Source organism: Ictalurus punctatus, chromosome 1 (genome assembly GCF_001660625.3).
Source record: "Ictalurus punctatus breed USDA103 chromosome 1, Coco_2.0, whole genome shotgun sequence".
In the NCBI taxonomy this organism is placed as follows: domain Eukaryota; kingdom Metazoa; phylum Chordata; class Actinopteri; order Siluriformes; family Ictaluridae; genus Ictalurus; species Ictalurus punctatus.
The window spans coordinates 26312079-26384167 of NC_030416.2; the positions used below are offsets into that span (position 1 = coordinate 26312079).

At 36.7% G+C, this 72089-nt stretch overlaps 2 protein-coding genes and 1 long non-coding RNA gene across 5 annotated transcripts in view; 1 reads left to right on the top strand and 2 right to left on the bottom strand.

Moving 5' to 3' along the window:
• Positions 1-7071: 7071 nt before the first annotated feature.
• On the bottom strand, positions 7072-14675 carry LOC108272542 (uncharacterized). The gene is made up of 5 exons (XR_001814077.3): positions 14546-14675; positions 12940-13029; positions 12714-12835; positions 10749-10852; positions 7072-9168 (listed from the first exon to the last, which is right to left on the bottom strand). It is a non-coding gene; the product is annotated as an uncharacterized LOC108272542 (long non-coding RNA).
• A 10402-nt stretch (positions 14676-25077) lies between these two features.
• plekho1b (pleckstrin homology domain containing, family O member 1b) lies at positions 25078-47463 on the bottom strand. Of its 3 annotated transcripts, none has more exons than XM_017478312.3 (7): positions 47105-47463; positions 46387-46533; positions 35224-35364; positions 33362-33466; positions 30677-30757; positions 30081-30182; positions 25078-29914 (listed from the first exon to the last, which is right to left on the bottom strand). In XM_017478312.3, the coding sequence occupies exons 1-7, from the start codon at positions 47129-47131 to the stop codon at positions 29294-29296; spliced, it is 1224 nt and encodes a 407-aa protein (XP_017333801.1). In that variant the 5' UTR covers positions 47132-47463; the 3' UTR covers positions 25078-29293. The 3 variants fall into 3 exon arrangements, with proteins under 3 accessions (XP_017333801.1, XP_017333810.1, XP_017333818.1); XM_017478321.3 differs by having other exon boundaries at positions 46716-47463; XM_017478329.3 differs by lacking the exon at positions 30677-30757 and having other exon boundaries at positions 47105-47462.
• A 20336-nt stretch (positions 47464-67799) lies between these two features.
• LOC108263188 (polyadenylate-binding protein 1) overlaps positions 67800-72089 on the top strand; it is a 7426-nt gene continuing 3136 nt past the window's right edge. Inside the window, exons 1-9 of the mRNA XM_017463747.3 lie at positions 67800-67915; positions 68347-68528; positions 69273-69466; positions 69575-69690; positions 70133-70220; positions 70313-70408; positions 70537-70791; positions 70971-71061; positions 71563-71885. Of these exons, the coding sequence (XP_017319236.1) occupies positions 67824-67915; positions 68347-68528; positions 69273-69466; positions 69575-69690; positions 70133-70220; positions 70313-70408; positions 70537-70791; positions 70971-71061; positions 71563-71885 (1437 nt within the window). The 5' untranslated portion in view covers positions 67800-67823. The remainder of the gene's footprint in view (positions 67916-68346; positions 68529-69272; positions 69467-69574; positions 69691-70132; positions 70221-70312; positions 70409-70536; positions 70792-70970; positions 71062-71562; positions 71886-72089) is intronic.

Sequence of the window (72089 nt, forward strand, 5' to 3'; positions counted from 1 at the left end):
TTTAAAAGTCACTGTTCTCTACTGCCAGAATATAACCTGCTCCAGAGTAGGATAGATATGGTGCGTAACTTACCATGGAGATGAAACCCATTAAAAACCAATCCACTGTGTTGAGACTGAAAATCCAGGGTTTGCTCAAACTAAACTCAAACTTACCTTGGCTGCCACCGAAACTGGCTTTGTGAAACATGCCTATGGTTTTCCAAGGTTAATGTGGAAGAACCTGAGTGGTCTGCACAGAGCCCTCAACCCAATGCGAAATTGAATGTTCAGCAAGGCTAATATGAATGTGATGGTCGGGTATCTACATAAATTTGTCCATATAGTCAGTCCGTACAGGATTTCGCAGAGTTTTTTTGTGATTGTTGTGACCAAAAAAAAATGCTAGCTTTTGTCACGGCTTTTTCACAAAATTTGCAATGCAAATTATTATTGCACAAAATTGTTTCGCACAGTCTTTTGCAGTGATGTTTGTTGGTAAATGAAACCTTTTCTGTAGCTGTAGTCATGTTCAATGCACGTGACTCGAATTGGGATTTTGCTGATTGTGCATTGTGATGACGTCACATGACACATCTTGGCCTAAATCTGCAGAAAATCTGCAGTAATTTAGAAAAATTGCAAGCTCCTTCGAATATTGCAGAGTTTGCCTGATTTTGCACTAATATCTACAATTGAAAAATCGCAAAATCCTGGAGGGATACTGTATAGCTTGTATATTGTGAAAGATTCAGTCAGAATGTTTGTGAATAGTAAATATGGACAGGCTACTTTTTTGCTACTCAAAATGAAAATTTTCTGAAAGTATGAAACATAAAAGTGAGTTAGCTTATAGTATGGGACTGACTTTGTAGCTTCCATGATATTTCATTTGTGTGATGGAAGGGTGGTTGTAAAAAGCCTTAGAAGTTCATTAAATTATACCATAGCACTGTTGAATTCTGGAATCTAACAGGTCAGAAGGTGTTGATTTTTTATTTTTTTTAATAATAGCAGCTCTGACAGGCTCGTTTTAAAATCGTACGTTTATATTAAAGCACAAACTCTAATGCAGGGTGGCTGTGGCTCAGGTGGTAGAGTGGGTTGTCCACTAACCGTAGGGTTGGCGGTTCGATTCCTGGCCCATGTGACTCCACATGCCGAAGTGTTCTTGAGCAAGACACTGAACCCCAAGTTGCTCCCGATGGCAAGTTAGCGCTTTGCATGGTGGCTCTGCTACCATTGGTGTGTGTTTGTGAATGAGACACAGTGTTGGATACAAAGTGCTATATAAGTGCAGACCATTTACCATTTAATACATTGTTTCTATCAACTTACACAGGGACTTGTATGCTGGATGCTCCACCCAGTCTAATTCTAATTATAAATGAATTTTAAAAAGTGTTATTTCACAAAGAAAAACATTGAAGTGTTCTGTATGAACACGTTTATTTAACATTTATGGAAGGAGTCTCCAGTGTCAGTGCTTTGTAACAGTCAGTAAGTTTTCCTGCACAGAAGCGTCTTCATGATTTCTGATATCTGTTTTCTGCTTTCTTTGTAACATGATGAAAATTATATTTTTTGTTTGTTTGTTAGGTTTTTGTCTTATGAACTTCAACAGACAGAAAAAAGAGACTAGTGAGGTAACAACTGTGTATACCTTCTCCACTTCGTGTCAGGATTTACCAGACCACCTCAGCACTGATTATCTTCCTATAACAGCACACCTCTGTGTTTTAATCCTTTATTTGCCACATTACTTTTAGATTATATGAACTAGAAACGTGACTGTTTAATAAATCATCATGTTTCATTGTAGCTGACAGAATACAACCAGGTCATTCTGTGCCAGTTATAAAATTCACAAAAAATATCATCAGACATCAAATCACACAGCTATGAAAGGTCTATTACTCCTTTTGAAATTTTGCATTTTAACTAATCCCCTGACTATTAGAAACTATAGAGCAAATAAGAAGACAATCCAGTTATTCCACTGATGTCCATTCCTTTTGTGAATAGGAATAAATAATAAATGATAAATGCAACCTTGTCCTGTTCATAGTTAGGCGGTGCACCTGCCACCCTTAGTGTGCTATCATCCCAATCTTCCTCCTCACCTACTGCTGGAAAAGACTAATCAGAGTCATTGTTCTAAAGCTTGCTTTGTGACAGTATCCTAATAGTGACATGTGAAATAGCCTTGTGACTCATTCAGATCTGTATTCATTAATAAAGTCTCACAGCAGGCTAAACAGATCACCCTAATTGGGAATTCGCAACACAGATCAGCAAACTGATTTATTAAGCCAGAAGGAACAATGAACAAAAGCTGCCAAGTTGAATATTCAGCAGATCCCTTGAGTCTTATTGTGCAAGAAAGATCACAGAAACTAGAATTTAGATGCAAATATATAGCCCACCAGTAACAGCAATGTGAATTTCAATGAAAGAGGTTTTACCCCCTTTTCTCTCCAAGATTAAATTAGCCAATTCCAACTGACCCCTTCATACAACAGCTACCAGCCAGAGAGGGTGAAGGCTATTTGGGCTTCCTCCAATACACGTGAAACCTGACAACTGTATCTGTTCGAACTGCTACTCTTGCAGCATCATGAGGAAGTGTAACACACTCAGACAGAAGTTCTATGCCTTCTTCATGCATAAACTCATGGATGCCAACATGTGTGTCAAGTACTAATGCTGTGATTGACAAGGAAAAGAAATTGTGCCACCCCTCCCACAGATGGTTGTGGTATTGTCAGGACTTGAACTCCAGAAGATAGGGCGAACTCATTACTGTTGTGGGGCCCCAATGAAAGAGTTATTTTGATTTATTTGTGAACATGCACACTTCTGGGTAGCTTCTTGTAATCTGGACTCCAGAAAGCTGTTCCTGGTATGATTTCATAGATCTCCGGTTACTCAGGAGTGTTTTTGAGGAGGTGGCAACAGGAAGTTTAATGGAATTGGTGGTAATTTAAGCACTGGCCTTATATAAATTCACTTGTAAAAATGAGAACGCAAAAAATGGATTTATTTTGTGCATCTTTTGGATCATTGTGTTCAACTTCAGATAGCCAAACTACATATTTGTAAAATTTGAATAGAGCATTGTTTAATTAAGAAATACTCATGTTGTTTTGAAAAGAATTTTATAAAGTAGTTAATTTGGTCCTGAATAACAAGTAGGTCAACCTTTTTTTCCCCCAATGTAGGTAAAGATTTGGATAGGAATAATAAGGCTTCAACAGGGTAGATGTAAACAAACAGACAATTGATATTTTGTTATGTTATATAATAAATAGTATTTTATATCTTCTTAAAAAAAATGCTTTTACTCATGCAGAAAAAAAAAACATTAGGTATGTTTCTGGGCATACAGTAATTGATACTGTAAAAGTTTGCCCTTTCAAATATAACCTTGTCCCTTATGCTTAAAATACACCAAATGTATGCTTGTTTAATGTATAAAGATGTACTGTGATCAGCGTTTTAATGTTAATCATTAGCTTCTAAATATCTAGTGTATTAAAACTGACCCCACCAAAATGAAATATTCTATTTAATAGTGACAGCATGCAAAAAGAACACTGCATTGAATTTGATTCAATAATTCTGGTATCTGTGGTTATGTTTATGAGGCTAACCACTCATATTTGCCAGCTTTGTTGCCGAGTTGACAAGCAGGTAATACTATACATAATGTTATTGGTGAAATTACAGTTCATTTTAGCAATGACAATTTCTGCTGTTGACACTGAACACTTTCTTGTAAACTGATGTTAGAAAGATCATTCATGTCAGATGGCACCCAGGCAATAAATAAACCATTTCTTTTCCATTCTGCTGCATTCATTAAGATTAGCTAGATAGCTAGTATTTTTTGAATAAGCTTGTCTGTTAAATGACAATGAATTGTTCTTTTGTTCTTTCATTAGAAGGTTCATTGAAAACAAATTGAAGATGTACATATTACTAGTATACCAACAGTGCCCCCAAAGAGAAGATCCTGACAGTGAAGTATGTGAATGTTGCAAATGAGGGATTGATTGTAAAGTGTGTTTTCCTAACTGCCCCAATCACCATTTTCTGTCACTGAAGTCCCATACTTTAAGAAAATACATAAAACGACTGAGCCCAAATATATATATATATATATATATATATATATATATATATATATATATATATATATATATATATATATATATATATATAAACAAATAATAATGCTATTAATTATGTAGCACAACAGACTTTTGTCAAAAAATACACATTTACCTGAATTCTACCTATCACTGGATACATCAAGACTCTTTACAGAGGCGTTCTGCTGTGTTGGTTAGCAGACATGTGATTCTCACACAAATTTGATGTCTTTGCCACAACAGAGAAGATTAAAAGTATCACATCAGGGAGAAGATTAGCAGGGGATAGAGACAGTGGCTCTTTTTTTTTATCTGACAAGTGTGTGGTAAATGGAGAAAAATATTGTTGATAGCCAGGAAGACAGAGACTCTGTCCTTTAGGTGACTTAGAGGCGAGATATCATTGTCTATGTTTCATGACAGCACTAGCTGTCGTCACACATCTAAATGCAATTTACTCAAATTTACTGTCAGTGGTACAGATGATGACAGCAAAACACATACAAGGTTGTCTCTATGCAAAATGCAGTGCACTGTGAAATAGAAACAGTAGCTCAGTAATTAATGTAAATTGCAGCTCACTTCGACCAAATCAGAGCTGTTGGAACTTGCTGTTTTTTTAATGTAGAAAGGCTGCTGTGTATCCACAAGCAATTCATACTGTACCATATGCAGAGGAGTAAACAAAGAGTTGTAATGCTGCAAGGTTTGGATGATTTATTAAAGCATGTTAAAATCTTTAGATTTTCATCCATTTGTTTTATGATTGTGTAATAATTGTAACTTATATTCAAAGCAATAGCCTATTACCCAATATAAATAAATTATTATTTTTTATATTTTTACAAGTTGAATCTAGCTGAAAGTGGATTTTTGATTTATTTATTTTTTAATTACACTCCTGTAATTGCACCCTTTCTTCCTTTAAAAAAAAAAAAAAAAAAAAGAACCTTTATTAGTTTTGTATTTTATATTGTTTTGGACTGTTTTGTTTCTTTGTAAACTTGATTTACCTATATGAATCACCTGATTCTATCCTCACTGGGGAAGCCTTTTCTCTCATCGATTACTCTCATTGAATTGAAATACTTGCTATGTCCTTAATGAGGTTCTTCAATTAATTTCCAGGTCACAGGCTTAAGGAACAAAATGTCAAGGAATGATCAATTAGTGTATAGCGAAGTTCTGTATTTGATTCTTTGGGGTTTTAACACAGAACAATCACTGGAGTTTACACAAAATGCTGCAAAAAACATCCAGTTTTGAGTGTCAGTTCAGTTCAAATCGCCACTCTTTACAACTATGGTGAGCAAAAAAGCATCTTGGAATGCATAAGCTGAACCTTGAGGTGGATGGACTACAACAGCAGAAGACCAGAAGAACAGGAATCTGAAGCAATAGTGAGCACAACCTGGACAATTGAAATTTGAAGTTGAAGATTCAAATTGATGCCGCCTAAATTTCATTTTTCATGACCTAGAAATTGATCCAGCATGATCCAAAAGTCCAGCATTATAAATGTAAGATATATCAGTTCGTTTTATGTGTGTGTTTAGAGCAGTCAAGGAAAGATGGGTATAACTTAACAAAGGTTAAGGTTAGGGATGGGGAAGGTTATCATTCCTACCATATAGAGCCACACCCTTCTGTCCCATTCACATTACTTTACATTACATTTATTTATTTAGCAGACGCTTTTATCCAAAGCGACTTACAAATGAGGAAACACAAGCAAAGCGATATATCAAGCAGAGAACAATACAAGTAGTGCTACCATATAAGACCCATTAATTGAGGTATTTGTTTGGTTGGTTGGTTTTTTACGGGTTGGTTAGGTGTTCACGGAAGAGGTGGGTCTTTAGCTGTTTTTTGAAGATGGTGAGAGATTCTGCGGTCCGGATTGAGGTTGGAAGTTCATTCCACCACTGAGGAACAGTTAGTTTGAAGGTTCTTGAAAGGGACCTTAAGCCACACTGAGTAGGAACTGCTAAGCATCGGTCGCTAATCGAGCACTAAGTTTGTTATATGTATTTTTCTTTGTCTTTGCTTTCCAATTTTTTTCCTAAATTCCTAAGATAAGCAGAGGGATGAGCTAATACATGAGGAAGAAAAGTGAGGAAAGGAAGAAGGAGCATTACTTAATGTAGAAAGGTTGCTACATATCCACAAGCAATTCATAAAGTACACAGAGCATTAAAATAAAGTTGTATCTCTGCTGGATTTGTGTGATTTGCACGTTTTACAGCTCAGTAAACACAGCCTACATCCCAACCCATGAAATTTTCTGTCACAGTGATTGTTTTCCATATTAATCCCTGTGTTCATCTCTTTTGTCTAGGCTAATGGTATGCCCTGCCATATAGCGTGATTACATCAAACATCACATAGAGACCAACTTGGATGTAAAATAAATGACCATCTCCAACAGCAAATATTTTGATGAAGGTAATTTCTTTGCATCTCACAAGCTGGAGAGCTGGATGGTTATTTAACATGTCCATGTAACGGAGATAGGAACATGTTGTTTTCCTTTACACAATTCAACATAATGATAATTAAAGCAAACATATAAGTTCTAGTATCTGCAATCTGTGACAGTATTGATGCGTCCTTCACGAACAAGACAACTCTATTAAGGTTTGTTTTTTTTTCATAGATATAAGCAATGATCTTACTCTTGTACACTTGCTGTTACTCTGTAGAGTAATTTAATCAATAAGCTTCCATGGAAACCACTTTTCATCATCTGAGCTGTTCGTTAGCACGGATGATGAGATGAGTCTTTGACTCTTAGCTGTGTGTATGAAGCAGCATGACGGAGGATCCACCTGCTGCTTGTTGAAGATGTACTGCATATATTAGGAGATGCGATCAGCAATAAGGATAAATGAAAATTCATCTCCTTAATGAAACACAGACACATTAGGCACAATGCCAATGCAGTGAAAGCCAGTATTTTTTAATGCACATTTGTAGCACCTGATTCAAAATTCTATGCAAAACAATGTTATTTCTTCCATTAGAAGGTAAAACAAGATTCCATGCAACAAAGAAATAACAATCACTGTCATGATATCACAACATTTATTAAGTTTAAACTAAAAAATGGCACTGAGCTATTTGGGAGTCATCTATTACCAGTGAGCTTAGTTAAATGATCTGATTCACTGAAAGAAGAAAAAAAACAGAATACCCTTCACAATGTGGCAGAGATTTAGTCATGCTGAACTTTTTTTATTATCTTCTGTAATTCATGTTAGTATAATAATATATACTAACTAATCTCTTATTTATACTGAATGGCTACTGAAAATCTACTCATTTTATATTGTTATGTCCCAAGGCATAATTCCTTTATTTGTTTATTACATGTCTGCAGTAAGGGACTTTAATAATGATTGTATGTGGTGGGTATTGTAGCAGTGCTGTGGTGGTGTTCTCTCTCTCTCTCTCTCTCTCTCTCTCTCTGTCTCTCTCTCTGTCTCTCTTCCAAATGCAATGTGAAGGTTATTGGACACCAGCTGACTCTAGTTACCATCAACTAGTTACCATAGTTACTCCTAAATTAGGGATTTAAGATATAATTGTTTTTTGCAAGCAGTAGGGATTATTTGAGGAAAGCTTTCAGCAACGTTACCCACATCTGAAATTTAGATATAAAATCCTAAAATGATACATATCAAAGGCTTGCAAGAGTCAGACAAAAACAAGTCTTTCAGCTTAAAATGTGCTTCTGTTCATGTGACAGATTGGACAAAAATACAGGGGTTGTTTTTAAACATTTGTCTAAAATTTCACATAGAATCAGAGAGAACGAAAGCTGTGCTTTGCTTTCATTCTTGTCAACAAGTCAAAACAAGATCAAACCTGACTATAAAATAGCATAAGCCTGCAGAGCCTTTTCTGATAATCGCTTCAGGTGAATTAATAAAAAATTACCAATGTGCCAAGGCAAGAGTGGTAAATCTGTCTTGGGGGGGGGGGGGGGGGGGGGGGGTGAAATATTTGCAATCAAAGGAAATTATTTTTGGTTTTCTTTTTACCACAACTGTGATTTAATGTTCATTGTGGGGTTCTTTTTTGTCACTCTAAGGGAATTCTTAAAATTTCTTTATAGAACCCTACAACAGAGTTTTCTTCATAGACAGGGTTTCAAGTAAAGCTCTTTAGGGAGTGAAGGACCTTTTTGTGAGAGTGTAAGCAAACTGATCCCTTAAGGAACCGTTTTTTGTAAGAGTATAAGCAAATTGTGTGTTTTTTATGCCAAAGAGATTGCCAAACAGCTTAAAAATGAGTGTTCTACACTCATGCGGTAATATTGGATATTGTTTGTTTGTTTTCTGTAACATCACGGTAATAATTGTTTTCTCCCTAACATCATTATAACAATTAATATAAAAAATCATTCTGCTTTATTTCTATCTCTCCATCAATCTCTCTATATCCAACTCTGTTTGATTTACAAAGTCTGAATGAGAGGTTGGTGCTTCCAAAATGAAATGTTTGATGCTTTAAAGTTGTGTAAAAACATTTGTTTGCATACAATTACATGATTGATTGTTCTTTTTAAAAAAAATGGAGGTGGAATTCTGCCCAATTTGTTAATAAAAATATATTCATATTTGCTATTAATATTCAACCCTATAATTTACTATGTATGCTGCCAGCAACTTTACATTAAGTTCTGTACCTGATATCTGTTTTGTATTTGTTTTGGGGTTTTTTTCAATAAAAAAAGGCTCACGATCCATTGTGACGCCTATGTGGCTAGCTTACAATGTAAGTGAATTAGGCATGGGTAATAGTAAGTGTATCTTTCTAGGGCTTTTTGATGAACCAATGTATAAGTCACTATTGCTTGGCCAAATTCTACAGTGTACACTTTATATTTAATGAAGGTTTTACAAAACTCAGAATAAATGCTTAAAAGAACAGTTAAAAAGAACCCACAGTGCACCCTCTGAAGAAAAGGTCAAGCTGCTTGGGCATCTGAAATGGCATCCTGCAGTGCCCGAAAATCCAAATTCTTTCAGCCCTACAAAGAATTAAGGGGGAAAAAAAGTTTTCACACTGTAGCCATATTCCAATATATTCTGTCTTTTTCTGTGTTTCTCTTTCATACAGTGCCCTCCATTAATATTGGCACCCTTGGTAAATATGAGCAAAGAAAGCTGTGAAAAATTGTCTTTGTTTAACCTTGTTCTTTTGTTTAAAAATTCACACAGGTTTATCCAAAACAAAATATCTTTGTTAAATATATGTGTGCCACAATTATTGGCAACACTATGAATTCATATTATAAAAATATATTTGAATTATATTCTCATTGATATTTTACATTTTTTTAGTACACCTGGTTGACTAGGAACAGGAAATTGTTCAATCATGACTTCCTGTTTGACAGGGGTATAATATGAGTTAACACCTTCCCTTAGTCATTCATAACAATTAGTAAGACCAAGGAATATACCTGCAATGTGTAGCAAAAGGTTGTTGAGCATCACAAAATGGGAAGTGGCTATAAGAAAATAGCACAAGCATTGAAAATGCCCATTTTTCACCATCAGGGCAATAATAAAGAATTTCCAGTCAACTGGAAATGTTATGAATCAATCTGGAATTGGACATGTGTATATATTGTCTCAACGCACTGTGAAGAGGATGGTTTGAGTGGCCAAAAAAAGCTCCAAAAATCACAACTGGAGAATTGCAGAAGTTAGTTGTGCCTTGGGGTAAGAAAGACTCCAAAACTACAATCCGAAGTCACCTACATCACCACAAGTTGTTTGGAAGGGTTTCAAGAAAAAAGCTTCTACTCTCATCCAGAAACAAACTCAAGCGTCTTCAGTTTACCAGACACTACTGGAACTTCAAATGTGATTGGGTTCTATGGTCAGATTAAACCAAAATAGAACTTTTTGGCAATAAACACCAGAGTTTAGGTGCACACAGAGAGGTAGCCATATGGAAAAGTACCTCATGCCCATGGTTAAATATGGTGGTGGCTCTTTAATGTTTTGGGGCTGTTTTTCTGCAAGAGGACCTGGACATTTTGTTAGGATACAGATATTAAATGAAAACATGCGTCAAAATCAACACAAAAATGGTTTGCTGACCACAAAATCAAGGTCCTGCCATGGCCATCCCAGGCCCCTTACTTAAAACCCATAGAAAACATGTGGGGTGAACTGAAGAGGAGAGTCCACCAGCATGAATCTCGAAATTTGAAGGATCTGGAGGGATTCTGTATGTAGGAATGGTCTCAGATCCCTTGCCATGTGTTCTTCAACTTCATCAGGCATTATAGGAGAAGACTCAGAGCTGTTATCTTCGCAAAAGGGATGTATTGTCTGAAAGTATGCCAATACCTGTGGCACACATATATATTTGAGATTTTTTTTTTCATAAACCTGTGTTTTGTTTGCAATTGTGAATTTTTGTGTATTTTTAGAGAATTAAAAAAAAAAAAAAAAACCAATTTAACAAAAGATCAAACAGTTAAACAATAAAGACACTTTTTCATGGCCTTCTTTGCTCATATTTACCAAGGGTGCCAATATTACTGGAGGGCAAATCTGCAAATCTAGCATTATGGAGTTTTATTGCCTAACCCACCTTTGTTCAGGCTGTGTGTGTAAAAATCCCAGTCATGTTTATTGGCAGAACCGTTGCACTATAAGTCCCAGTCCTACAGCACAGTATCTACACACTGTTGAGGCCTGATGGTCAAGAAAAGCGTGTTAATTCTGGAAACATCCAACAGTACTGAGCATTAACATTGTAAAATTTTAACTTGCCAGCTAAAATTTATATATCCTTTAATATACAAAACCAATTTGGACAAATATGTTTATACGGTGGTTTGCATTAGTATTAACCCCCTTGAACTTTTCCACATTTTGTAGTGTTACAACTTGGAAATGAAATGGAGATAATTGGGATTATACTATGTCATAGATCGACAAAAAATAGCCCATAATATTGAAGTAGGAAAATAAATTACAAAAGTAGTTAGCAAAATGAATTACAAATGTAAAATGAAAAAAAATTATATTTGTGACTGTGTAAGGATTTAGCCCTGTGACTGTTAAACCCCTAAATTAATTCTGGTTCAACCAGGTGCCACCAGAAGTCATCCAAGTGGTTGATTGCTCCTGTGTGCAATTAAGAGTGTAACCTCAATATAAATACATCTGTTCCTGGAAGGCCTCAGAGAGAACATGCCCAAACATATATCGTCATGAAGACAAATGAGCTTTCAAAAAGACTCAGACAGGGTTTGTTTACAATACAAAATGTGAAAAAATTCAAAGAGGGGTGATTACATGCATCATGTGAAAAAATAAGCATGCCCCATGGAAATTGTTGGCTTTTTTGACATATTTGAACAAGCAAACATTTGATCCTCTTTGAAACAGTGTCTATTAATAAGGTTGATACACTCTATCAAATGACATATAAAATGAACATTTTGTAGTAATTTTCATGATTTCAATGAACAAAAAACAGATCAGTCACATGGAAAACATAAGTATAAGCCTACAGTTATCACACCTTCAAATCCATAAAATTAGAATCAGGTGTTCAAGATTGGGTGCCAGTGATTAAAACCTGCTTATTAGGGAGTGCAGGTGGAACCTGTCTTATTTAAACCTCTCATATCTAGTGTCTGGTGTTCCCTTTGCTCTTGAGGTGTGTGGGGTCATTGTGTCAAGATCTGAATAGTTTTATATATTATAATAAGGCCTTTAGAAAAAAAAAGGTTGTGGATGCCTATGAGTCTGGCAAGTGATTTAAAAAGATCTCCCAATTATTTGAAATACATCATTCCATTGTAAGGAAGATCATCTACAAATGGTGCAGATTTCAAATGACTGCCAATTTGTCCAGGACTGGCCGTCCAACAAAATTCAGCTCAAGAGCAGACCATCTGATGTGAAATGAAACCTCCAAGAACCCAAAAATTTCATTACAGGATCTGTTAGTAAGTCTTGCAAGTGTTGTTGTCAAAGTGCATGCTTCTACTATCAGAAAGCGACTGCACAAATTTGATGTGCAGCATGAAAATAATACTGCGTGAAAGAGTGGTCAAAAATTCCAGCAAGCTGATGTCATACATTGGTGGACAATTATGCAAAATGCCTACTAGAAGTTATTTCTGCTAAAGGGGTCAAAACTAGCTTCTGAGGCCAAGGGTGTATTTACTTTTTCCACAGAAGAATCACATCTATTGCTATTTCTGTTGAATAAATGAATGAAAAAGCTATTTTTACTTGTGGTTTTCTTCAAGTATATCAACTTTATTAATGGGCATGGTTTCAAAGAGGATCAAATGTTTGCTTGTCCAAATATGTCAAAAAAGCCAAGAATTTCCATGGGGTGTACTTATTTTTTCACACGACTGTATGTATAAGTGACTTTAATAGACTGCTAACATTGACATGTTTTATCATGATTCATTAATTTCTGCAGAGTTTACATTGTGTATTTATTAAGGCAACACTTAATCAGATCAGAAGAATATTTTTTTAATTATGTACTATCATTATGGTTGTTTTTTTGATGCATATATTTATTTACCTCATCATTTATCGGGTTCATGCCACCGCGGACTGCTTCTTCGTTTACTGAATTGGATTCTCCATGTTTATTGCCTTGATTGGGAGTTACATACATATCATAATTTATACTGGTTGTATTATCTGTAATGGAATAAAAAAAGTATTATTGGCAACAGGAAAGAAGTGATGTGTATATAATGCATTTAATTTTAATTATTTATTAGACTTATCATGAATTGGCATACAGTCAGATTCATATTCAAAGGAGTAATCTGTATAGTCGGTGTATCCTGCGGTCTGTGTCGCATAATCAAATTCACTATCATCTGTATAACCTGTAAAAGGGGGAAAAAACACTTAGAAGGCCATCACATTATCTGGAAATGCTAGTGGAGATTGGAGCATTACACTCTAATCTTTAAAGCCATTTAACACTGTTGTTTTTCATCTTCAAATCTTTGTTTGTATTTTTGTTTAATGGTTTTGAACAATGACAAAATTTCATTAAAAAAAAGTTAAACCTTTTAACTCTTCTAAGAAGTATCCTTTAGAATAATCAGAGCTTCGTTTCATGTTATGTCCTAATGTGGACTGATTTTGAGGGAATATTTATGGAAAAGTGGCATGTTGGCATGTGAATGAAAACAATAAGATAACACAAGGTAATAAAACCTGACAGAAAACCCTTACTGCAGTTACAGTATTCAACTACATCCAACCAACTGAAACATTGTGATGGTCTGAACTCGTTCTTGTACAATGTCAGGTATTGAGTTTCCTCTCACTGAACCTGGCAGCTCACTGTTTTACCCAACTACAGAACAGGTATAGACAAGATCTTCAAACATTCTACAGTCTTGGCTTAATGCAGCCCGTATCTACAACTCATATCTAGAGACAGTTTTCCTTTCAGATTTGAATGATTGGCAAAAGCATCTCTACACTGGTTCCACTCTACTTTTTTTAGTCATTTCCTTAGTCCTGATATAATCAGTGTGAAATAAATCACTTACACAATCGTTTGGTATCACACTGATTTTGAGACAGCAGGTAAATGCCAGCAGACAGTCACATCATTTACACACATACATTAGCTAAAAACACTTTTAGACAGCAACATAAACTGCTTAAATTTGTTTTATATTGTCTGTACTTGTTCTGGTGTGTATGCATTCTTGGACAAGCTTTTTTTTTAAGTTTATTATTAATTTCTCAGCATGACAAGAGAACTGATGAGGCTAATTAAGGTAAAATTATATATATAAAAAGATATGTACCTTGATGTCAAAGTGTTTTGCAGTATGCAAAAGTTCCACAGTTCTGCACGCCTAGCCTGGGAATGTTTTATTAAGCTTGTCAACTTGTCTAGGCTTTCTGCAGAAATCACTTTAAATAATTAAGGAGCCAGTTTAACAAAAGGTTTCAAAACATTCATACAGAAGAAAATACCAACATTTCACCATGTGAGGGGTTTCCCCAGGCTGCCACACATCTACAATTTCTTCTGTCTTTGTTGGTAAACTAATTAAAAAGCCTACTAAACTGAACATGAATGAGAAGAAGCTTTTGTTAAGCTTTTATTTAATTTAAACTGACACATGGTAATATTTTGTTTTGTTTTTTTATCGACTTTTTCAGCTTCCATCAATCCTGTCTTTCAACGCTTGTTGAATTTCATAATTTCATTTCAAGGTTGTTGTTTTTTTTAAACTATAATGGGTTATAGCACAAAAATTTTAGCTGAAATGCTGAAGTAATTATTATATCAGCCACTTCCCTTTATTTACACTATCACATCATGAATTTGGAAGTCAGGAAAAAACAAGATATGAAAGGAGATGTAGTTCTTACCCAAACACTGAGGCAGCAACAAAACCCCTGTCACCCACAGAGAGAGCAGTCCTGTGTGCATGCTGGAGAAGTGTGTGATTGCAGAGATGTGTGTGTAGTGCGCAGTGAGACACATGCATAACTCCATGAGCTGTATTTATGTACAGTAGTGTGTCAAAGGGTGGAGAGGACTGGGTTGGGCTAAAACAGACTGCTAATATAAACTCATCTCTCTTATTGGTCCTTTGGCCTTTAGGAACTTACAGACAGGTGACAAATTAAAGATAAAGCCAACATAAAGCCAACATAAGGTAAGTCTTAAATAAGGTGTTGGGCCACCACAAGCCACCAGAACAGCTTCAATACATAGGTTCTACAAGTCTTTGGAAGTGTACTGGAGCAATGAACAGCATTCTTTCAAAAGATATTCCCTCAGGTGGAAGAGACCACTCTCATTAGAAAAGAAATATTTATAACGGTGATCAGTCAGAAGAACATTGTATTGATTTGCACTGACTGTTCCCTCTAAGTGGACTCAAATCATGTCAGCTAAATGTGTCACAAAATAACAGATGCAGAGATTTTTCCTTGAATTTGTCACCGATGTGTATATAACATTGTTTATTATTGTTGTTGTTGTTACTTGATTAAAATAATTGTATTTAATATCTTTTTCCAAATGTTTATTGGTTGATTAAATCTTACATAGATCTTTATCTGGTATGTTGGATAGTTCTCCTATCTACAGGACAAATCTAGAGGCAGATCCAAACATGCAATGGCTTTGTTATTCTTGGTTTCACCTTAACATGTCCAATACTGTTAGTATGGATGAACCCATTAAGGAAGGAACATCTCAGTTTTTATGTAATATCTAGAAATTATTTACTCACATGCCAATTAAAGGAGATATCTCAAAGAATATTTTACTAGGACAAATACACAGGGCAATATACTTCTGTGAACTTGCTAAAAGTACAGCACTGGCACATGCTCCTTTGAGCAATCCCCTCTGAAACTATTGGAACAGCAAGGCCAACTCATTTGTTTGTGTTATACACCAAAATTATTTGGGTTTGAGATCAAAAGATTTCAGCTTTTATTTCCTGGTATTTACATCTAGATGTGTTAAACAACATAAAACATTGAACCTTTTGTATAAGACCACCCAATCTTAGGTGAGCATAAGTATAGGAACAGATAAGACTTGAAGTAAATTATAGTAAATAACACTTAATATTTGGTTGTATATCCTTTGCTAGCAATAACTGTTTGTGCAATGCCTTTGATTGATTTTCCCTCTTTTCTCACATTCAAAATGGCTTGCTATTCTCCCATAGACAGCACTCTGATCTTCATGTTAACATATTTTTTAACAACAAATTCAGTCTTCACAGGTGAAACTGAAGGCTAGAATCAATAGTAGATGTTCAGAGCTATTTATTGGTTAAACAGTCAATCTAAAAGGACACACCTGGGTAGCAAGGAACACCTGCCAGTCACATGTTCAAGTATTTTTGCTTTCTACAAATTGGGTGGTCTGATGCAAAATGTGCTATTTTCTATGTTGATTAACACATCTACATATAAATACCTGGAAATAAAAGCTGAAATTATAAACTTTGGGGTTTGGGGGTCCCATGATGCTTCATGTGTTTTCCTTAGAATAATTCGGAAAACAAATAATATTCCCCCCAGACTCCTTTAGAATCAGTGCTAATTTCCCCCAAAGATCAGTTGAGGAAAATGAACTAAGATTCACTTAGCACTCTTATAGCTCACTAGTTAAATATATAAAGTGAATTGTCATCATGTGACTGTGGTTTTGACAAAGGCTGATCAAAGGAATTACAGCGACAGTTATTTAGTGGTTTGTCAAAGGGAAGTGAAATTCATTGCTTGGTTTAAAACAACTGTTTTAAAGTGCTTATGCTTCTTGTTATTAATTCAGTAGCAAGGATCGTGTATTATCATGCCAGTTTTTAAACTCAATGTAGTGACAATGCCTTGAACCACCAAATCTGCCCTCTTATTGCAGTTGGTTATCACAGTGCATTTGGTTTCCTTAAAGTTATAGTATGAAATTTCATTCATTTGTTTCAATCATATAATAAGAGCAGTGAGTCGTTCTTGTGCTTTCAGTTGGTTAATTACAAGACCCAGCGACACTGAGGAACAGCTGTGTCACAGACAGAGAGCATTTAATGGAAATTCCCAATTAATGTTGGGAACATTCATCAGCCATACTACAACCAAAAGCAGATACAAATAACTCCACAGTTTTACAAGAACAAGTCACAGTCATAGTCACAGACAAAGATCATAGTCACAGACAGCTTTAGACGCTACACAGTTACAAATGCTCTATTCATCCCCAATTAAAGCACTATTTTTTAAAAACAATGGAACAAGTATTATAACTGCTGTCACCTTATAGACCCTATACTTTTTTAAATCAAAATGCTCTAAACACATATCACAATTAAGTGCACACCTGAATATTTTACATTATGTTAAAAAACACAAAATCACTCCTACAGTATCTTTAATAACCTTTAAAGTACAGAGCACGCCCTTAATAAGCAAAAATCTTTATCAGATCAGACCACAGTGAGATGAGATGATCATTGCAAAACTGATTTTTGTTTGTTTGTTCTTCTAAACATTTCAGTATTGATTTGGACATATATTTCATCTTGTAGAAAGGAATATTACTTTCAACAGGTTGATGTTTTTTTTGTGTGTGTGTGTTGTTGTTTTTTTTGTTTGTTTGTTTTTTGTATTTATGTTTTAAAAAATTATCTAGGGGTATTTTGCCACAATTTTGAGAGAAAATCCTGTTTTTTAATATATGATTTTTTGTTAGAATAAAGATTAATAATTTCCTCTCTTGTTGTATATTTTTGTTTGTAATGTGTATTTTATACATTAATTTTTGCTCATTTTAATAAAGAATGTTAACAATTATGCTGTGCACTGATGGATACTGTATTGGTGAAGCAAAAACAGCTGGCACCGTTTGTGTGTTTGTGTGTGTGTGTGTGTGTGTGTGTGTGTGTGTGTGTGTGTGTGTGTGTGTGTGCTAGTCTCCACTGAAAAACCAAAAATAAACCCAACCTGACATGTAGTCACTTTGTGCTCCAGGCTCCTGCCTTTAAAGTACTTTTATGGTCTAACAAATTCATTAGATGCAATTAGTCATGCAAATATTGTCATGTTATTCAGTGGGACCTACACAGAGGGGAAGCTAAGGTTAGATACTGTCGAAGGCAAAGAATTTATCTGAAGGGTTCAATTTTGGTGCTATACCAGAATAATATCTTGTAGGGTGTCACAACCTCTGGGCATGTTTTGGAGTGTGGGTTTTGTGTATGCGCTTCTTGTTAAAGGAAACTGGAGGAGTAGCAGTGGCTTCATCTGGAGCTGAGAGAGCAGTGCAGCTTCCACTTTCTCTGCCATTCTCTTGCTCCCCTTTTCTCTTTTCTTTGCTTTTCATGCTTCTGTGATGTACTATGATTATTTGTTATCATTTAGGATTACTACTTTTGTCTGTTTATTCTCAAGGTCCTAGTCTGTATCATTATCTGTTCCCTTGAGCTGCAGTCATAACAGCAGTCATAACTGAGCATGTAGATATATTGCTTCTTTTTTTTTTTTTTCATTTTTAACCTCTTAGCAGATGTCAATTTCGTTTCACCCAGAGATTTGTTGAAACAGAGAGTCTAACTCTAGTTTTGTACACAGAATACATAGAAAATGCATACATAATTACAACATTGATTTGGGTTTTTTTTTTTGTTTTTTTTTTTAGAACTGCTTTTGCTATATGAAATGTCTTTAGAAAAACCTCTCTTCCTCATCTCTACACTACTGTACATTAAAGATGTTGTCCTGCATTTTTCAGACCAGTAGTTATAGTCAAGTGTGTGTGTGTGTGTGTGTGTGCGCGCATGCGTGCGTGCGTGCGTGTTGCGTGTGTGTGTGTGTGTGTGTGTGTGTGTGTGTGTGCATTCTGCTTGATGAGGTGAATGTCGTGTATCTCACATTCTCAATTTCAATCTTCAACTGTATTTGTTTGTCATTCTGTATACAGTGGGGGAAATAAGTATTGAACGCGTCAACATTTTTTCAGGAAATATATTTACAGTGAGACTATTCACATGAAATTTTCACCAGACATCAGTATTAACTCAAGAAATCCAGAAATATAAAGAATTCACAACATTAAAGTCATAACATTAAACATAAAAAACTTTATTACACATCACTTTATTTATGGACTTTAATGTTAATATGAATAGCCACATTGGAAATATATTTACTGAAAAAAATATTTACGTGTTCATTACTTATTTCCCCTACTGTAAATATTTTGGAATTGAATGGAATGTTTTACTGTTCAATAAATAAGTGTTGCTAAGATTACACAAAATAGGAAAAACAACAAAAATACAAAAAGAAACCTTTGTGCCATGTCACAGTTTCGGGCAGCAAGTTTTCCCAAGCAGATGCAGGTTCGTTATGCTAACATTGTTATGTCAGGTGTAAAACCTGTACAAAATTATATGTGGGACAGCCAGTTTTATTCTTGCTGCATCACCAGAGGCAAGTCATGTACCATGTCAGTTTAGCCTGAGGACTAACAACCCTCTCGCTGTACTGGTACAAATGTAGACACTCAATTACATAAATTATCTCAATGTCTCCTATTCACACTTATTTTACTGTATATAATCAGAAAAAAAAACAAATAGAAGAAGAAGAAGAATGATAATAATAGCAGTAGTCCTATGTACAGTGTGTTGCATAAGTTTTCACCACCACCACCACCACCCCCACACACACACAGACTTGAGTATTATGGGCTAATTTGTGTAGATTCACAACATATAATCCCAGTTAAGTCAGTTTCAGTTCCAGGAATTTTCAGGAACACTACATAATGTAAAAATGTTCAAGGGCATAAATACTTAAGTTCTTGCTGACAAAAGTGTTCATTATTGTACTGTGCCTTAGATGAAAGAAGACAGTCTTAAGGTTTTAACTGAAATGTGATGGTTAATGTAATTTCCTATCACATTCCTCATTTCAAGCTAATTTATTTGGATGAAAATAAAAGCAGCAGGTAGTAGAGTCATAACACTGCAATGTGTTCATGAGTTTGCTCGTTCAATAATGTAATAATGTTTGTTTTAAAAGGGCCTCATAAGTAATTATTTATCAACACTTACATTTACAGTGATGGGACCTTCCAACAGGGGCATAATCTGGTCTGGGCATTCAGGACTTTTTTCTTTAGCGCTGAATAATTCTCCACTTGGAGCAGTTTGTCACTACGAACGAACAACATGTCAGTAAAAGGAAAGAGCAGTGTTGTAATTTTGTATCTTTCATAAGCGGACGAAAGTCTTCTGTCTTATTGGCTGACAGCTCTCATTTCTGCCAAACGCTAGCTCACAGTCAGTGTGAGGAGAAAATGGATATATGTTAATTTATTATATATATATATATATATATATATATATATATATATATATATATATATATATATATATATATATTTACCATTAAAGGGGTTGAAACTGAAACATTAACATCCTCTCAAGGTGTGTAAATATCTATATGAGTTCCAAGTTACATAAATATATATATATATATATATATATATATATATATATATATATATATATATATATATATATATATATATATATATATATATATATATATACCATTAAAGGGGTTGAAACTGAAACATTAACATCCTCTCAAGGTGTGTAAATATCTATATGAGTTCCAAGTTACATAAACATGATATGAGCAGAGCATAAGGACAGCTAGCATACTTTGCATGGCGCTGTAGCAGCTAAACCCATACAGTGATAGCTTAGTTGTGCCTCCCCTTGGCTAGTGATACCAAAATAGCCTAGTCTTGTGTTAGATCAGCAAAAAGATTGATATTTTATCGGTCTGGTGGTCCTGCAAACAGTAATAACACCCGAGGCAAGTTTTTATGAAAAATCCAATGTTTTGTCCAATTTTCACATTTTAAAGCAAATGGCCCTCATATGCAAGAAAACCAAAATGCATGGAAACAGTCTATTTAGAAGTATGTTTTTAGAAGTTTTTTGAGGGAGATGAATCTAGGCTCAGCCCCAGATGATTAACAGTCCAGCTAATGCTCCAGCCTTATAACATAAAAATACAAAACATAAAAGCATTTTTATAGTAATTGTATACATATGTTTCTATAACCATCAAATCCAAGTTAGGAAAAAAATATGTATTTATTTTGTATATTAAATACTGCAATTTCGACATCAAGTGGAGGGGCTTTTCAGTTAAGTTACACATGCACACATGCAAATTATAATTCTGAAAGCATTTGTCCAGTGTTTCTTTGGAACTATATCAGGTAGCATTGTGCTAATTAGCTACCCCACTAACTATCCAGCAGAAGAAAGAGAAGTTAGCCATTATGCAAGCTTATATGGCGTACCTGATTAAATGTTTATATTTAATGTAAATGTTATATTTTTAAATAATACATAGGTTCATTTATTTATCCTGTGTTATTTACAACCAGTTTCATATTTTTCCACTTTCTTTCTTTTTCTTTTCTTTTTTTTTTCCTCATTTGTTTAAAATGTATGATTCTTAGTTTGTGCACTTTTGCATCTCAGTTGTGTTGTACCTGTCTACTGTTTACTCCAGGTATGTCAAATATAGGTACCTTGGTGGTAAAGGCTGTAATTCTGTCCACTAAAAAAAATCATTTAGAATCCATTCTCAAAATGTAAATTATCCAAGAAAAAAATAGCTAGTCTCTCGTACTCCACTAGTGGGCAAAATAGAGCAATGAATGCATTGCCACAAATTTAGCTACTGACAAAATGTTTAATGATATTCATTTGCAAGCTAAAAATTTGTCTCTGTAACCATGTCCCTTTTTTAAAATATATAATTATCTATCTATCTATCTATCTATCTATCTATCTATCTATCTATTTGCAGTCTGTTCATCTGTTTTGTAGGTTATATGTGTTCAATGTATTTGTGCATTCAGAATGTGACTTTCATATAAATGCAGATAAATGATCACAGTTAAGAGGAGTTGTTGATTTGTTATTGGTCACTAAACAGATTTTCTGTCACAGAGAGGTTTTACTGAGTGCAATAAGTGAGAATGTCGCGCCCTCTGGTGGACAGATCGGGTAAATATAGAGAGATAAGTTACCTCCTATCAAGTAGTTGATAATAGTCTACTGCAAGGACTCCCTTACATTTGGCAACCAGGATTCCCTTTAACCGTGAAAAATTCCACAGACAAATTATTTTATGAACACAAACCAACTTTACGAATATTAGCCTCATTATTTAAATATGTACACTAGTATGGCTATTTATTAGAGCCATATGAGCTTTCTATTCCTGATCTTTCCACACTAACAGGCCATATTAGGCTCAAGTTGACATAAGTTATAGGCCTTACTGCTTTTGAGTTAATTAGATTGAATTAAACCAATTCAATTAAACAGTCAAAGCAGTAAAAATGGTGTTATAATAAGTCCATATTAAATATTAAACCTTTGATAATGGTATCAAAAAAACAGACCTCACACTTTTAAAAAAGGTAGCAAAGGTAGTATGCTTTATGATTTTATATGTGTATGTGTATTCCATCATTCAAGTGGTCCAATGATTGCAAAGTTGGTTGCTTGACCATTTTTAATTTTTCAAAACAATTTTCACTTATTACTTCTATGTATTCACATTGCAAAACCACCATTTTTTTTTATTTAATTTTTTTTACTTGGTTTAAATACAACGGCCATCTTTTTGTCATGGCACACAACAAATTTTGGTTGTACAGCTCTTTACAGAAACCTCAATGAGTGCTAAAGTTACAACATTGATGACAAAATGGACAAGTATTGTCAGCTTGAATCTACATTGGAATTATGGTAATTGGAATAAACATCATTTATAATTGTTCCAATGAGGGAAATGTGCTGTAAAGCACCTCACCAGGACTCTGTACATCCATCCATCCATTAATTTTCCATACCGCTTATCCTATACAGGGTCACAGGGAGCCTGGAGCCTATACCAGGGGAGTCGGGGCACAAGCCAGGGGACACCCTGGACGGGGTGCCAACCCACTGCAGGGTAAAATCGCACACCCATTCACAATTTGGACAATTTGCCAATCAGCCTACAATTTGAAAATTTGCCAATCAGCCTGCAATGCATGTCTTTGGACTGGCGTAGGAGACTGATGTCCCCAAGAGAAACCCTCGAAGCAAAACTCAGAACATGCAAACTCCACACACACAGGGCGGAGGTGGGATTTGAACCCCCAAACCCGGAGGTGCGAGGCAAGTGTGCTTACCACCATGCCTCCAACTCTGAACATATTACAATAAAATTCTATAAAGGTCCAAGATAAAAAATAAGGGGTATCATAATATGGCTATATATTTTCCTTGTGGTAATGAACTGTGGGCAAACTTGGGGTACCTTTTTATTAGTTAATTAATTAAAATATCACTGTAGTTACTTTTTACAAAATTTAATTCATTCATTCATTCATTCATTCATTAAGTCATTATTCTGAAGGGTATTATGGGTTCAATTTTGTTCCAATTGAAAATGAGTCTTAAGCTGCCAACCTGTGACTCAATAATTGTATGTATGAATAATTACAGTTGCAATCGCAAAAGGTTTCCATGCCAGAACTCCAAGACGTGCACCACTAGTGACCCAAAAGCACAAGAAAAGTCGGCTCAAAATCACACAAATAAACCACAGAAGTTTTGGGATTCTGTTCTGTAGAGCGGTGAAACAAAAATGGAACTTTTCAGCACGATGGATCAGCGGTATGTCTGGAGAAAGAAGAATGAAGGAAGAACACTCTGTCCACAGTCAAGCATGGTGGTGGCTCTGTGATGCTCTGGGGCTGCTTTGCATCCTCTGGAACTGGAAACCTGCAGCGTGTGGAAGACAAGATGGATTCATTGAAGTATCAGGAAATCCTTGGAGAAAATGTCATGCCGTCTGTGAGGACGCTGAAGCTTGGGCGTCATTGGACCTTCCAACAGGTCAATGATCCCAAGCATACCTCAAATTCCGCCAAGGCTTGGTTGCAGAAGAAGTCCTAGAAGATTCTACAGGGCCATCACAGTCACCTGACTTGAACCCCATAGAAAATCTCTGGTGGGATTTGAAGAAGGTGGTTGCAGCACACAAACCCAAGAATATTACTGAACTGGAGGCCACACAAAATATTGACACTTTGGGCCCAATTTGGACATTTTCACTTAGGGGTGTACTCACTTTTGTTGTTAGGTGTTTAGACATTAATGGCTTTGTGTTGAGTTATTTTGAGGGTACAGCAAATTTACACTGTTACACAAGCTGTACACTCACTACTTTACATTGTAGCAAAGTGTCATTTCTTCAGTGTTGTCACATTAAAATATATAATCAAATATTTACAAAAATGTGAGGGGTGTACTCACTTTTGTGAGATACTGTATGTAGAAGTTTGATGATTTTGTTGTACTTTGCTGGGGCTAATACAATGGCACCTCATCAGTCAACTGTGTTCACAACGATACCTTATACAGCTCTAATTAGCAGCTAAAGGTTCTCTCTTGACATTTTGTACCATATGATGGAGGTTATACCATATAATTTCTGACTGACACCACACACTGCTGCTAACCTTTAAAGCCTTTCATTGCTGTGCTATTAAATCGGTATTGTGTATAGATGTTCCCTGTGACAGAAAGTCTAGTAAAACTTATTTCACTGTTCTGTGAATATTTCACATGTACAAGCTAAATCTGCTTAATCTGCTAAACTCCTGAAGATGGAAATACATTTCATGATTTCTTTTTTTTTTTTTTAACAAATCTCCAAAGATTAGATTTAAAAAGAGTTCATTTTTGTTAAATGCCATCACCAAACAATGTGTACCAATAGAATCCATTGTCATAATGAAACCATATTCAGTGGCAAGCAGTTTTTTATTAACTATGAAACACTGAAATGCAACAGGATGTTTTCCCACACAGAAAAAAATAGTTTACTCATGATCTTAAAGAAGAAGAAAAAAAAGAAAGCAGTAAAAATAAATTCATTAATTGGGTATATTTGAGATTCAGTGTACTCACACAGCACTTGACTTAAGCAATCTGTTTGGCCATTTTACACTGTGCTAGAGTTAATCTTGATAGTTACAAGTTATGAGTTACATGAATACCTACCATGCTTAATAGAAATGAAAAAGATTAATCATAAGGTTTTGTGTGTCTTTGGCAAAGATCTGTGCTCTTAGAAAAAAAAAAAACTAAAGAATCTTCTCTAGGTTCTCTAGTTTTTCTTCTGGGGGAGCCTTTATAAGTTTTACACAGAACCCTAAAACTGACATTTTAGACAGCTAAAAAAGACTTAACTATACAAAGAATGCTAGAGAACCTTTTTTTTCCTGCAAGTGCAGAATATTGTTGCTATTGCTATCAATGGAAGAAACAGACATGTACTCAGTATTTAAATGTGGTTATGGAGTTTGTAATGGTAATGGTTTTAATTGCACAAGTGGTCTGTCTCAAGTATATCAGAGATTCACCAATCCTGAACATAAAAAAAATTAAGTGCAACACCTACAATTACATATTCACACATAACCACATGTATCCCGTTATGCTATACCTGAAACATGTAGCTAAGGAGACTTGAGGGGACACAGCATCAATTTTACAAAACACTAAGCAGATCAACTGAAATGATTAAGGTGTTTGAGGTACATAGCTGCATTTCTGAGGTATTTCCAGCAGTCTGTGACTGCATGGCATCTCAGCAAAGGTGTGACATCAACCAAAGAATCAGAGATAGTCCAGAGTATAAACATGATTAACATTCAAACCCCCTACACCAACACTTACTGCTCTACAATCACAGTAAAAACTCTCTATAAACATAACCCTCTTAGGATTTATTCTGGTACATTTAGCTTTAAAAATAAAACAGAGCAAGAGTTGAACTAGAATGTGTCCGTGTGTTCATTATATGAAACAATTTTATGCCTCTCCTGGGACCGTATCTGACAAATCAGCCCAGTGCCATTCATTCATTCATTCATTCATTTATACTGTAATAAAATTCAATTAAAAATAAGCATTCCAAAAATCAAGAGAAGTTGTTACAATTGGTAGATTATATGGCTTACAGGAAGGAGTTTGGAAAATAAGAAAAACTTGGTCACACTGTATAATAATATCTTAGTAAGTGATATTGCAAATTTATTTAATATTTCTTATTATGAATTTATTATAAATCAAATTTAAGATTATTCAGCCTGGTTTTAGATACTTTAACTCACTTCAAATATTCTTATTCATTTGGCAGATAATTTTGCTTCTTTCTAGAAATAACTGCTTCGTATCTGCCAATACAATAAGACTATTTCAAGCTTTAAATTATAAAGCATGTCTAGAAATAGGACTAATAGTCATATATTTGGTTTACTGTAATGTTATAATAGGAAATACTAGATATATTTGACTGCATTCAAGATATTTTCACTTGCTGTCATTTCTTTTGCAGCATTAAGAAAGTAATAACATCACTGAAAAGGTACACGTTATTTATCTGTGGCCTCGTCTGGTCTGCAGCCTGTATAATGTTTAATAATTTAGATTTTTTCATTTGTGGTCCATTTTGTTTACGGCCAAATGTCTCAGTGTCTGGTAGATGTGTGGGGAATAACTTCTAGTCATAACTTAGTGGAAAATTGTGGTGATTCCATTGATGTTACATATTCAAATGTGTTAGACACGGAGATTACTGGCATCTTTGCAGCATTAATATTGCATAAACCAAGGAAATTGGATTAGTTCTGTATCTATTTCAGAGACAAAAATGCCTTAAAACATACTGTGCTTTGTTATTGTTAAATGCTAAAAGGTTTTCCACAACACATCATAGTGCCTCAGATTCAGACAGATGTGATTTGAGCTTTTTGTCCAGGTAAGCATTATACAAGTCAATCTTTTTTTTTTTTTTTTTTTTTGGGGGGGGGGGGTCCCTTTGTAGAATATTTTACTGAATCTACAAAAATGCATTTTACAATAAAATGTAGAAAAATAACACTGTAATCAGGTCTAAATGACAAGACAGATTTAAATCATACCTACAGAATTGTGCAAACACATTAATGGGCTATTAATTGTAAAATAAGACGTTAGATACCGGCAGCACATACCCTTTGGTCTGTAACAGTACCACACTTTACATCACCAGTAAGTCTTGATGCCTGATTATTTCAGGCTTGTATGCAATATTGCATAGTTTTCTATCTGCTGAGTTTTACTTAAGCAAATTAGGTCTAATGTAAAGGCCTCTGTGCCACTACACGTCTCACCTCTATCGGTTTAGGCAACTTAAAGGTAAAGTTTCATTCATGGATAACGCAAACATCTTTGAAACTGACATGCAAATTGCATGTGCCCTTGGGAAAGTACACTAAGGCAGCATTTGATTCTTTTTTTTTTTTTTTTGTAAATTATTGTATCCTTGTACCAACATTTTAGGTAACTGACTGTGAGCTAGCTACTGTTAGATTGTCTGCTTAGCGCCTTAGGGGGTTTAAAAAAAAAAAAAAAGACAGCTTGCCAGTTTCGCTTCAGTTTTTACAGCATTCAATAGTGCAAATTTTAGATTATTATCCATTTCCTTTAAGCTTTCAAGCCTCCACAAACATTGAATCCCAGATCTAATGGCAGTTCTGTCTCTTCCTCCTTCCAAAACCTACAGCAACACTGGCACCAGATTTTATCTGTATTCCTGACCGTATATCTACGCATGGCTTTTTTGAGTTTGAGTCCACCTACTTTCAAAGAAAGTTCAGCTTTCTTCTGCACAGATGCAGTAAGCCTCTTCACAATGGCCGCCACTGATATTGGCTGCATTTGTGTATATACTGACGTCTTGTACATATATAATAGACCATGTGTGCTGAGCATTATTAGGAAAACGTCACAGAAGCAGCAAAGACTCATACAGCCCCATAAAGTCCAGAGCCTTGGAGACTTCCATCCTCAATGAACCAGAGCTGTTCCAGTGTATTACATAGAAAAATAAAACATTCACATTGTGGCAGGTTGGTGATGCCCGTGGTTTTCTCAATAGCTCCACAGCCTGGGATGCTTTGCTCCTCCATATTAATCCGCTTCATAAAGGGCTCCCTGACAGCAGAGTTAGAGCTAACACTCCAAAATACCCTGACCTATGCTATATTGGTTTTCAGTGCAGCAAAAAACCAACATAACAGAGCAGCAGCAAATTTCTGTCTGCCTAATCCTTATATTATAGACCAATATAAACTCACCAGCCACTTTGATTATAAAAAAAATGTAAAAACAAAAAACATCTGTACCCCTGCTCATTTTATGCAATTGTGTGATCTCAGTGACTTTACCACTGTTATAGCTTTTGTTGCTGATCTCTTGGGGTTTTCACACACAGCAGTCTCTAGAATGGGCTACAACATCTGTTAGCCAAGAACAGGCATCTGAGCTTACAAAACTGGAAACTGGAAAGCTGAAGATTGGGAAAAAATCACCTGGTCTTTTTCCAGTCATCACCTGTCCAGCAGTGGTCTTCTGCATTTGTAGCCCATCTGGTTTATTATGTTATGCATTCTGAAATGATTTTCTGCTTACCACAGTTGTAAAGAGTGCTTATTTGAGTTACCGTAGTCTTCCGGTCAACTCAAACCAATCTGGCCATTCTCATCAACAAGGTATTTCTACCCAAGAACCACTGTTTTTTTTTCCGCACTATTCTGTGTAAACACTAAAGACTGTTGCATGAAAATCCCAGGACATCAACAGTTTCTGATATACTCAAACCAGCCCTCCGGGCACCAAAAACTATGTTAAAATCAGAGTCACTGAGATCATATTTTTCCCCATTCTAATATTTGATGTGTACATTGACTGAAGCTCTTGACCTGAATCTACATACTTTTATGCATTGCACTGCTGCCACATGATAGGCTGAGCATGTGCTTATGTGTCCCTATGAAAGTGGCCAGGGAGTATATATTATTGGCTCCAGAAGGGACCACCGAGGGAAGGGGAACAAATCAGGATTTTGTAAAGCAGACAGAATTTCAAAAATGGCTACAACATGCATTTTCTGTAACATCATCAATTACTGGATTATGGCAAATTTCTTGTTTCTGGCTTTGGACAACCTTCTACATAGTATCAGCTGTAAAACAGGACTAAAGTCTGCATGTACAGTTTAAGCATTTGCACACATGCTAACTGTCATGTAATGTCAATTAGTAAGAAATCAGTTGTGAGAGTCCTTTGAGGAAGTTCCAGCATAGTGTGGTATCACAACCAATCCATTTCTGCAAAAATAAATAAGGTCTCTCAGTGATTTCTGTTATGTGCTATAAGTGTTGTTCCTTCAGATGTTCCTGGGTGAGATTGCTGACGGTTTGGTAATATAAAAACCAATGTAGAAGGTAGCAGAAGACAGTACAGTAAATGTGTCTTTAAACACTCTAACATTTAAGAAGACTTTACAAAGCTTCTGACAAGATGGGACAAGCTGTTGAAGGTGTGTAGCCTGACAAATTATAGGCTTTTATGTCCAAATCGGATATTGATCAGTCTCACAGTCCATTTTTTATACATTTTGAAGTCCATTAGCTGCATCACCAGGCCTCATTGCATCACCTTGTCCACATCTTCACATCATGCTTTTTCTGTATTGATTTTGTTTTGGGCTCTTCAGCTTGTCACTGGAGTAGGAGAGCTCCTCCAGTTGCCTGCACAGTACTCTGATTTCCTTCACCTCCTCCAGCACGTCTCTAGACTGTCCCCAGGCACTTGCTGCCTCCTCCAGCAGGCGTTCCACCTCCTTGCCAGGGACAGAATCTGCACCGCGACCCTGGCTGTGACCCCGTGCCTCACACAACATCTCTTGAGTTCTCTCCAGTTTTAACAAGATGAGCTCCTGTAGCTGGCTGATGGAGTGTGCGGGGGCTGAGGCTGAGCAGTGGGGGACTGATCTCTTAGTGTCTGAGTGAGAGAGGATCTCATCCATGGAGGCGCAGCGGTTCTTGTCCGTCGTTCGGAAATTCTTTCCAGCCCTGGGAGTTTGTGCTTGGCTCTCGCACCAGGTCCAAGAGCTCTCACTTTTACGTGGTAGGCTCTGAGATTTGACTGTAGATTCACAGTCAGGCTGAAGTTTACAGGTGTCCACCCTGGAGTTTGCAGATTTGTTCTGGTCATGTGCCTCAGGAGATGGCGTATCTTCTTCCTGAATGAGGTCAAGTGTCAGCATACCATCTGATGTAGTTGGTGAGGCCTGAAAAAGATAAAATGATAGAAAGAAATACAACAATTGCACATACTAGCAAGTTTTCTGGTGAAAATTTTTTTGAGAAAATGTGTTACACATAACAGCTATGCTAACATTTCTTAGCTATTCAAGGAATTAGTCTAGCTCTAGTGTTAAGTTATGGACAGCTCACCACAGTCAAAAGGTGCCCACGGGTGGGAAGTCGGCGTGTGTGTGGGATTTTAGCTCGGTCTCGCGTGGGATGAACCAAACAGCTTTCACCTTCCACTGTAACCTGCAAAGTTAGCCAAAGGGACATGTGAGGCTTAGAATAGATCAAACATATGCATTGGCATTATGTAAAAATATCCCATATTTGACCTCTAATAATACCTAGCACACATATAAATGTAATCTCACAAAAATATTTAATATTACAATTTATTTTGTAGGTATTTACATACTGCAAGACATACAGTCAAATAAATTCATATATACATTCAATAAGTAGATTATTACATTAGTATATTTTATATAATCATGGTTATTAGCCTATTTAAAACAGGGGCTAAACTTTAAAAGCTTTTGAACACACTGCTGATCCACATAATAGTCTAAAGCCCAGTTTAAAGCATTTCATGACTTCAATAAATATGCCAAAGAGCAGTATAAGAGAAGGTGTTATGTTAAGCCCATACAGCCTTTGCAGTAGCGTAAAGGCAGTCATGTGAAACTGCAGTCTCTGAGGTTTAACTCCTAGATTACAGGGACAATCTGTTCACAGCAGACCTGGCTTTGTGTGCTGACTCCATCCTCTCCAGCCTTTCCTCTCCTGATGAGTGTATGAGAAGTGCAAGTAGCATGTTGGCTCTAGTGGAAAGTTATTATGCCAGTCAAGAGATGCTCTTCAATTAGAAAACAACGATGACTTAACTATGAATGGTCCCTCAGACGCTCTCACACTCAAGATTTTTTTCTATGGGAGCACTGTATCTCAGCCATTTTGCTGCTCAGTACATCATAAACCGATTAGCCATAACATTAAAACCACTGACAGGTGACGTGAATAACACTGATTATCTCATTACAATGGCACGTGACAAGGGGAGGGATATATTAGGCAACAAGTGAACAGTCAGTTCTCGAAGCTGATGTGTTGGAAGCAGGAAAAATGGGCAAACGTTATGCTCTGAGGGACTTTAACATGGGCCAAATTGTGATCGTTAGATGACTGGGTCAGAGCATCTCCAAAATGGCAGGTCTTGCGGGGTGTTTCCAGTATGCAATGCTATGTACCTACCAAAAGTGGTCCAAGGAAGGACAACCAGTAAACCGGTGACAGGGTCATGGGTGCCCAAGGCTCATTGATGCATGTGGGGAGTTCAAGGTGTTGACTTGGCCTCTAAATTCCCCAGATCTCAAGCCAATCACGCATCTGTGGGATGTGCTGGACAAACAAGTCAGAACCATGGAGGCCCCACCTCACAACTTACAGAACTTGAAGGACTTGCTGCTAATGTCTTGGTTCCAGATACCACAGCACACCTTCAGAGGTGTAGTGAAGTCCATGCCTTGAAAGGGCAGAGCTGCTCTGGCAGCACAATATTAGGCTGGTGGTTTTTATGTTATGGCTGATTGGTGTATAATAGATGTAGTCACTGCTACTAAATCTGAGAAAAGGACAGTTTAGTTGGGGCAAAAAAATGCAACTGTGAAATGCCATTTTGAGTCAGAGATTATACATAGAACTTGTGTATTTAGCTGTTAAATCTTTCAGCTCATTTCAGTTATTAATTACAGATACCTTAAAAAATGGAAATGACTTCACTTGGAAAATAAGGGATGTTCGTTTGTACTCTTTAGTGCTTTCTGTATATCTTTAGAAAAAGAACATCAGCGGCAGCAGAGACAGATGCAGGTGGGAGAAATAAGTATTGAACGTGTCAACATTTTTTTTAGTAAATATATTTCCAGTGAGGTTTTTCACATTAAATTTTCACCAGATATCAGTATTAACTCAAGAAATCCGTAAATATAAAGAATTCACAACATTAAAGTCCATAAATAAAGTTATGTGTAATAAAGTGGAATGACTCAGGAAAAAAGTATTGAACATGCTAAGAAAAAGCAGTTCTCCAAGGCAAGGAAGGCAAGGATCCAGCTGAAATCCGTAAGTAATTATACACCCTATCTGTTTAAATTAATATCAGCTGGGTTAGTGAATTGATGGTCTATAAAAAGGGTTTTCATTACCAAGGTGTCACACAAGAAACATCTCATGATGGGTAAAAGCAAAGAGTTCTCCCAAGACCTTTGCAACCTTATTGTTGCAAAACATATTGATGGAATCGGATACAAAACTTCTGAATCCTCCAGTACTGGGGCCATTATCCACTGGGGCCATTATCTGCAAGTGAAAGTAACATCACTCTGTCATCATCCAGCCATGCACAGGAGCTCCTCGCAAGATTTCTGACCAGGGAGTCAGAAGAATAGTCAGAAGAGAAGCCCAAGAGCCAAGGACCACTCGGAAAGAGCTCCAGAAACACTTGGAGGTAGCAAGTGCCATCATCACAGAGAAAACGATAGGCAATGAACTCCACTGCTCACGCTCACCCCGCAAGACTCTATTACTAAAGAAAAGGCATGTCGAAGCTCGTTTAAAGTTTGCTACAACTCATTTGGACAAGCCTTTGAAATACTGGGAGAGTGAAGTCTGGTCAGACAAGAGCAAAATTGAACTTTTTGGCTGTCATACTACACACCATGTTTTAGAAGAACTGGCACTGCACATGACACTGCACATCACCCTTAAAACACTATACCAACAGTGAAGTTTGGAGGTGGAAGCATCATGGTGTGGGGCTGTATTTCATCACATGGTACTGGCAGACTTCATATAACTGAAGGAATGATGAACAGAGCCCTTTACTGGGAGATTCTTGATAAGAATCTGCTGCCATCCACCAGGAGATGAGACGTGGGAGGACCGTCAAGCAGGACAATGATCCAAAGCATACAGCAATGGAAACTCTCAATTGGTTTCAGAGAAAAAAATCAAGGCGTTAGAATGGCCCAGTCAATCACCTGACTTGAATCCAATTGAACAAGATTTAAAGACAATATGTTTAGAAGAATGGGCCAAAATCACACCTGAATACTGTGGCCACTTAATTTCTTCATACAGGAAGCATTTTGAAGCTGTCATTACAAACAAAGGCTTCTCCACTAAGTATTAAATAAATTTCAGTTAGCGTGTTCAATACTTTTTTCCTGTGTCATTCCTCTTTATTACACATAACTTCATTTATGGACTTTAATGTGTGGATTTCTTGAGTTAATACTGATGTCTGGTGAAAATTTCATGTGAAAAGCCTCACTGGAAATATATTTACTGAAAATAATTGCTGATGCGTTCAATACTTATTTCTCCCACTGTATGTGTGCATGTTTGTGCTTGCAGGTTTAATTCACCTCGTCCAGAATGCGGTTCTTGCCCCTGGTGATGGCTATGTTTAAGGCATTGATCCATGACTCTTTTTCCTCTGGACTGACAGCCAGGAAGACCAGATTTGGAACCTAGGGGACATGCAAACATAGCTGTTAAATCTACACCTGAAACATGATGAATCAGCTCTTGAATTAAAGATGTTTTCTTATTTTAAAAATATTTCATAAACGCTCCTATTATTATGGTCATTGTGCAAATGCAATAAGAAGGTATAAGACCACTGGTACATTATCAAAAATGGATTAGGTAATATCCAAACAAATTAATTTCCTTCTTTCTGTTTAACCCAAGTATGCATTAGCAGGAACCTTTTCTTGAAAATACATTTAGATTTCCTGTATATTATCTATTTATGTATTTCACAGCAATAATGTAGTGGTAAAAATAACTTGCTGGTGGTTACTGTCTTTTGGTGCACTTTTCTCAGTGGTCGATCACATCTGTGAGCACTTTTGGATCACAGTGTTTTTATATGAACTAATTCCTTGTCTCTGTTTTAGCAGTTAATTTGCTACATCTAGTATTTGAATTCAATTTATTGGACATTTTATTGTCGGCTGTTAATAATATGAGGTATAATAATAATGCAACTCGCTGATTGGCGTGTAGTAGCCACAGCTGAGTTGTTTGTTCTTATTTGCTATAGATAATATAATTTGGTCAGTGTATTTAGTTAGTAGACAGGTGGTAAATGTGGTAAATTCTACTCCATACAAGAACAATTTTGAGCTAAAGTCCCAGTCCATCATGAAATCTTCATCAGGATTTTAAAGTCAGATTATTTTTAAACACAGATTAAATTCAAACAGGAAACAATTGGCATATACACAGCCAATTTAGCACTATGCTGGCATTATACTGCAATCTATACTTCCACCCACAAAAAAAACAGAGCCTATAGAGTCATGTGGTTCAAGCTACACTATACAGATGCAACAAAAATGGTGCAAGAAGCTACAATATCATGGTGCAAAACTCCAAGTGTTCTAAATGTAAATCTCCTGAGACTGCAGCAGTCTACACAAATTCCACTGCTTCATCTGTGCATATCTCAGTGCTGTTAACTCTCATAACTTCCAGACCATAGCCTCCATGTTGTGCTGTTTTTTATTGCTGTCTAAGTAGTTTTGCAACACCAAAGCAACTGGTCTCTACCTTTGAGTCTATAACAGAAATGTACACAGCTAACCAGTGCTGTCTTATGATCTACAACTTGGCACAGAAAGAGAACAACAGCAGTGATGGTCATTTACTCCAGAGCCTGTGCATTTGTATTAAGGCATGCCATTATAAAGCAGTGGGAAACATTAGCCACATGGTGGCGTGTGCTGCTGACTGGTTCCCCTCAGGCTTTGGGATTAAGCACCTGCCTCAATGCTGGATTCCAGTAAATCAGCCTTAATGCTGAACACGTGACCAGTTAAAATCAGCTAAAATAAGCACTGATGACATTTGTTTGGTATCACTGACATGAGATGTGTTTTGGTCTGAAGGACAGTGTTCTTATCACATGAACAGGATGACTGAGGACTTGCCAAATGCGATTAGCATTCTTACTGAAAGCTAATTACCTAGAAAAAGATTATGACAAAGAGCGTGCATCACTTCTTGTTTGTGGTCCATCACTTATTACTTACAAGTTTTCTTGTAAGTAAAAAAGTTACCTTCTTCCTGAACTCTCAGAACTGCAGTGTCAATATTTCCACAGAATATCTAGATGATGTAGTTTGCACTGGAATGTATTTTATCATTTTTTTTTTTGTCATTTTGTTTTGTTTGATCACTATCCCATTCTGAGCATTAGCCAAGAGACGGCATTACTTACCGTATTGCCTGGTTGGCGGGCGCACAGCAGCGTAAACTTGCTGTGATTTTTCTTGGTCCGACTCTTGGCCTTGCGAAGCTCCTCAGACCTCTCATAGTCTGTAAGGTCCACCACCTCCTGAAATTTCTTCTCATCCTTCACCTAAGGAGGGCAATAGATTTAAATGCAATTTGTCCTATCCTTATTTGACTGTTTATTTGTTTCATATTTGAATGAGAATAATGCTGGAGTCTCGAGGAGTCCTGACCTTTAGATTGAGTAGGACTACAGCAGGATCTTGGCTAAGGTAAATGGGGTGGGAAGACTAAAAGCCTGTGCCAAACTGAGATAAATGTCCTACTGTGTTTTCCTTAAGACAGTTTAGCCAAATTCTCTTGCTATGAGCAAAACCTGTTTATGTGTTTAATTGGGCTCTTCGTGGTAAAATGGGAAAAAATCCAAAATATATTACTTGGACCCAAACCATAGCACCAAAAAAGCACACAGCATAGCAGAGTCATCAGTGTTTCCTTAAAACTTGCCGTCCATCTATAGTTGTTTTTAAACTCAAACTTTAAACAAATCCAATGCATACCGTCAGTCAACACTCCAAAGTCATGCCCTGAACACCTGAATGCTAGTACAAGATTGGTCAGTCAACATGACCAACAAGTGGGTTGATACACCTCCTTGTCCTGATTGGTTCCATATTGGAGGTGAACATCATTTGTTTTTTTTTCTCCAGAGCCTTTGGTGCCACAGAGCCAGAATGTAGTTTCACCAAACATTACAAAAAGTGCAGACATCACTGTCCCTGATCTTAAACATAACTATAAAAATAAGGTAATCACATTAGCAAATCCAGTTTTTCTCTTCACAACATCAAGACTCATCCCGTAGAGAAAACTAATAGTAATTATTTCACACTTATAATTAAATTGATTTAGGATACATGGAGCCAATTTGATAATTAGGTCTTCAGACACAACTAAAGCAATATGTAAACCACTTGGCCTCCAGTGTGGCAGCGTAAGTCCCTGGCAACAGTCACAGTGCAAATGACACTAAGATATATCCAACTTGCCAAAAGGCAATCTAAGGACAAAGCTGCATTTGCAATATTTATACAGCCTGAAGCTTATCACCCTCAGCTTTAGCCATCGAGACAGGGACGATTATCAGTCAGCTTAGACGCACAAAGCTGCTCGTGACAGTCGGTCAGATGCTGAAATCGGACTCTGTTTGTTTTCAAAGCCTCAGCAGTGTCACTGTTTAAACAATAAGAAAACTGACACTTATTAGAATGTAAATTTTAAGTGCTAAGTATAAACTGCGTCTTTCAGAGAGAGTTGTTGTACTATTTTGGCCAGTTTTTTTTTAAATCACCTAACCTATTGGTGTCAGGGCATGAAAATAAATAATGATGCTCAGTGTTATGTCATTCATTGCATTACTGGTTTTAAGGACACCCTACACATATACTGCAATTACTGTTCCAAAAAAATAACAATTAAGAGTTAGTTATAGTAGACTCTGGTGTCAGCAGTAGACAGCAATATGTTTGGACACATTACCAAATATCAGCAACTTATCAATGTCTTTTGAAACTGACATTATTTACACTTATATTTAGTCATGTGGCAGCTGTAATAAACAAGTCCTCTCACACTTTTCACTGTGAAGCTACTCATCTCATATCCCTTGAATAATTCTCAAAACCCACGCAATAGCACTCAACCCACTCATCAACAAATCTCTCATCGGCAAAATGCATCCAGATCTTTCCAAGCCTTATATTTCCACTGCACCACTTCTTTCCGTCCGTATTGTGCACTAAACTTTAAAGAAAGATATATTCATTCCGAAAATGCTTCCTTTCTCAAAACTAAACTGTCTTTCGCAAATGCTTATTTAGTTTGTATCTTTTGCTTGTATCTTTCTCATTTGTAAGTTGCTTTGGATAAAAGCGTCTGCTAAGTGAATAAATGTAAATGTAGTCCAACTTAAGAGTGTGATACTATATTCAAATGATGGTATAACATTAGTACAGAATTTGTGGTAGTACCTTCAACTACATGGATAATAACATCACAAAAATGGATTTCCAAATGTGAACATTTCATACATGAGTTTACAAGATTTTTTTTAACATGGTGATCTATCTGTTTTGATAAACTACCAATCGCTATAAGCCGGTCTCTTTTTTCTAACAAAATAACAGTACTTTCGCACAGCTGCTGCTGTGTCACATGACATCTACAGTAATAATACCCTCTTTGAAAATGCAATGTTGTAAGTACGGAATAAAACATGACAGAGTGTGCTGTTATAGGAAAATAATCAATGATAGGGTGCTTTATCCCTCTTAAATCACAGCAATTGGCCAACTCTAACCATTTTTATTTATTCAAAAATGGCACATATTTCTTTTGTCTGTTTATAGAAACATTTGTTTGTTGTGGAACATCCATGAAACAAGTTTGTTCTTGATATCACTTATATTGTGCGTACATTGTCATCAAGTTCAGTGTGATACTTTTTTCCTTGTCTTTATACAAATGAAATGCAAAACACCCCTTCCTCAAAACTTTCCTGTGTTTGAAAACTTCAAATTATAGCTTTACCTCTGACTGTTAAAAAGCACTGACACTAGCGACTCCTTCCAGAAATGCTAACTAAATGTTTCTGCACAGCAAACTTCACAATATCAACAATTATACTTTTTTTTAATCCATTTATGAAGAGCATCCACCGTACAAGTCCCTATATAAGTTTTTACTATATAAATAATAAATTGTTAGACTGAGCACATTAATATAGACCTCTGATTTGCCTTGCAACCCCAACTCCTGTCAGAACTGCTCTCATAGAAAATTAATCAACAGCAATCAGAATTTAAATACAGGTGAGGATTAATTTGTATAATTGTTGTTAATTTATTAATGGGACTATGAATTTTAATATAGTGGGAATTTAACTCACTTTCTGAAATATCACAGAGCATTACATCAATCTGGCTACTTGCTTTTATTGTCAGCACCTTACTGTTCCTCACAGTACCGTAGCAGTTAGCAGCAGCATAGCAATTACGTAGCTCAGTAACAACATATTCAGCTGCAGATCGATTCTGAGGAATACTCATCGGTGGATCTTCACTTACAAACTGAAATGGTAATTGGGTTGGAGCTGGAGAAGGATAACTATACTGCTTTTACTCTCTGAGAATCAATGACTAATTAGGATTCTGTGTCTCAGTCTGTAAGAGAGTGATAAATGATGATGACCTTTACACAAACACAGCTATAGTGTTACATCATGAGGAATTAATATGAAAACATGAATGAAAAGAAATAAGCAGTGTATAGCTATATAAGAAGGGATCAACCATAAATAGCAGTTAGCTTTGCTTAACAACATTAGATACAATCAGCCTAAGAAGGCTGTTTACTTTATATTTTGCAGGTTTATGCCTTCCTCATTCCTACAATACTACATTTCAGAATCTAATTCTGGTTTGGTAATGAGTCGCATGCTTTTGTCCATCACATCATCTTCTGTGGAAATTTGATTGTGGGTCATTTCTGCAAAAGCAGCAACAAACTGCAAGAAATGCATCATGAACAGCTCCTACTGCTTTGTACGTTGATAATCACAAATGGCTAGCACACTGCATAATGGAATCATAAAATCACAAACACAAAAGGAAAAAGGGACTGTACTGTGTCACATCCTTTTGGTCAAACATGTAGAAAACCAAATGAAGACCAGTATATAACAAAAGGGAACTGAAAATGTGGAAATACACTACAAAAGCAGAACAAAAATCAGGGAAGTATTTCAGCACACAGACCTACAAGACAGCCTTATTTGGATGTAGAACAGAAAGTTCAGGCACTATACATCCTTTTTTGCTGTCTGTTCCATTTCATCAAGACTTTAATAAATACTCATTTGAAGATCTTGGTCTATCTTGAAGATCTAACTCTGACGTTTTTATAAAGATTACTAAAATATTAAGTCAAAAATCTCAAATGCTTCATAACACTTAAATCTGCTATAATAAACATTTGAAAACATAAGTCTATATACTATAAATAAAAGGTGAAGCACTAGCTTGATGGAGTAGCAGATATTCAGTATATAGTGCATATAGTTTATGGAGTTTTAACATTTTTAGAATTATGTCTGGAAATATAATGCATAATATCCAGTGCACTCATGATATCCCATGATGCGTTGCAGTAGGTTACAGTCCAAGCAATACAGCCTTGGGCTGGGCAACTTTTCCTACCCAGGGATCCCTTTAACTGTAAAACAAATTCCCTCAATGCAGATATATTTCATGAACTGCATTTAGCCATAGAGCTTTTTTCCTTAACTTTCCACTAACAAAATGTATTAGCTCCAAGTTGACAATATTTATAGTCTACTTTTCTGATTTATTGACATTTAGAGTAAACCCACTTAATTCAAGTTGCATGTCAAATAAATTAATAACTATAATAACTCAGTAATACATATAATAACTGTAATCATGTTGTGTTGTGATTTCCACCAGTGTAACTAAATTTTTTTAAAAATTACTGACCCCCTGGCTATACTGGTTTACGGATTGCAGAACACCCATAATGCACTTTACAGTTTGCATGGAATAGGGAGTAGGGAGTCATTTTAGACACAGTGATAGATTATAGTTGGGATATTAGTATAGCTTGTGGAAGTAATGGCAGAAAAGGCTTAGAAATGAAGAGATGCAGAGAGCTGAGAGATTCACAAGGCTTGAAAACTGTTGCCAGTTTGTTTTTCTTCTGATTGACAGGCATTCATTTTGTTTACTAGGTTATTTATTTTCCTCCCAAAAAATGCTATCCTCCAAATCTGTCAATTTATAATGTACTCAGCAAAGTTAGCTCAACAAAAAACAACACTTGGATGTCTGCCAGTGTTTCAATGTGAGCATTGTTTACTTGGATGTAGCATGTGAATTCAGACTTTTTTTCACCAGCCAAGCAGCACACTAAGACAACTCTAGAAATCACATCAGTTTACATGTTACTAAGCTTCTTAATCAGGAATCAGATTAGTGTAACAGCCTGAATAGAATAAAAGCTTGCACTCACACCAGCACTTACTAGATCATATTATTACATCGTGATTCCACTGCTCTGTATGTGAATGTTTATGAAGGGAGTGACTCTGGAGGAAAATTTGGATGGAGGATGTGAGACTGAAGAGAGTGGGTGGACTTCTTCTGTGCCCTAGTGTAGCAGACATTAGCAAGATCACTAACACTCAGTGGCTTTAAGCACAAATTATAAAATAGCTTCCTGTCTATTTATCATACACTATCACTCAAACATTCAAGCACAATAGTGAACGTTTTTCATTGTCTTTTAGACAAGGCTTATGGTTGAAATTTGCTTCTAAGGCTAATGTAAATGGTGAGGTTAATAACAATGCATAAATGTTATTTCTGAATCAAAGTATTTTTTCATGAAAAGTAAAAACAAATAGTTCTTACTTAAAATTGAACTGTTCCCCACAAACATCTAGTTTGCTTTAAGTGAGGAGCTTGGCCTATTAGGGAACTTTTAAAAAGGCTCCTGGGTAAAGCTCCTCATGTTGCTGGTTGAGAGGTGCAAAGACTATGCCAAGCTTCAACAGGTTTTGATTTGTTTAACACTTTTCTTGTTCACTCCAAAAACATGTTATTTGTGTGTGATAGTGTTAGCCTTAGTGTCTTCATGATTATTCTAAAATAATCGAAATAGAAAAATAAGAAGAAAAACCTCCTATGGCCAGTCGTGTACAAACGTTAGTGCTCAAGACAAATACACCATTTGCATTGTATCACTGCCTCTGGTTTATGGCTACTATCTTTGGATCTATGAGCGTGTGAAAACTAGGCTGCAACCAAAAGTGAAGTAACTGTGAGAATAGCATGCAGGCCTGCATTAAACCACAAACAACAGGAAGAAACACTGATGAGTCAGATAAAGTGGAGAGACCAAACAAGTCTCCCACGTCTGTGCCCACTCCCCACAGACAGCTGTCCCACTCAGAGGACACCACTCTGCTCAGGACATCTGATCCCCTGCACAGATGAGTAGACACTCCAGTGCTGAGGTCATGGTTGTTCCAACACCCCTCTCAAATGCAATAGAGGACACTGTCTCGGTTTGTGACCCACTGACTATCAGTCATACTATCAGGGTATGATGATTTTTAACACATTTGTTAGTGTAACAGATTAACACAATAATCTGTCAACTTGAGTATCACTTTGTAAGTCCAAACTCCAGGTCAACTGTGAGTCTCTGATATACTTCAGGATGTCTCTTGGCATTAAAGAGCAATTTATCAACTATTCCTTTTGGGGGTCCTCATGAAAATGGTTCTCGTTTGTCCTTCACTTAATAAAAATGACACCAAAACAACAGAAGCTGCTTGATTAATGACATCTGTCTAGACAGCTGCAGAAAACTGTCACCAGCATGATGAAACATCAGTGTGTTAAGCACTAAAAGGGTCATTCCTCTCTGTAGCCACAGGCCATATGCTGGCTCTGCATTGTTTGATCCGATGCTGAGCGCAGCAAACAGCTTTCTGCGTGAGCATGACTCAAGCTTGTTCCATCTCCACTTCCCTTAGTGGGGAAAAAGCTAGATGAATAATGGCCTATTTATATTGGGCATGCTTACAGGGGCCTTTTAAAGCTTTCATGGTGAAAGAAAACATCAACATTACTGAGATGGGAATGGTTATTCACACACACACACACACACATATATATATGTGTGTGTGTGTGTGTGTGTGTGTGTGTGTGTGTGTGTGTATGAGAACAAATGTCATTGATAGCAACTTTGTTACCTGTCATGTTATATTCTGACCCAGGTAGTGTGTTCACAATTGGATCAAGGTATTAAAGTAATGTTGAAAGCCTCTTACATCCTTCAGCCAGACTACCTGCCTCATGTACTCATGTTTTCCATCACATCCCTCTACTATTTTCCTTAGATAAACCAGTGACACACTGCTGGTATGCAACAAATACAATATTGCTATTAATGCAACCACATGCTGAAGCATGCAATAGCATTATTAATAATCAGTGCTTGGCTGTACATGAGGCCTGGAATAATCAAAACTAGACAAAAAACCATATAGAAAAAATATATAAAGGTTAGACAGAAGTTGTACTGTCTATTGTAGGAGTGCACATATGTGACTATTTCAGTGCAAACTTCCTGTTTGAATTATTATGGTAAGGCAGCTGGGTAAACTGTGGTTTAGATAGTTGAATGTAAATGCATTGCCTGGACAGATGTATCTCAGTACGAATATGTCTCTTGTCTTTGAGTCTTTTGCTGTTGCATGATTGAAATTAGACCATTCTGAACATGGCAAAAAAATATGCGTTAATGTTATGTCACTTACAGTTGCAATCAAAATTATTGAACCCCCATTGCAAATCAGGTCTATTGTCAAAATTTACAGACTTTCAGCTGTTTGCAATGAACAAATCAAACAAAAACAATTGAAATAGTTCAACACAACTAATGCTTCAAGTGGTTTCCCCAAATTCATCTGAAAATGCAAATTATGATAATTTCCTCAGTTTCAAAATTATTCAACCGCTTCATGGCAAGCTTCTTTAGTACTTAGTAGAGCACCCTTTTGCTGTTATGACCTGCTGCAAACAAGATGCAGAGCTTCTGGCATCGTTCCTGAGGAATCTTAGCCCATTCCTCATGAGCAATGGCCTCCAGTTCAGTAATATTCTTGGGTTTGTGTGCTGCAACCACCTTCTTCAAATCCCACCAGAGATTTTCTATGGGGTTCAAGTCAGGTGACTGTGATGGCCCTGTAGAATCTTCCAGGACTTTTTCTGCAACCACACCTTGGTGGAATTTGAGGTATGCTTGGGATCATTGTCCTGTTGGAAGGTTCAATGATGCCCAAGCTTCAGTGTCCTCACAGATGACATGACATTTTCTCCTAGGATTTCCTGATACCTCAATGAATCCATCTTGCCTTCCACACACTGTAGGTTTCCAGTGCCAGAGGATGCAAAGCAGCCCCAGAGCATCACAGAGCCACCACCATTCTTGACTGTGGGCAGTGTTCTTTCTTCATTCTTCTTTCTCCAGACATACTGCTGATCCATTGTGCTGAAAAGTTCCATCGCTCCACAGAACAGAATCCCAAAACTTCTGTGGCTTATTCATATGATTTTGAGCTATTCTGGCATGGAAACCTTCTGCGTTTAGTAGGCGCCATACTGTGCTCACTGAAACATCATTGCCTGTTGCCACCAAGTCATTCTGCAGGCCTTTTGCAGTCACCTGAGGGTTTTTCACAACTTCCCTTCTCAGAAATCTGGTTGCAGCCATTGATAGCTTTCTTTTTCTGCCCTGTCCAGGTATTTCGCGCATTTTCTACCCCTAGCCAGGTCAGGTATTTCATGTGTTCCAGCTCAAGCACACCTGGTGCGACTAATGAAGCCTTTCATTAGTTGCATCAGGTGTGCTTGAAACAACACCTGTTTTGAATATTTGTTCTGTGTTGAATAATTTTTAAACTGGAGAAATCATTATAAGTTGCATTTTCAGTTGAATTTGTGGAAACTACTTTCATTGTGGATTCATTGTATTGAACTATTTCAATTGCTTTTGTTTGATTTGTTCATTGCAAACAGCTGAAAGTCTGTAAATTTTGACAATAAACCTGATTTGCAATAGGGTTTGAATAATTTTGATTGCAACTGTACATAGTGTATCTATGTTTATATATGTGAAAACATTTACAGCATTTACACTTATAAATCTGAGGTCTCTAATGTATACTTAGCCAGTATGAATAATTATAGGCATTGATCTCTTCATAACTGTCACAATATTTATGACATAACATAAAAGGTCGAGTCTGGACACAAATCCTTCTTAGTATGAGACAACATTCTGAAGATTCTGGAGTCTTTAATCCAAATAACTTGGGCTGAAATAAAGTAACAAAAAATTTGGCTTCATTGTTGCAATAATGGACAGCTCCCTGCACCTTTCACAATCAAGTAACACAATTTGTTGTTTTAAAAAAGCAGACTGCATATTTTACTACAAGACAGCTAATTAAGATAGGGTCATGATGTTGGCGGGCTAACTCTGCTCAGCTCTACATTTTCCCATGGACAATGTTGTCTTTCACATTGGGGAGGACAGTTGTTCGCTTGCTCAGCAAAGCAAAACAGGTGCACTAGGAAAATACACTGGGAATGAAAACATTGCAAAGGAACCCAATTTTGTAAAATACAGTTGACAGCCCCTAAACAGCTCCCAGACCAAGTGTAAGGCAGATGCCTGCTGACCACTAGGAGCCTTTGTTTGTGCAGGACGGCAGCAAGGATAACAGGCAAATTGCATGCCAAACACCGCTACCCTCCATTTAACCTTGTAAACTAGCACAATTTTACTGTGAATTCACAATTACAACCAGCAAAGGTATTAGGGAGTCATAGCCTCATGACTTCTACACATCTACGGCATCGACAATGAATTGGCTACTTTCTCATGTTTATAACAAAAGGAGGGGACAATTAGTAGTTTTTAAACCAGATAATTTAGCAGCATTGTTTAACCAAATGAAAACCTTAACATCACAACTGTCAGACAAGAAAGGTAACATGATTTACAATCTAGATTATGTCTATGTATATTTAACCATTTCTCACATATTGAAATGAAATGTGAATACTCTCAATGCTATAAATGCACATCATGTACAGGGAATCCCAAAATATCTGTAAACCTCATGACAAAATCTTTCAGCTCAGCTTCTATTAGCTGTACAAAGTGCAAAAGAACAACTATGCACAAAGGGCCAACATTCAAGTGTTACTAAGAAGTCATTGTTTGTTTCTTAAGTCTTATAGGAATGCCAACATGAAACGCTGTTATCGTTAGTAACCAGAAACGGAAAGGGTTATTTTCCAATAACAGCAGGTACCCAAGTACTTTATTCGTCTTGTATCACACCAATTTGCTAATGATTAAAAAATTTTCATTACTTAACCCTCCTATTATGTTATGGACCCATTTCCACATTTGAGATGTCTGAAATACTGGTTAATCTCTCTTTTTGTCTTTGAAGTTTTTTGACTTTCCACATTTAGGGTCATGAACTTATTTGCAAATATTTCTTCTTATGGCTTGTCTCGGACAAGCCACAAGAAAGGTTTACTGTTTTAAGCTGTTCATTGCTGTTTTTCTTTGTATTTAAACTGTGGAAAGTCATTTTGACCCATAACACAATGGATGTAATATTTTTTTCAACATAATAGGAGGGATAAAGAGTGACACATCATACCTTTAATTCATTTATAGTTCCATTTAAAGTTGTGTAATATCCACAGAACAACTTAGTTCCTGTTCCCTAACCAGCATCTTTTTTTCCACAACTTATAAGACAAAAAAATACAGCTTGTCATGTTTCCGAGAAACTGCAAAATCCCACTGTCCTTAAGACTTTCCCGTGTCTGAACACTTACAACTTTAACTTGGACTGTTACAAACACTGACCATGAAGACTCCTTCCAAAAATGCTAAATAAAAGTCGAAAACAGCACCATATCAACAATTCCATATTTTTTTTATCCATTTATGTGGAGCAGCCATCATGCATGTCCATGTGTAATGTGTTAATAAAAAATTACTATTATTATTATTATTATTATCAGCGCAAGCACAGTGATCTGATCTGGGATTATATATTACGTTAATCCACAACTTCTGACCAATCAGAATCAAGTATTCAACAGTGCCGTGGTTCAAATAGATATTATATCATTGATATCACTATATAATAACATCAAGAATACCATTTTTTCATTTAGCATTTCACAAACATTAACATAGGCATTAAGGATTTAGCTATTATTGAATGAATCGATCTCAAGCACTCCTAAGAAGCATTTGTAAGAAATTTGAACAAGCGGTCACTGGATTTCTAATGAATGCTTCTGTAAGAAGAGGTATGAGCACTTACCCTGCTCCTACCTCTAACCTTTATAACTTTTTTATACTGGACATGAGACAATGTTGTATGTCAACTGGCCAGCATCAGCTTTATTGATAATACTTATGCATAAAAAGATTTGTAAATATGTTTGACAGCGTTCTCTAAACTGACCTCTTTCTCCGAGATGTACAGCTTGTCTCCTTTCAGCACCACATATCTGTTTTTCCAGATCTCCCTAAAAAGGCCTTTACCACAATACTTGCGAATCCATCCCACTTTGTCTGGTTGAGCAGGCTGCTGGCTGGAGTCCTGCAAAGCCTTCAAACACACGCACACACAAACACACACACACACACACACAAAACACTAAGCAATTAGGCTACAGCACTGACTACTGCTACTGGAGGTAGCCTATTTCACAAATATGCAGAAAGGTGAAGTCGTACACAAACACACACACACACACACACACACACAAACACACACACACAACACACTACCATTGCCTTTGTCATGGAGATCGTCCCATTCTTTGTGCAACACCAACTGCGAGCTTGAGTCGGTGCTGAACTTTCCACAAGCGATCAGTGTAAGGACACAATGGCTCTTTACTTTATGTAGTCAACAAAACAACAAAAACGTGCAAGTGAAGGAAAGGAGAGAAAAAAAAACCTAGATGGAAAATGTCAGTTCTGCAATAACAAATGGGTATTACTGATGGAGTCCAGCAGAACACACGCACAAAAAACGCTACAATGGCGCATAATCGAGCAGATCGAGCATCAGTGTGTGTTTCCAAAATGTATCCAGAGACAAAGTGTTAAAACACAAAGACGCGTGTTACTTAAAGCCACAGTGACAATAGCGCCCACTGTTTTGGGGCTCGTACCCGCTTCGCCGAATTGTTCTTCTTCATCGCCAGATCGCTCGAGATCCCTCGGAGTAATCCCGTTTCTTTACTCTGATCTGTATTTTATTATTATTATTTGTTTTGCTTTTCAGAAATAAGTCCAGGCTGGAAGAGAAATGGAAGACGAGCTGGGAAATGTAACTACAGGGTCGTGTCTCTTCACTCCGCCTCGTTTCTCCCAGGCGCTGCGCTTCACGTGTACGGTGCGCGCTTTGCGCTTTGCAATCCCAACAATAGAAATCAGCTCTCTGGTAGCACGCACAGTGGTGCTGCCATCGCTCTCCTCCGCCCGTTAGAAGTCTGTTCTCACTCACACTTGCATGGGTTTGAAGAAGTTGCCGCTGTGCTGCTCCTGCTTTGTGCTCCAGAGCGCCTCCTGTGTTCATCACAGCGCCATGAGCACTCTGGAGGAGCAGGGAAGTGCACACTGAGCATACGCTACATGTAAAATTTCTGAAGGCCCAGATACATAAGTTACCTTTTAATACTTACCCATTCCTGATTGGCTATAAAGAAGACACATCAAGCTTAACTGCTTATGTTTTGCTCACCTGACTAGCACCATGGACTCTGAACATTTTTCATAACTCTGTTATTGTTCTTAACTCTGTTATGAACATTCTTCTCTGACCAGTTGTCCTTAAACATACTGTTTTCATTGTTCATTCATCCACCCATGCATTTTTCATACCACTTATCCTACACAAGTTTGCAGGGTTACCTGGAGCCTATCCAAGGGAAATCGGGGCACAAGGTGAGAAACCCTGGATGGGGTGCCAACCCATTGCCCGGCACAATTACACACACACTCACACACCCATTCACACACTACAGACAAATTGGAAATGCCAATCAGCCTACAACCAGTATGTTTGGATTAGTGGAGGAATCCCCTGAAGCATGGGGAGAACATGAAAACTCTACGCACACAGGGCAGAGGTACGATTCGAACCCCAACCCCAGAGGTGTGAGGCAAATGTACTATTCATGTTTAGAAAACTAAAGTCATTGAGTTGCAGCCATTTTGTTCATTGACTGGCTCTGCTACAGTATTTTTGCAAGTGCTCAGTTTGATCCACTGCAATATTTTAAGTCTGCATCCAGACTGTGGTTCACAAGTTGACAACACCTGCTATGAGAATTAGTGCTTCAGCTGAAGTCCACTTACATTGATTGGCTTGTGTTTTGTTGTACTGGCGTGAACTTGGCAATTCTCTCAGAATTGAGAATGCACACATGATGGAAACTCACTTCAAAGATGACTAATTACATCTATACATGGTTAATGCATGCATTATTGGATGTCAGGCTAAACTTAAAACTGTAAACTATATATTTTATATATAAACTCTAAAATCATGTTTATTGCCATTTTGCATACTAGTGTGTTTTTTCAATAGGCTACAGAAAATGCAAGCATTTTGTCATTGGTGAATCATCTCATTCTCTGTGTGACACCAAGTGCAAGTCTGAGTCTGTGCTAAACTTTACTGAACAGTTTCAGCCCAAATATATCTTTACTTTATTTAGTCCTCTGATTTAAACATGTATCAACAAAAATGGAATGCAACTGAGTTGGTGCAATGTAATATGGTAATTGTTCTAATAAGTGCTATACATTGTTTCTAGTTCAGCAGTGAACAGTTCAATGTATTCTTCTGAATGTTCTACATTTTAATTATGTAATTGAGTTGCCTGGAATCACTGACCGCTCTCCCCTCATGCAACAGTGAAGCCATTCAACTCTAACTAATTACTCAGATGTAAGTCTTCCTCTTTAACAGTGAAACTATTCAGACATTCACTTAACTATTTGCTGCTTGTAAAATGGACAATGTCCTGTACTACTGAGTCTATTTGGCTTAAAAAAACATTAATTTAATTAATAGAATGGATGGAAAATGTTCAACTCACAATCTGTGAACATGAAAATCAGTCCGCAGCAGCAAGTCAAAAGTAGCCCAAATATGTAGAAAAAGTGTAGACTTAATCAACCCTGGTTTAGTAAAGACAAACTTTGTCTTGATTCATTTATTCATTTTCAGTCAGTCCCTCCAGGACTTTGCGATTTTGCGATTGCAGAAATTAACACAAAATCAACATTATTTTTAGCCCAACATCTGGTTAAATATAGGACAGAACACATTTTGGGCTGAACTAACCCATCAAGTTGGGTTGGTAAGTTTAACCCAGCAAATAGGTTGTTTTTCAACCCAAAGGATGGTTTAATTTTTATGCTGGGTTAATTTTTATTTCATAAATGGGTTAATATTTTCAAGGTATTTTTACCCCTTGTAAATGTCAAATATACCGCATTATAAACAAATATCTCAATATGGTATCTCCTTTATTTATACACAACAATGTGTTCAGAAATGCATTGCTAGAGCTGCTAAAGTGGTGTTTATATATAGACTTTGAAGTAAATTACTTGAATAAGTCATATATTTAAGACAAAAACATCAGATTTTGATCAAAGGAGACGTTTAAAACATCAAAAAAGAAAAAAAACAACTGAGTAACCAACTTACAATCCAGTGGGCATTACAAACAAATAAGCCAAAGCTAACGAAGATAGTGGTGCAGAATTTAATGCCATGTAAACTGGACTATCGCACATTTTTGTACAGTAATGCTTTTGTGGATAAATATATTGATACGCACCTTCACACTTAAAATAGATATGTTAAAAATAATGTGTTCATCATGTGTTAATTTTGAACACACCTTTGTGTTTAGTTAAGGACAATTCATCTTGTTGTTGTACTTATAACACATGCTGTGTGTTAGTACATTTCCACACAAAGTTGTGTTAAAAAATAACAGAGATGTGTTGTTTATACTTTTTTCCCTAAAATTATCCTACAATTCTACTAAAATACTCATAAAATAAACAAATGCATGAAATTCAGGCGACATTTATTAAAATCATTTAAACATTTGACAGATGTAAGAATTGGAGTTGACGCATCTTCTTACAAATCTCCCTGCCATCTGGAAAGATAGGAGTCCCACTTCCTTCCATTTGAAAAGCTGTAAAAGAGCAAAAAGACAGTTAGTTGTTAGCTACAAAATATTTAACTGAGAAATTGCATCACAGTATCCCAAATTGTGTAATTTTAGAAATGTGACCTCCACTCTCCTAATGAACAAAATGGCACTGTAAACTCACCAGGAAAATCTAGCTGACTTGCGAATATTTATTTTCCCGCCTTTAGCACCTCACTGACATTTTTTTGGCAAAACCTAATTAAGGCAATCAACATTACAGAGATAATGGAAAGCATTACAACCTACTATAATCCCCATCCTCTTTTTTCACTCACAATTAACCTTGTGAAGAACTTTTGGTCTCGACATTACTGAACTAGCTAAGTTCGGTTAACAATGCTGCCCATCTCACCAACATGCTGCCCATGTGCGTTGATGTTTGAAGCTAATTATTTTTACTTAATTCAGTTAATTAATCAATTTAACAGCATTTATGCATGTAATCATCTATTATGCCTGTTGAACAGCTGGTTAATTTGTCTCATTTGTATCTTTTCAGAGATTAGCTTGATTTCCAACCAATTTTTCATGAGACCATGTTCCAAGCCTGAATGTCTCTATACAACTAGCAACAGTGAAATTTAGCTAATGAGTTGTAAACTGACAAAGATGAATTTGGAATTAATTAATGCTTGGATATTTAATGTGTAATTTCTTTTATTCCTGGTTGTAGAAGATTTTTTTATTTGTTATTTGTAAACATCAAGCACTATGACACAAAAGTAATCACAGAGTGGCACCAGACAATTGACACTCACTAATCCAGTACCGCTGCCCCAGTTTTAGCAGGTCTGTTGCACAACCATGGTGGAAAGGCGCTTACGGAGCCTCTCTCGAGCCAGTCAATAACAACAACAACAACACAAAAAAAGTAAGAGGTTTGGGGTCATTTTAGACTAGTGAAGGAACAAGGAGATCCACTTTAGAAAGGGAGACATAAATTATTAATGACTATGTATTCTTTCATATCCAAAAGGATCTATCAATCTACTATCTGTTGATCTTTTAAGTGCCTATTCTCTAAATAGTTCAGACCCTGACATCATGTCCTCTTAGAAATGGCTCACATCTAACTCTGTTGTGAGGGAAAAGGTCGCATCTATAAATAGCAGGCGGTCTTAGAGACCTGTCAGCGAAATTGTGCTCTGCTGGTTGGCAATCACACTGTGAATCCGTCCAAACTCTATTAAGTTGACTCTTCACCATAATTGCCCAATCAGATTCAGAGTGTTCAGAGAGTTTAACACCAGAGACTAAGAAAGAATGATTTGATGAGACTCTCCCATGCTGGACAGTGACCAAGTAGCTAATATCCTACAGCCCTAAGTGTATTTACACAGTCATTACATTACTGGTGAATGTATCCTAAACACACAGATCCAAGGAAAACAACATCAGTACATTTTTCTCTTAGTGGAAATAATTACAGCTTAAATGCTGAGATATTATCCTTGTTATAATATTGATTTATTTTACTTGTTTACTTAATACTTACTCAAATAAACCACTACAGTAATCTATCAAGTAATTTTGGCTAAAGTCCTGGTCTTCATTTTGTACAATAGCTGCAATAATCTACATTTATAAATGTAATTTCAAAATGATACTATATTGTCATACAAATTAAATCCAGCTTTCCTATACAATTCCACCTTCAAACTTTCTGAGACAGGGCCCAGATGTTGCAATGATACCAAATTATGTGAAAGAAATAAGTTGTGGTTGTCCAAAATGACACCGTATAGACTGCAGTCTACAGTACAGAGTACAGATCATTAAGTCAACAGTGTCCTAAGCCATATTGGCAAGACATTGTTGAACAGTATTGAAAAGCTTGGTGAATTTTGTATCAGATATTTAATGAAAAGGTGATGTAAAACGGTGAGGTAATTTCCAGCTACAAAACTAAAAAAAGGTACCAACAGACAGTTAGCTAATCGGCTACATTTGAAACACATAGCTTTAAACTATGTCCATCCATCGATCTTCTACCGCATACTCCTTCTTCAGGGTCGCGGGGGAACCTGGAGCCTATCCCAGGGCGCATCGGGCACAAGGCAGGGTAGACCCTGGACAGGGTGCCAGTCCATTGCAGGGCACAATCACATACACACTCAGCTTTAAACTATGTATTATGTAAAAAGATAATTTTGTTTTAGGCTTAATCCAATATAAATGATGACATGTAAAAGTATAACAATAACAAAAACTTAAAATCTTGCTAAAGAAAGAAGTTATAAAAATGGCTTGTATCTACTCATATGTTTATGCATGTTTCCAAATGTTACTGATCATGCATACAGAACTACAGTGAGTGATTTTGGTGTTTGATAATATTTATCATTTGTGATACTGAAGGATTGAGCACTATTCCACTGCCAATGAACTGTGTAATAGACTGAGTTGAAGTTTTGTGCAATAGCAATGTTGCAGGAACTGGGAAGCAGGTGGTCTGAGTTTTTCCACCAATTTCCACCAACTCACCAATTTGAGTTTTTCGTCCCACACAAGCTTGGACAAACACAACCATAGTAGAGGGATCTTGTGGGTGCTTCTTGACCAGTATCTTTTAAGTTTGAACATGCTCAATATTTTGGGATTTATGAATTAAGGCCTGTTCACACCAAGAACGATAACTATACAGATAACTATAACAATAACTATGCTAATGTTGTTGGCCACACCAACGCACAATATTGTTCTGTTTATTCTAAGCGCGTGCTGCGGTTATGTTGTCTGCTGCTTTAAATGCCTGAGTGCTTTAAAGCAAGATGGATTCTGATAGGCTGTCAATGTTTTTAATCATTCATCAGCTGGAAAAAATAATTCTGAAAGTGATTCCAACGATATTGTTTCTCTGCACCATTAACGTTATACTTATCCCGTGGACTCTGCTATTCTTTTATATTTAAAACGATTTTTATAACTATATCCTTATCGTTATCGTTGTATTTATTGTCCTTGGTGTGAAAGGGTCTTTAGCCACAATCAAGTGTAGAATTTTTTTTGAAGTTTTACATAATACTAATGGTTATGTGTAATCTAGCATTAAGTAATAAAATATAGAGGTAATATATGATAATATATGAGGAATAACTGCATGTTTAATAAATAAAGGAAACACAGGAGACAAGATTTTCAAAAATGCCATTACACCCACACTTTCCTTAGGTGTGTAATACAACTAAAAATCAAGTAAGCTTTTACCACTGCAGCTTATATATGTAGATGTATACTATACTCTAAAATTATTAATTTTTTTAGCTACCTGTATAACTCATAGAGTCTTGTTTGTGAATAACTTTAAACCTGATATATAGGAAACCCTTTAATGGAGTATATCTTAATTAGCCAAAGAATCTAAGCACTGATCCATGAGTTCAAACATTCTGTAATCTGGGTGCATTTGATAGATTTGAATAAGCAAATGCAAGTTTCAACAGTCAAATAAAGCTTTCCCTATACTGGAAAAACACATTGGATTTTGCTGTAAATTTGTGCCTGTGTAAGTGAAAATCTGCATTGCTTGTACTTTCACCTTGAATACCAGACCTAATAATGCACAGTAGCAATAACATGACAAATATAGAACCAGCTGACTTCTCAACTGAAATGCTTTTTACTTTTTCATTATTTTATAGTCTTTGCCTTATAGCGCTCACTGAAAAAAACAGGCTTAATGACATATTCTCAATTCTTCCTCCAGACAGAGCATCATCACTAATACACAGCACTTCACTTTATATAGTATGAAAAAATGTACAAACATGTTGCTCCCCAAGGCTAAAATTCTTCAATAACCAATTCTGTACCATATTGGATCAGAATTGGACCAGATCTCTGGTTTAATTTTTCAAATCATGTCAGAAAAGAATATGCCTAAAGTTGTTGTTCTTCTAAGGGGATTAAAGTCTAAAGCATTTACACTATGCCCCTGTGTATCATTTTTAAAATCCTTCAACACTTTGGAGAATTCAAGGTCATAAGTTAGAAATTTGCATATAAACATCTTCTTCCATAAGAAATGTACCCTAGGATTACAGGCTAAATATAAGATTTTCTCCCAAAGATAGCATTATAGTATTTAATTATTGTGTTTCGTCTACAGTTCTCTGACATCCTGCCTCTTTACAGACAGGTATTTTTAAAAAGATAGAGTATTAAAGCAAGAGAGTATCAACTACTGACTCAGTTAAGTTTAGAAAGCTGGAGACCTTGATATAGCAAAGCTACGCTTTTGTGACGTTCTCAGCACGTGTTAATTTACAATGTAAAATCTTGCCAGAAGTGCATATACAGTCTTTCACTGTCATGTTTAGTTCTGGCTGGGGGAATGTGTCACAACCACAAATCTTAGCTGTGGGATTTATACATTCAGGCACTTGTGGTATCTGTCTGCAAATAAGGATCTAGCTTTGATGGGAAAGCTCTGTGTATTTCTCAATAAATCTTGCCTGTCTTATGAATCTTTTGCATTATTATACTCACCAAGTCTCTCTTCTACTATAATGTTTATTGACATCAATGTTGATCAATTTGTGAACTATAATGTGCATTATCAATGAGAGTCACTGCTACCTATCAGATATGTATGGGTCTAAAATATAATGAAAACCTTTTTCACACATCTAACCGTGATGTCTTCAGTATGAGAGTTACATCAGGAATGTTGCTGTCTCTCCTTTGTTGTTACCTTACACTAGCAAATGAAAGATTCAGTGAAACCCCATCTCACATGGAATATTGGGTCCTCGAGCAGGTATCTGAATGGCCAGACTGCAGATAGCTCTGTCGCTTGATTCATGATAGAAATACACAGTGGGATTAAAACAACTGAGCCACTATAATGTGTGTATGAGCACTGAAGAACAACCACTGTGAGAAAGTTAACCACTGAGCCATTTTCTCCTTACTGAAGAAACAGAATCAATTGATTGAATTTGGCAAGAATGTATATATCAAACAAAAAAGGCAGTTTTCTTGGATTTCACATCACAATAGCATTATATCATTTGTGTGTCCACATCACTAATCTCATGGAGAATGGGGTCAAGCGCAGATATGCAGGAAAAGACCTACTTCGTCTGGATTATATAAGTGAATTGATGGATTAGGGTGAACATAATGGACAATATCCACTGGGACAACCAGTACATACATTTGATAACATGACTGTTTTAAGACAGATTTTAAATATCAGGCTACTTAAAAATGCAAGAAAAATCCTCAGTGATTGGAGTTCTGTACTCTGATACCCTACTCTTATGTGTGTACATTTCATCCGGAAAACCTAAAATATAGATCAAAAGTCAAAGCATTCAGGTCGGATATGGCAGAAATTTTTCAGCTACACATTGTCTATGTTTCACAACCTTAGGCATAAAAGAAGGTGACTGTTTCAGTAATAGTGCTTTGAAGACAGGTTTGTAGCAGAAAACATAGTAATTGGTAATGGAAAAATGGAAGATTTAACATAAAGGATGCAATCAAACATCAAGCCCTGTTAGCATCTGCTGTGGGAATGGGGGACAAGTGAAAAGAAAAAAATAGATAGTAAAATAGGGAGAGACAAGACTCAAATGAAAAAAGTACACCCCTTGAAAATTCTTGGCTTTTTTTGACATATTAGGACAAGCAAACATTTCATCCTCTTTGAAACATTAATAAAGGGGATATACTCTATCAAATTATACATACCATTGACATTCTGTAGTAATTTTCACAATTTAAATTAACAAAAAAACAATCAGTCACATAGAAAAAGCAAGTACACCCCTAGATTTATCACACCTTCAAATTCATAAAATTAGAATCAGGTGTTCAAGATTGGGTGCCAGTGATTAGAACCTTCTTAGGGAGTGCAGGTGGAACCTGTCTTATTTATACCCCTGTCATATCTAGCGTCTGGTTTTCCCTTTGCTATTGAGGTGTGTGGTGTCATCATGCCAAGATCTAAAGAGATCTGTAAGGCCTTTCAGAAAAAAGGTTGTGGATGCTTATGAGTCTGGCAAGGGATTTAAAAAGATTATTTGAAATATATCATTCCACCGTAAGGAAAATCATCTACAAATGATGCAGATTTCAAATGACTGACAAAGTGTACAGGACTGGCTGTCCCAGCAAATTCAGCCCAAGAGCAGTCCGTCTAATGCAAAAAGAAGTCTCCAAGAATCCCAAAATTTCATCACAGGATCTGCTAGTAAGTCTTGCAACTGTTGGTGTCTAAGTGCATGCTTCTACAATCAGAAAGAGATTGCACAAATTTCACCTGCATGGGAGGTGTGCCAGGAAAAAGTATTTGCTGTTTAAAAAAACATTAGAGCAAGACTACAGTTTGCCTATGAGCATATAGGCAAAGACCAGACCTTTTGGAATAATGTGCTCCGGATAGACAAATCAAAGAGAGTTGTTTGACCACAGTAACAGCAGACATGTTTGGCACAGACCAAAGATAGCTTTTCAGGAGAAGCACCTCATACCAATTGTGAAGCACAGTGGTGGAAATGTTATGGTTTGGGGTTGCTTCGCTTCCTCAGGGACTGGAGAGCTTGCATTCACTGATTCAACTATGAATTCTGAATCATATCAAAGAGTGCTTGAAGATAATGTGAGGCCATCTGTCCAAAAGTTGAAGTTGAACCGAAAGTGGACCTTTCAACAGGATAATGATCCTAAGCACACTAGCAAATCCATCAAGGAATGTCTCAGTCAAAGAGATGAAATTGAGGGTTATGGATGGCCTAGTCAAAGCCTGTATTTGAATCCCATAAAAATGTAGTGGGGGGATTTTAAATGGATAGTACATACAAGAAAACCTCAAACATCTTGCAACTGAAATAATGTTGCATGGAAGAGTTGTTAAAAATTCCAGCAAGGCTGGTAGACAATTATACAAAATGCCGACCAGAAGTTATTTCTGCTAAAGGAGGCAATACTGTCTTTTGAGGCCAAAGGTATACTTACTGTTTCCACAGAAGAATAGCACATCTTGATATTTCTGTTGAATAAATGATTGAAAAAGATCATTTTCTTTGTGATTTTGTTTAAGTATATGAACTTTATTAATAGGCACTGTTTTAAGTATGAACAAATAATTGCTTGTCCAAATATGTCAACAACAAAAAAACCCCACCAATTTACATGGGGTGTATTTCACATGACTGACATGATATATGATACAAGACTGTATCTCATTTTACAGTGTAAATAAAATAAATGATGAGTTACACATATGCTATATCAGTTGCTAAACAGGGACCATCGTATAACAATAACTTTAATATCACTGGAATATGACCTACTGAAAAGTACTGACTTTAACAATACAGGTCTTATTGGGTTACTGTCTGTATGGAGTTGTTAATGTTCTGTCCATGTTGCATGGGTTTCCTCTGGGTTCTCCAGTTTTCTCCCACTGTCCAAAACATCCAGATAGGCAGATTGGCAATGCTAAACTGCCCCTAGGTGTGAATGAGTGTGTGAATGTGTGTGCTCTGTAATGGTCTGTTACTGAAGATGAATTAATGATTTCTAGTTCCCAGAGAAGGTGCGTGCCCATGTCCCTTCATTTTGCATTCCCATGTATTCCCAGTAAAAGTGCTCAGACTGGCCAGACTTTTATTCCATGAAGGATGGAAAAGCTTCATTTTCTCAAACTTGAGGGAGCAGTGCTAAAAGACAAAAAAATTAAAGATAAAAGGATTAAATTTAATCTGCAATGTAATGTTAGGCTGATCACTGAACTTCACACTGAACACATAACTTCATGGAATGCCTGACCATCTGGGTCTTTCTATGAAATAGATTGCAGACATGTCTGATGCACCTCTTTTTTGTAGCAGAGTAGGCACAGTAGTTTATCTATGATTGAATACTTGAATGACTAATCAAATCTTATGTCATGCTTGTGAAACAGTAAAACTATGGGTTCTTCATTAATAGATTTTTTTTACCTGATTGAACAGTTAAATAACAGTGGTTTGATTTTTTTTTTTTACTGTATTATGAATTAATGGATTTTTATCCAAATAATGCAATATTTCTTATAGAATAGAAATAGGTGAAAATTAAATAAGGCTAGATTATGGCAAACATCATTCAGTGATACACAAGACTATTTGACTATTTACCAGAACTACATTTTAATCTTGTTGGTCCATAAATAATGGTGTTTTAGGTTTAAATTCTGCTAAAAGATATGTCTGGAGCATTGATTATTCAGTTAAATTAATGACCTCCTAGATTCAGTGTTACTGAAACCTTGCTGTAACTATATCTGGATCTTTGACAATCTCCTGTATTTATGTGTAGAACAGGAAAGGTGTGCGATATTCTGTTGTACGGCATACTAATAGCTTCCAAAAAAAGTTCTCAGTACAAATTAAAATAGAAAAAAAAAAATTTTTTTAAAGAATAAATCTTTTAAAGACTCCATAGATTAATTTTAACCTGACCAATAATTTTGTTGCATGACCCCTGAAGGTGTCAATAAAAATATTTGTGCTACAAGCAGAGTATCTTAATTCTTTATAATTTATATAAATACACTTGGATTTTGCAGTTGGATTTATGACACCACTGACAAGTAAATTCACCTTTGCATGAACAGTGACGCTATATTTGGCCAAGTGAGATGCACCTGGGTCTTGTAATGCTAGCCCTGAAACTCTACTCTGTACACCCATCAATTATGGAGTGAGCCAAGAACAGGAATGTTCATTGACACGCTCTTGTCAAAGAACCATCTTTCCAAAAAAATCTCTGAAACTATTTCAGCTCAGCACTGACATGATACTAGTTTCCTCTTAATCTAAAAAGAGTGAGATTTATTACTGTTTTTGTAATACACATTGAAAACAATTTGGCAGACCACAACATTTCTCAATAAATCTTATTTTCACAAGGTGTATCAAAATGTAAATCCCTGCTGCAAGGCAGTCCTCTGAACTGCTAAGCTAAGAACTATAGGGATTTGTGTATTTTTTCTGCTGACTGATGGTCCTTGCTGGGTGGCCATGTATTGGGCGGCTTCCTTAACTGGTAATAATGAGTAAAGTTTTCCTGCAAAAGCCTCAGTAAGTTACAAAAAAATACAGTCAGATATAAATTTGAGCATTCATTAATATGATCTCAGCCATTTTTCACTGGTTATTGTACTCTGTAATAAATTGTGCATTCTGTTTTAGCATTAAAGGGCAAGTAGTAATCAGAGGTTACACTGAGATCTGAGTGCTCCTAATCAATTATTAAAGCATCTTTTATTGGTTTGGTCATTATTCATAAGGCATAAATATGCTATGTCTACCCTCTCGACCTGTTATAGAGGTTTGCTTTAGAGCTGTCTAATCAAGTCAATGCAGCCTTTTATCTGAAGTTATCCGTTTTTTAAATTCCATAAAATGCCTAATTCCATCTACCATTATTTCTCACATTCTGTGTTTTGTTCACTTTTCTAAACTTAAGAAATAGCATAGTGTAATGGACATTATAGTTCTGTATGCTAGCATATACTATATGGCCAAATGTTTGTGGACATCTCACTATCACGCCCATATGGGAGTAAATCCATTCCAGATTTAGTCCCCTTTGCTCTTATAATAACCTCCATTGTTCTGAGAAGGCTTTAAAATAGATTTTAAAACATGGCTGTGGGGATTTGACTATTCAGCCACAAAAGCATTGGTGAGGTCAGGCACTGATGTCAGGCCAGGAGGCCTGGGCCATAGTCGACATTCCAGTTTATCCCAGACCATCCTTGATTCATTTTGTATAGTTTACTGAGTTTGTATAGTTGAACTTGTATTGTTGAATCTGTAAAGTAGTTAACATTTTCTTTTAAACACATTGGAACTGAGTAAAGAATGCCATAACTGCATCAGAATGATAACAATGTAACACAGTACTTACAAATTCTACAAGTTCATAGTGTCTAAGTTAACCTGTACTGTATATTTTAGTGTTTTCCATGCTACAGCCCACCCAAATCAACTCAGCACCTCAGGAACGAATTCTGAAATACAGTGTGTCCCAAAAGTCTCCATACATAAGGGAAAATAACACTTTTTAGGAAAATGTCTTCCAAAAATTTTTATATTATGACCAGTCCAAGCCTGTGTAGACCAACCGAGAAGTGGACATCCACGAACATCCACTGATGAAGGCACAACGAATGAGGTGCTGGTAAATATAGTCCCCTAAGTATGGAGACTTTTGGGACACCCTGTAGTTTAAAATGACTATGTGTTATGTAGAATGTGAAAAGATCCAATTACATTATGTTGTAAATACACAAAGATATCATTTGTTTTTCGCAGTACTGAAAACTGACCTGTCACCATCAGGGATTCAGGTCTGGACAGTAGTTAAAGAGAGACATTGTGTCAACATTGTGTTATATGGTCCTGTATTGTGTATACACATGCTGCCACGTCAGTTCAGGACAGAGCATAATTTGATTTGCATTTGTTTTCGGAAGGAGTGTGCGCTGTGTTACACACTGGAAATGGCCGGAAGCCACATTACATTAGATAACACGATCAAAATTTTGTGATCAATAATCTCTCTTGCTCTCTCACTGCCATTAGAAGGTAATGGCCCACAGGACAATGTTATAGTGCCATTTAGTTCATTACACAATACGATTTTTACTGAGCAAGACTCATTTTGATACAATGTTTTAAGCTTGGGTAAGTAACAAAAGCTAGTTTCATGCTACAGTTTCATATTACAGAGTGCTACAGTTTTTCTTAAAATGTTTTGAAATGCTTCTCAAAATACCCAAAAAGTATATAAGAAATAACTCTCATAATGATCTGTTCAAGTAAAACATTTAATCTTTTTATGGCTGCCTAGAAGAATCCTTTAGCTCAAAGAACCATAAATGTGGAACATGAAAGTGCATCCGCACTGATTATAAAGCACAAGAAATAAAATTATGACCAGCAAGCATTCTTCTTCATGGTCCATTATAACTGAAAGAGGCATTTTGCCTCTGATGAGTGAAAATGAACATGGCTTTGCACAAAGGGGTATGGATGCACTGTATATTAATGGTAATGATTTCTCTAATGCAATAGTAAAGGCTGAGAAGATTGCAAGAGCTACTGTTGGGCCCTTGAGCAAAAGCTTTAACCAACTGCTCAGCTGTATGCTTGTATTGTAATTGTAAGTCACTTAGGTAAAAGCATCTACCAACTGAATATGAATGCCAAATTAATGGAAATTAATTAATGTTCTTTAATACTATCAAGGCACTTAATTTATCACATATACATTCTTAGATACAGTGTCCTCTACTCCATATTGACACCATTGGTAAATATAAAAAATATGAGAAGGCTGTGAAAAATTGTCTTCGTTGTTTAACCACTTGATCTTTTGTTAAAAAAAAAAAATCACAAAAATGCTCTGCTCTTATCAAATGATATCAAAACAATTGCAAACACAACACAGGTTTATCAAAAATAATATTTTTGTTAAATATAGGTGTGCAACAATTATTGGCACCCCTATGAATTCATATGCGAAAAATATATTTGAATTATATTCCCATTGATAGTTTAAAACAATTTTGTACACCTGGGTGACAAGGAACAGGAAATTGTTCAACCATGACTTTCTGTTTTACAGGAGTATAAATATGAGGTAACACATAGGCCAAATTCCCTTAGACATTCTGACAATGGGTTAGACCAAGGAATATAGCTGTGATGTGCGGCAAAAGGTTGTTGAGCATCACAAAATGGGAAGTGGCTCTAAAGAAAATAGCACAAGCATTGAAAATGCCAATTTCCCCATCAGGGCAATAATTATGAAGTCCCAGTCAACTGGAAATGTTATGAATCAACCTGGAATTGGACGTGTGTCTATATTGTCTCAACACACTGTAAAGAAGATGGTTCAAGTGGCCAAAAAATTAACAAGTATCACAGCTGGAGAATTGCAGAAGTTAGTTGCGTCTTGGGGTCAGAAAATCTCCAAAACTGGAATCCGAAGTCATCTACATCACCACAAATTGTTTGGAAGGGTTTCAAGAAAAAAGCTTATACACTCATCCAAAAACAAACTTAAGTGTCTTCAGTTTGCCAGACACTACTGGAACTTCAAATGGGATCGGGTTCTATGGTCAGATGAAACCAAAATTGAGCTTTTTGGCAATAAATACCAGAGGTATTTGGCACACACAGAGAGGTAGCCATGGCTACCGCATGGTACATCATGCCTACGGTTAAATATGGTGGTGGCTCTTTAATGTTTTGGGGCTGTTTTTCTGCAAGAGAACCTGGACATTTTGTTAGTATATGAGGCATCATCAAATATCAACAGAAGTTAAATGAAAATCTGACTGCCTCAGTCAGAAAGCTTAAAATAGGCCATGGTTGGATCTTCCAGCAGGACAGTGATCCAAAACATACATCAAAATCAACACAAAAATGGTTTATTGACCACATAATTAAGGTCCTGCCATGGCCGTCCCACTCCCCTGACTTGAAACCCATAGAAAACCTGTGGGGTGAACTGAAGAGGAGAGTCCACCAGCGTTCCACTATTAGTGAAGGGCACTGTATGATGTTTTCTTGCACATTTGAATATCCATCGATCTGCTTATCCTACACTGGGTCGCAGAAAGCCTGGAGCCTATCCCAGAGAACTTGGGGCACAAGGCAGGGGACCCTGGATGGGGTGCTCATAGCATGGCATAATCACACACATATTCACACACCCATTTACACACTATGGACAATTAGGAAATGCCAATCAGCCTACAATGCATGTCTTTAGACTGGAGGAGGAAACCCGAGTACCCGGAGGAAACCCCTGAAACAAGAGGAGAACATGCAAGCTCTGAGCTCTCTGCACACAGGGTAATGGTAGGATTCTAACCCCCAACCCCGGAAGTGTGAGGCAAATGTGCTAACCCCTATACCACAGTGCCCCCACACATTTAAATATGACAAGGGAAAATTGCACACTAGAAATAAATAGCCAACAGAAATATTCAGTCATCACGAGATGATGGTTGATCCAACACTGGGTGTGAGACTGGAACACATCCTGGATGGGACACCAGTCTATTACCAGTCACCATGCACACACACACACACACACACACACACACACACACACACACTCATTCACAACTAAGTGTAGCCAATCCACCTACCAACATTTTTTCCAGAGCCCAGAGGAAACTCACACGAACACAGAGAGAACATGCGAAACTCTGCACAGTAACCCAAGCTCATGTTCAAACTGGGGACCTGGAGCAGTGAGATGGCAACACTACCCAATGCACCAACATACCACCCACAATCCAAATATTTTATAGTGAAAATGAATAGAAGAACTCTCACAGAGCATGAAAGTAGTTTCAAAAAGTTTTTAGAATAAACTACTACTGACTTTGAGTTCACTGAGAAAATCCATACCAGACAAATGTTTTATTGAAAATCATATTTGACAGAATTTCTTAGGGTTATGTTTGATATGTGGTCAAAATGGAAAGATGAGAAACCGTGATTTGTCTTCACAGCTCTCTCACAGCAAGTAGTTTATTTGATGAACTGGTTGTATGGGTCTCAAAGCGTAGGCTGTCTCTGTACAATCCCACTGATTCTGTGAGTAGCACTGATTAGAGTGTGCCTACATGTAGCATCCAGTAGTGCAATACAGAGCAGTGATTACTGCACCCCACCAACTGTAAGCTGCCATACAGCCTCAATGTTAATTACACCCCAGCCATGATCTGCCTATACTCCTTCAGTGAGCATGAGCTTCAGCTCCCATTATCTCACTCAATCTCTGCAAAGCAGCTGTGGACTAAAATATAGCCACTCTGAATATTATAAACCTCATTTGGAGTTAGAAAGATGAACAGTGTTTGATTCTATCAAGTTACGGACAATTTGCTCATTTATAGCTCTTAAATTCAGGCATCTTTACTAGTTTAAACAATGTTTTCATAATTTACTGCGTAAACTTGAGAACACCAACAAAAAAAGTCCAAGCTGGTTTATTAAAATTGTCCATCAATGAGCAAATGGGCACATCTAGTCCATTTTGCTTTTGTTGTCTGAATGACTATACAGTTCCTCCAGAAAGTATTCAGCCTCCAATGATTATTTCTCTTTTTGCTGTATTACAGCATCAAATTTAAGCCTATCAGAATGGTGACTGTCTACAGAAATAAAATAAAATAAACTGTTTATATGTCCTTGAAAATAATTTTTTATTTAATCTAAAAACTGCTTAAATATGTATTCACCGTCTCAGAGTGACTTTCATTTTGCAGCAATTACAGATTTAAGTTGTCTCAGATGTGCAAATTTTCTCCAACTCTGCTTAATTAGATGGAAATGCTGGTGGACAGCATTTTCAGACCATCCTATCCTTAACAAGCATTGCAGTCAGATGTCAGGTCAAAGATTATAGCTTGTTTGCATTACATCAGAAGAATTATATGTTCTATTTGATTTGGAAATGTAATTTCTACTGAACAGTCATTTGAAAAAATAAGTACACCCCATGGAAATTGTTGGCTTTTTTGACATATTTGGACAAGCAAACATTTCATCCTCTTTGAAACAATGCCTATTAATAAAGTTAATACACTCTATCAAATGACACATAAAAAATTAACATTTTCCAGTAATTTTCACAATTTAAAGTAACAAAAAAAAAAAGATCAGTCACATGGAAAAAGTAAGTACACCCCTACATTTACCTTCAAATCCATAAAATTAGAATCAGGTGTTCACGATTGGGTGCCAACGATTAAAACCTGCTTAGGGAGTGCAGGTGGAACCTGTCTTATTTAAACCTCTCATATCTAGTGTCTGGGGTTCCCTTTGCTACTGAGATGTGTGGTGTCATTCTGCCAAGATCTAAAGAGTAAGGCCTTCGGAAAAAAGGTTGTGGATGCCTATGAGTCTGGCAAGGATTTAAAAAGATCTCCAAATTATTTGAAATACATCATTCCACCGTTAGGAAAATCATCTACAAGTGGCACAGATTTCAAACGACTGCCAATTTGTCCAGGACTGGCTGTCCCAGCAAATTCAGCCCAAGAGCAGACCATCTAATGTCTGCAAGTCTCCAAGAACCCCAAATTTTATCACAGGATCTGCTAGTAAGTCTTACAACTGTTTGTGTCAAAGTGCATGCTTCTACAATCAGAAAGAGATTGCACAAATTTGACGTGTATGAAAAAGTGTTTGCTGTCTAAAAAGAACATTAGAGTAAGACTACAGTTTGCCAATGACCATATAGGCAAAGACCAGGCCGTTTGTTATACTGTGCTATGGACAGATGAATCAAAGATAGAGTTGTTTGGCCACAGAAACAGCAGACATGTTTGGCATAGACCAAAGACAGCTTTTCAAGAGAAACACCTCATGCCAACTGTGAAGCACGGTGGTGGAAATGTTATGGTTTGGGGTTGCTTCACTGCCTCAGGGACTGGATAGCTTGCATTCATTGATTCAACTATGAATTCTGCAGCATATCAAACAGTGCTTGAATATAATGTGAGGCCATCTGTCCGAAAGTTGAAATTTAACCGAAAGTGGATCATTCCACAGCATAATGATCCTAAGCACACTAGGAAATCCACCAAGGAATGGCTCAAAAAGAGAGAAATGGAGGGTTATGAATGGCTTAGTCAAAGCCCGGATTTGAATCCCATTGAAATGTTGAGGGGGTGGTGGGGGGGATGGGGATTTGAAACAGGCAGTACATGCAAGAAAGCCCTGAAACATCTTGCAACTGAAAGACTATTGCATGGAAGAGTAGTCAAAAATTCCAGCAAGCTGGAAGGTGGAATTTTATGCAATTATGCAAAATGCCTTCTACTAAGGGTAGTACTAGCTTCTGAGGCCAAGGGCGTACATACTTTTTCCACAGAAGAATATCACATCTACTGATATTTCTGTTGAATAAATTATGAAAAAAGTTAGTTTTCCTTGCTTGTTCAAACATGTCAAAAACGTCAACAATTTCTATGTGGTGTACTTGTTTTTTCACATGGCGGTACTGTATGTATGTATTTTCTGGGCCAAAGGGAGTGGCCCATTTCTAATAATGAACAATCACCAATCATTGCTGTTCTGACTCAAATAGAGGGAAATTAAGCTAAACCAAATTCTCTGTTAGACATAATTTTATAATTATTTATTATTTTTATTTTTATTATAACTAAATTTAGACATAAATAGTTTCCATATTCTGGATGTATTCTGGGTTCTTTTCCAAGCTCAATTCTCCACAAATGCTCCCAATGGATTAAAGAACATGATCCAGGATGATCCCATGAGCCAGTTCTCCATAAGCGACTGAGTTGTCACTACTGGTGAGTACTTCTATATTAGAGATGACCAATCCAATACCCAGCATCAGTATCTGGTGATACACAAAAATGGTGAATTAGATATCAGAGAAAGCATGATTGATATAGGATTATTTTAATGCATAGTAGTATTTAAAGAAAACAATATCAGATGGTTTCAGTATCAGTATTTCAGTATCACAAAAAAAGTAGATTGTGCCACTAATTTTATAAGCACTGTTTCAGGGGTTATAAGCAGTATTCACATAAGAGTAAATTGGTTAAACACACACGCCTGAATCTCTCATGAAGCATGCAACAAGGATTTCTGTAAATATTAAAATGAACAATTGTAGATGCTAATTTCTCAGAGCTATTAGCGAATATTTAAGTTTGTATATAAATGAATTATGATCCATTTATATTTTAAACAATACATGTCTCGTAATGGAGCCTGAGACAGAAGCAAGTGCAGGTCTGGCAGTTTAATCTAACAACAAGAAGTCCAAAGGATCAGGCAGAAATCAATGTACATAGGCAGACAAGGGTCAAGAGATCAGGCAAACAGACTAAACTAGGCAAGGCAGAGAATCGGGGTCAACAGAGTAAACAAAGTCAAGAACCAGAAAAGCAAACACGATATAAGGCTTGGAATAACAACAACAACAACTAAGCAACTGAGCATAATACATCGCAAAGACTAAGTGTTTGAACAGTCTCTTATATGTATGGTGTGATTGTGAGTGTAAATTGGATGCAGGAGTGTGTGATTAGAATGCAGATGTATTCTGGGAATTGCAGTCCATGACTGTCATGTTTGTAGGCCGCAGTGCAGGATGGGAATTGTAGTCACTGGTTTGATGTGATATGACAATACACATGCAGAATGCATGCAATATCACTTGCATTATTGTGGGGGAAATAAGTACTGAACACGTCAACATTTTTTTCAGTAAATATATTTCCTATGAGGTTATTCACATGAAATTTTCACCAGACATCAGTATTAACTCAAGAAATCCGCAAATATAAAGAATTCACAACATTAAAGCGCATAAATAAAGTTATGTGTAATAAAGTGAATTGACACAGGAAAGTATTGAACACGCTAAGAAAAAGCAGTTCTCCAAGGCAAGGTAAGGCAAGGAACAAGCTGAAATCCGTAAGTAATTATACCTCCTATCTGTGCAAATTGTTGATTTTGTTGAATTTACTAAGTTACTTGGGACTGTACCTAGCTGTTTACCTTCAACAATGCAAATGTGGAACACAAATTCCAGAATGCGGTGACAGTAATGGAATCTCAACCATGACATCACAATCTCTATGGTAACAGAACCAACTGCTTCTAATCTGAACATTCTGAAACAAACTCATTTGTGCAGCGATCAACATTTCAGTGGATTGGTGGTTCGGTGGTAAGTATCCTTACAACATTTTGTTGATTTCTAATTTAATGATTTAATTTTTAAACTGCTAGCCTATTACACAAACGAATAATGAGACTGCTCATTGTTAAATGATAAATTTATTATTATACTGCTAAGCTTAAGTGCTGTAGGCCTATGATTTACATGATTTACATGATTTTCTATGATTTATGATTTACAGGGGTGAAAGTAATTGTTAGTTTACATTTTACTTAAATTTGTCAGGTCAAAATAGTAGGTTTAAGTAGCTTTTTATAACATGATTATGGGTTAATACAAGAAGTGTTAACCATCTGAAGAAACCTTGATCAACTCTTTTGGAAAGAAAGTAGGCTACTCGTGTTGGACGTAATATTCAGTCTTCACTTCAGTGGGGTTTATTGCTTTTGTATGTCATTAAAAGTGGAATTTTGTTTTAGTTTCTACGTGATCAGTGCTAATTTCCAAATGGCTACACTCTATGTTGGCGATCTTCACCCTGACGTGACCGAGTCCATGCTCCTGGAGAAATTCAGCTCTTTCGGGCGAGTTCGTAATCTCTGCTTGAACATCGGCACATCACTCCAATATGCTTTTATCAACTTTCAGCATAGGGCCGATGGTAATACAAACATCTCTAACACACCGTAAAAGTATTCCCTACACTACTTCATATATTGTTTTGTTGTCTGACCATCTGACACTAAGTAAAAATGACTACATACAGTATAAAGACGTTGGCCTAGTAAAATTCTGTAATTTCTTACAGCTATACCAGCAATAACAGGGTTTAGAAAATCTTCAGTATTTTCATTAAGCTAAAAATGATTTAAAAATAAACATATGTACCTGATTTGAAGTAAAAGCAAATCTTATTTTTATATGCATCATAGATATGAGGAATATATTAGTCATGACAATTTTCAAACCTTAAAATAGCTGTCCTAATTTAGTTGAATTCAGTTTCCACATTTCTTTGCAAAACGGGGCCAGCTTTAAGTGAAATTAATGTGCAGTTAAGTACATTTCAACATTTCTTAGGTAACTAATATAATACTACTATGTTGTGTCCTCTAGTTAAAAAGAAATTATAAGAGAAGTGAAGCTGTAAGCTGATGTGAATACTTAGTCCAATGTGCAGTGTCATGAACACTTTTTATGGAAAAGTGAATAAAGAACAATAATACAAGTTTATAATTGATATATAACCAGCAAGTGTACTTCATTATTTTATTTTATTTTTAGATTTGTTAGTAAAATAATGTCAAGTGTAGGGAATACTGAAGTGTATGGTGTATACTGCACTCTTGTTATAGACCTCTGTGACTTTGATGTTAATAAGCTGTAATTCACATTGTTCATTCAGCTGAGCGTGCTTTGGAGCTGCTCAATTTTGACATACTTTTGGGTCAGCCCATGCGCATCATGTGGTCCCAGAGTGACTCATCCATCAGAAAGAGCAATGAGGGAAATATCTTCATCAAGGGCCTGGAGAAGTCCATTGACAGCATGGCTCTTTACGACACCTTCTCCACCTTTGGAAACATCCTCTCATGCAAGGTTTGAACTCTGGGCTATGTGGCTGTTAATAACTTCCTAAAACTAAAGTCTTCAATTAGGTCTCTTTGACATAAGTTCTGTGTGTTGATGGATGTGCCTCTCCTGAAGGTGGTGTGCGATGAAAATGGGTCCAAGGGATTCGGATATGTGCACTTTGAGAGTGCCGAGGCTGCCGAGGCTGCCATCAAGAGGCTGAATGGCATGCTCTTTAATGACCACTACGTGTAAGTCATGTGGAAATCACTACAACGTACACACCCGATTAAATTTCTTTTGAATTTGTTTTTGATATGTGTATAACTAAATGTATTTAATGCTTGCTGAAAACATTATATGGTTATATAGTTATAATTTGCTATACCTTAATATAGGAATATGTGCTAAATATAAATTAAATCCAACAAATATCTCATTAAAATGTTTTAATAATAATAATAATAATAATAATAATAATAATAATAATAATAATAATAATAATAATATAGTGCTGTTACAGTGAGATGTAGTGTGATTCAGCATTGTTCAAAGAGTTGGAATTTAATAGAAAAAAGACTGCACCACCTTTATTGGGACTGACAGGTTTAAAGGTCACTAAATTAGGTATAAAGTCTCTAACATTTGTGTTCTGATAAAGGTTCTAACAGCAGCGTCTCGATTGTGTTATAGGTTTATCACACACTTCAAGTCCCGCAAGGAGCGCCAAGAGCAGAAGAAGGAAGAGAGACATCCTAAACCTCAACACAAGTTTGAGCAGGTACACACACACACACACACACACACACACACACACACACACACACACACACACACACAGAGTAGATGTTGACTTTGCCCTCTGTTCTGTAGTGTGTGAACCTGTGTCTGAGGAATCTTGATGTCTCTGTGGATGACGAGCGTCTACATAAAGAGTTCTCACCTTTTGGAACCATAATCCACGCAAAGGTCACTGACAATTAAATAAATGTTTTCTAAAATGTTTTCATTTCCTACTAACCTGTGTCCACAGTTTTTCCTCATGACTAGCCACATTAGCAGTTTATCCTAATGAGTCTCCTCACTGTCTTCTACAGGTGATGAGTTCCAATGCCTGCTCTGGAGGGTTTGGGTTTGTGCGCTTCTCCTCTCCAGAGGAAGCCACAAAGGCCATGAACGAGATGCAGGGAAGGATGCTGGACAGAAGGGCACTGCGCATCCGTCTGATTCAGCGCAAAGAGGAGAGACAGGCTTCTCTCTCCAGTCAGGGGACACAGGCTGCCCAAAAGGCTGTAGTAAACCACCATCAACCTGCACCCCTCTGTGACAAAATCATGGATCCTATTCCTCAGGTACAAACTAAAATTATTATAAAGGCTATAGTTTCAGTATCATCAGCTTCTAACTACAGACCCAATATTCGTTTCTTAAGCTACTCCAGCTAGCTAAAGTTACCACAAAAGTTTATTGCTAGCTCGATAGAGGAGCTAACTGAAAGAAGGTGAAATAAATGCGTAAATGTATGTTACAGGCTCAGAACTCCACTGATAATAGCACAAGCGTCCATCAAGTCGAGCCTCATCCAAGTACACACAGGGCTACGCAGGACGTCCAGGTGCAGAGTGAGTCACATCTGTCTGTTTGTACATCATTGTTGCTTATGTTACACAGTGTATGCTCCAAACTGTCCACAGCCGCTTCACAAACCACATCCTACCCTACTAATGGGTGTGTTAGCTTGCTAGATTAGGGTTTAGCAGCCTATTACTGAAATCTGCCTCTGGCTACAACCCAAACTGCTAGTATACAAAAAATGTGTCAAAACAGATTCCTTTTAGGAGTTAGTGTTAGCCTGCTACTTAGATACCTGACCATTTCCTGTGGCTGTGTTAAAAACAGTATCCTGCTTCTGTGCTCTGGTGCTATATTATTTAGAATAATGAAATGCAGTTTTGTAGCAGTTATTAAATTCTAGCCAGCTAGTTAATAAGTAGCTTTCACCACAAATGTATGATTTTGACCTACTACTTAGCACAATTGAATGTGGTTAAGGATGCAGCCTGTGACTGTGTTAGATTGACACTCTTTGGATGACATCATCTCATCGTATTTTCTATATGTAGGTTTCCACAACAAGCCGGAAGTGATTGCACCTGCAGTAACACATGCGCAGGCCAATCAGGTGATAGCTAAAAACCAAACTACAGTCACGGACGCTGTTCCAACTGTAGTTTCGGTTGCAGTTCCCACTGCAGCTAAAGCTGTACTACCTACGATACCGACTGCGAGTTTAAAAGCAGTACCGGCTGCAGTACCAGCTGCAGGTTGGAAACCAATACCGACAGCGAGTATAAAAGCGGTACCAGCTGCAGCAACTCCAGCACCTATGATAGATGAGCAGGTGACCAAGGACACACAAGACACACAGCAGTCCCAGGATACACAGGTACCAGCGAAGCCCACACATATACACACACACACACACACTAGGGCTACACAATTAATCGAATATAGATCGCGATTACGATTTTGACTGCCCACAATTAAATGAACATGATCGACTGTGATATTGACGTTTAAAGTTCGTCATCCACTCATAGAAAACTCCGCTGCAGATCAAATCAAGCGCTTCCTACACTTATAGCCAATC

Coding starts and splice junctions, on each gene's coding strand:
- plekho1b (XM_017478312.3), bottom strand. CDS start 47,131: ATGAAGAAGAACAATTCGGCGAAGCGG. Junction 33,467..35,223: donor CCCGCCAACCAGGCAATACG/GTAAGTAATGCC, acceptor CATGTCCCCTAG/GTTCCAAATCTGGTCTTCCT. Junction 30,758..33,361: donor AGAACCGCATTCTGGACGAG/GTGAATTAAACC, acceptor ACTTTCCACTAG/AGCCAACATGCTACTTGCAC.